Source organism: Sipha flava, unplaced genomic scaffold, assembly GCF_003268045.1.
Source record: "Sipha flava isolate LNK unplaced genomic scaffold, YSA_version1 252_pilon_pilon, whole genome shotgun sequence".
NCBI classification, from domain to species: domain Eukaryota; kingdom Metazoa; phylum Arthropoda; class Insecta; order Hemiptera; family Aphididae; genus Sipha; species Sipha flava.
In genome coordinates this window covers 240,754-312,842 of record NW_020272904.1, presented here as the reverse complement: position 1 = coordinate 312,842, position 72,089 = coordinate 240,754, and the positions used below count along the sequence as shown (strand labels likewise).

Sequence of the window (72,089 nt, the reverse complement as noted above, 5' to 3'; positions counted from 1 at the left end):
CATGTACTTACCTATCAGACATAAAAAACGACGTGACAGTACTTTCAGTATTATGTAAAATATAATAAGTACTAAGATAAGATTTTAATATTGGTAGTACATACTCAATGAATTCAATTAAAATATATATATCTGAGTATAAATATTATTGTATTTTGTAAAAACAAATTTTGTTTGCTTACTTCCTATTGGTTTTAAAACATTTGAGCCCTACTATATTACCTATGAATGAATAATATTAAATACTTTATGAATATATGAGCAATAATTTTTTTTAGAAACCTCAATATATATGAATGAAATCTGTAAGGTTAAGAATCCTGAAAATGTTAAACTTTTGACCAAAAATTTAACATTCACTTACCGTTCAGACTCATCAGCAGCTTGAGATGCCTCGGCCAACTTAGCAGTGGCCGTGGCCAAGCGCTCTTCAGACCTTTCAAGGTCTTCTTCGAGCAATTGGATACGTCTGTTAAGAGCAGCAACTTCACTCTCAGCATAAAAAACAAAAATTAACAATGAATATTTAGGCATATATTATTTATATATAGGTATACATATTAGAATAAATATATTGGAAATATTCATGGGAATTTTATTCTAAATATATTCTAGATAGAGTGATTTTACATGAAATTGTATAGTATATAAATATATGTACACATTCAGGTGTAAAATACTAAATTAACAGGAAACCCAACCTAGGCCGTAACTTCCTGAATTCACAACATACATGAAGCCTATTGTTGTTTAGAGATAAATTATATCATCACGCCTCATAGTCCTAATTGTAACCTTGAATAATCAGCTTAATTTTATGTGTCAACCAAATTATTTAATTATTAAAAACCAATTTTTGTATGGGCAGATCTTTTTTTAAGTTATATAAAATGTTGTTAAAATATTTTTTGCAACTGTAGAATACTCAGTAATATAATTTACCTACATTCAGCTACCACACAAATAAAAGTTTATAATTATTGAATTTAGGAAACCTAAAAACTAAAATTATTAAGTAAGATCAAATCATAAAGTGTATGCTTTAAATAATAGAAATACAATATATTAGTTTAATGACAACACATTAATGATAATAATTCAAATACTATTAATAAATCAAACAATAGCTAAATAATTTATAAAAACATTCAGATAATTGTCTTAAAATCAATAATCCACTAATAATAGGTTACATAACAAACATTTGATTGATTTTCAACAAAAATTCTATTTTTAATTAGAATAAAATACATGAAACCCGCCTGAAGACAAATAAAATAAATATATTAAAAATAAAAACAAGTCGTTTTCAATTTTAAAGAAATATCGCAGAGTTAATGTATAAAACATAATATTTTTTCAGACTAAAAATAAAGAATCAATTAAGTAGGTAGCTATATTCAATACAACCAAAATTCCAAAAAAGTTGAATCGATAAATAAATAAAGATTTAGTATTGATAGCGAAAAGTTTCTTTGCTCATAAGGTAAGATAATTCAGTTTAATCAGCTACAAGTCAAAACTTTAAAACAGCTAACACAAACTACTGAATAATTTAAACAAGTACATAACCAATATATAGGTATCCTTTTTATCTACCCAGTTTAAATAAATTCAAATCAGATACAAAAAATAAATTATAACCACAATCTACTAGTTTAGGCTCTTAAAATATTTATAACACTGACAGTTGATGATCCATTTCTAAACATTTATAGTACATGACTTTGATTGTTAAAGTCTACAACTAAATCTAAGGCAACTACCATGCTTTCAAAATTATTAGGATTAAAGTTAATTATTTCTATTATTAAAGTATGTAATAACAGTATGATTACAGTATGTAATTTCATACCTATGTAATAAATTTAATAAAAAATATTATTATATTTGACCAAAAACCTATTATAAATATATGTATAGTTAGTCTATATCATCCTATTAAAAATTAGGTAAAACAAATGTTATGTAGAACATAATCATTGATATCTAATTTAAATTTGATTTTATAGCAAGAATAAAAAAAGTTAATAATACAAATATTTCAAGCGGATTAGGAGAACAAATCAAATTATAAATGGACCGACGACTACAGCAGAAAAAAAATTTGATAACTCGGACACAAAATATTCATAATAATGAAATCGTTGGACGCATGATTACAACAAAGTCTATCAAGCAATTTCGATGTTCAGCTAAAGGCCAAGAATAGACACCAGGACAAAGATGAACAGAAAACGGCATTATACAAAAGTATTTTCAGATCAGGTGGGATGGGAGATTTTTTTTCATTTTTGTTACAGAACACGCAAGAGTAATAATATAATGATATTATGGACTGGACAAACGCAACGTACTTCCTCACGTCTCATGACCTCCATCTGGAGTTTCTTATGGAAATCCTCGCATTCCTCCTTATACCTCTCCATCTCCTCCTTGGTCTGACGCATTTTTTTTTTCAACACGTCTAACAACGAGCCCTGTTGTATAGTGGTCATGATAACTTAACGGCTGTGACGGCGTGCGGGCAGTAATGCGACGTCGTACGCGTGTCTGGAGTGGCCGAAAAGCGAAGAGCAACAAAAGTAAACGAGAGACCGCACGGCACGAACTGTGGGACCGGGACCGGAGGTGGCGAACGCACGGTGAAAACGGGAAAAGAGCTTTGAAGCTTTGGAATACGTGACCCAACGAACGGTAGGTCGGAAGTGAAGCCGGTTTTGAAAGCAGTAAATGAGCGCGTGCACACACACCGAACTGAACACTGTGCAACGGCGCCGATGAATCACGATGACGGCTGACACGCACGGCGGTTACGTTGGTTACGTGCGGCGTTTGGTTACGGGACGCACTGCAGAAGCCTCACACTCGCACTCGCTGTGACCGACCGGTTAACCAAACTGTTGTATTATACGCCAGAGCACATACTCGCCGACGGTAAAATCGTATAATAGTATATTATAGCAACAATACGGCGGGCGGTTCGTCGGACGAATACAATATACTCGTTCGCACGCGCGCGCACGCGCCCACTTGATACGTACGCACGGGTCGTAATATGCGCGTGTGCGCCCCGCCCGGCCCAGACGGCAGTGGAGACGAATCATCCATGGGGCGGTGGCCTTGCGGGCGACGTTGCCGGTTTTCACTGCATAACGTTGGCGCGGGGCGGGGTGCCGGTAATTTTGTTCGTATTTGGCGTTGACCGGACGGCCGGCGCAAAAACATAAACTGGTTCCGCGGACGATCACGGCATACCACCGTCGCCCCATGCCCACCACAAACCTCTACCGGTGGCTTTTCTTCAAAACCCACCGTCCCGCCACCCGACAACGTTGCCTACCGCGCTCGTTCCGTCGGACCCCGATCGCCTCTCCCGACCATTACGAGCGCCCAAAGGACGAGAGACGGTGACAGGTTCGGTTTTTCGCACACGACCGTCTGCTGCTGTCGCGACGGTTACGTCACGGCACACTGCCTGACCATATCGGTAAGGGTCGTGTGCTACTAACACGCACGCGAACGAGTCTTTTCACCAAATACGGGGCTGCGTTTACTCCGCGCGACTTTCTGCGCGGATAATGGACGGCTCACGTGACACGCGTTATATCGTGTCACGCAGTACGTTTTGCAAGCGCCACATGTGTCCAACGTAGCCTTTAACGTACGCGGTTACGCAGCCCTAATATAACTGATTGACGAGTTGATAACGTTTGTTCGCTCTAAATATGGTCGACGGACGCGCATTTTTCCCACGTCGTATTCCGTCCTCGAATGGATGCACTACGGGTTTTGAAAGTTAAAGAAAAAATCAGTCGAACAACATTATTTTCTTAGTAACGTCGTTAATAATCGAACTATATTGTACGTATACGATCATTGGGTAACACTTGAAATCAAAAACACATTAAACTGAATACATAAATGATTTCAAAAAGAAATAAAATTCTAATTAGGTACTTAAATGTTTTAATACACGAGTAATAAAAATTGGTTATGAAAAAAATTCCATATTATTATAACGAACTAACCGTATTATTACAACCCAAATAATTTGTGCTTAATTCTTACAAAAAGTTGAACCTTATTGTTAATATTAAAAGCAAATATATGACGTGAAGTGCACGTATACGAAAAGCGATAATTTATATTCATTATTAACTCTTTATTGGTATGATAATGTGATAAATGCAAATTTTAAAATATTAACTGCTTGTGCAATTTTTATTCAAATATGTCAGGTAATAACACAAAATTGTGATAGCTAAAAAATAATTATAATAATGTTATTTCATTATCTGGTTACAACATTATTTATAAGATGATATAATTTAATATTTTCATAAATATTTAATAATTATTTTAAAACACTAATCGTTTTTGTAATTTTTCTGACAAGGCACTTATTTTATCTTTCACAAATAAAAAATTCTTTAAATAGTCTTTTGTTTTTAACTTTTACGATTATGAGTAAATACGCTTATGCTATCAAAATCAAATTCCAATTTACAATTTTTTTTTTTATTGCAATATTTAAACACTTAAAGAATAAATATTGTTTTTATTACTAATAATGTTAAAGGTTAAACTTTTGAATATTTAATTTATCTAGATATTTAGTTTATAAATTATACATTTTATAAAATAAAATATACAAAGTATACGAGTTGTTTTATATAATATACAATGTTATTGGTTTCATGGCATTTTTTACCGACTGTACAGTAAATCTTCTTAAAAAGATTTTTTTTTTCTAAATACCACATACATTTTCGACTGGTCACGCGGTTTTGTTTTCGATTGGCCACACCTGTTATTAGTGTGTTTGTAACGTGTAACTCTTTTCGAAACGATTTAAAAACTTCCCCGTAAAGAAAAAAACGCACATAAATCAATACGTGTGTGCGTTACTACATATCTACGCCTGTACGTGGTAAAAACCGTAACGAGCAAAAACGCTCCTACCAATATCATACTACATAAGTATAGGTACTTATAAAATAAATAGCATTGCGCACGGAAAGTAGTTGATTTTTTTTCGAAAATATAATTAATCATTAAGTATAGAATATTGAGATAAATTGATATCGTTGTAGGTTATCGGCTGGATAGCTGTTATTAATGTATGTCAAAAAAAAAAATGTTAAACTATTTTATCGACATCAGCGGTTATCGGGATCGGAATGTATACGAGCATAAGAACGTAAATATTTTTGGCACTGCCTACAACATACGATTAGCAACGACGACGAGTGAAATGGAACGGGGTGGCGGGACGCAGAGTACAAATCGACGACGACTTGTTGCAAACGCAAAGCAAAATAAAAAAACGACGGGATGCGTGCGCACATTAGACAACAACAATAGCCATCATCTTATCGAATAATAATAATATAAATTATGTAAAATAATAATAATTATTATGAGTTATATACATGACTGACGGGTAAAAACGAATAAATAATGAATGACCTCTGCGTGTAGTAATAATACGCGTATGTGTATCGGAAAGAACGCGAAGGTTGATGACAGCAGTCGGTGTTATTGCTGGTGCCGAATAGTCGGTCGCCCGGAATGCAGCGCAGTGAGATATTCTCTACTCGGTCGCCGGCACGCACAAGGATAGTTGGCACCACGCCTACGGTTTAATTATACGTTGAAATTCGACGTAACCAGTGGTCGTTAAATTAAGTCGAAAAAGCGTGGAGCAGTCGTGTTTAGGTGAGGAAAGGGCGACGGGATAGTTCGAAGGGTTCCTCCACACCGCATGGGAAGTTGTCCGAAGACGGGAGTAGGAGGTTAGACAGGACCTGAGCGCGCGTGGCGGATGTAGAACATTGAGAACCCGCGGTTCCACGTCGACGACAGGGGGATTGGCCAACGGCGATGGCGGCGACGATGACGGCATCGACGAGCAGTCAGCTGTGCTACGCCACAAATAGAGTCAGCCGAGCCGTACACCACTGCCGCCGCCGCCGACTTACCCGTCTCAGTTGCGGTTTAAGCACGTTGTGCAGTTCGTTCCTGATTATGCTGAACTTCATGCCGGTTTCCGTACTGAACACGGAACTGGACAGCGCTAGTCCGGGATAGTCGGGACACCGTCTCCGTTGCCGTCGTTTCTCTCGTTCGGCGACCACCTCTGCGCTTTCGCTAGGACACCGAAGTTTGGCCAGCAGCTCCGTCTCGTCCACCACGTAGCTCCCTCCTGCAGCTGCTCCTTCACCGCAGTCTTCCACTCCATCACCGGCTTCTCGTACGGATTCCTCAGGCGCAGTCCATAGCGGTGGCAATCGAGATGGTTGTTCCTGTGGCGGCGGCGGCGACGGTGTTGTTGACAATAATGGCCGAGCCTGGTCCTGCGATGGCGATGGAAATCTTGGTGGTCTTTCCTGACGCATCTGCGGCGGTGGGGCAGGTAGTCTTGGAGGCGTCCTGTCCTGCTGTGTCTGCAATGGCGCCGGCAATCGCATGGTTCGGTCGTGTGTGGTGTGCAGTGCCGCGGGCAGTCTCGGCGTCCTGTCATATGTCTGAAGCGGCGCGGGCAGTCTTAAAGGCGTTCTGTAAGGGGCGGCCGTGACAGGAAATGAAGTAGTAGTGTTCAAGTTCGTTTCAGGGGCGCCGACGACGATCCGTTGTTGACGTTGATGTTCGTCCGTCGACATCTGCGGTCGCTTCGGGGTCCGTGAGCCCCTGGAGGGACGCCTGTCACCCGACCGCCTGTCACGTCCTCCACGGATGTCCATGCCTGCGCGGTCGTCCGTCGTCCACAACACGCCGGAACGGCAGCGGCGGCAGCGGCAGCGGCGGCGGCGGCGGCGGCGGCGGCGGCAAGTGGCACGGGCAGAAGCAGCGGCAGCCAACAGCAGCAGCGCTCTCACACGGCCGACCGCGCGTCGTGTACAACAACAGTGGTACGGACGGCGTACAACGCGGGCCGCAGGAAATGCACGCGCGACCACGCCGCCACGATTCCGTGTTGTTTTGTTGGCTGATATTCAAATAAATAAACGTACCAAGACGAAAGGCGGCGGGTGGTTACCGTCTGGCCCGCTCGTGTTGATCACCGTCTTTTCCCTCTCTCCTAGCAGTCATCGCCGCCGCCGCCGGCGCCGCCTTCAGTGCACAGTTGGCGGCTCATTCGCTCGTCGATTAATAAATTAAATGATTGCCCGAGGAATGCTCGCGATTTAGTTGGCCTCTACGACCTACGTCACCGCCGCCGTCGTCAATATCTCCGTTCAATGATCCGCACCGCGTTTCGCGAAAATCCCATCGCGTTCTATTGGCGATGACTCCTTCTGCAAGAGTTGTGTGATTGTGTACGTACACACCCGCGCGTAACGGGTAATTACCGCTGGTCGGACATGCACACCTGTCACGGGAGTTGCACCAGACAAATCGGACATTTACGTACTTGCTTGGCGTGCGATATATTATTAAAGACGTATCAATTTACTTCGCCCCGGAAACGTGTCGCCGATCCATTAAAATACGAAGCGCGTGAAAGTGTAATCCGATCATGTCACGTACACGTACGAGTAAATAATACGCGGAGCCGATGTTTAATTATAATAGTTGGCAAACTTTGACGTGTGAGACGTTTTGCGTGTGATAATAAAACAATAAAAAACACATCCAACATTCTTGATAATACATATATCATTCGTTTATTCGATGATAATGATGCAGTCTTCGTCCCGTGAGGTTGCGAAATAATACTCTGAACATTTTCAAGTTTTTATTTCGCGTCACACAACAGCTTACATTTATTGTTGATGACTTCATAACGTGTTCATTCAGTCATAAGCAACTTGAAACGAGATTATTTCTTAGATTAAGTAATTGAATGGCCTGCGAGTCTAAAAATACTCGAAGGACAAATATCAAATTCTCCACCGTATACCTTAACGTTATTGTCGATCGTTTTTTAATACAAATTTACATTTTAAATCCCTATCAATAACAAATAAATAATATTTCTCATATAGTTTAATTGGATGCATTTACCATTATTTTCTTTGAAAACATTTCTTTCGTATCTATATTAATAATATTTTGTTAGAATTATCTTTTATGTAACCAACGTACGATTTAAAATCACTTAAAATACAATTATTTATAATATACATTATAATTTGTAAGACTTGATTTTATAATATGTCCTGGTCACATACAACTAATTATAATTATTAAATAAAAATTGCATAACACAATACCCTTAGGACACTAGGAACAATAGAGATTAGGGTTATAGCTTTTTTTATAGTAATAAATAAAGAACATGAATTAGGATTTTAAACAATATACATTTTTTTCATATCCAAATAAAAGATAAATACGTAAATTTGGAATATTTGACTTAAATTGGATACAAACACTATTGTTGAAAATTGGGATTCGTTTTCCTTGATGTTATGAGGCAATAAGATAAAAAAAACAAATAAAATAATATTTGTTTGAATTAATATTATAACCTAAATCATTATAATATTTATTAATCAAGAGAAAAAAAAGAAAAAACTATATTTATCAATCGAATCTAAATACAAAGTTATATATTACAGCTCAAATTTCAAATGGCTATTAAATTAATTTCATTCATTTTTTTACAATCAATTGCCGATCACATAATCTATAAACTTCTACCTTTAATTTTTTAAATCTCAATATCAATACAACCAGGGGCGGGTTTTATCACTAACCAAGGGAGGAGCTAATGGAGGTTTAAGAATTTAGTTAGTTGGTTTTTTAAATCTATATAAAATTTTAAATTACAGAATATGTTTTTGAGTCCCTCATATGTAAGTCATTTTTTTCACAATAAAGACAAAGTTTAAATAGTTACATTATTGGTATCAATTTTAATCTGAAATCATTTTAAAATATTGGTAAATACATATAATTAACAACAAAAGTGAGCTATTTATTTATAAAAAAAAAAATATATATAATAGGTACCATATTCATGAATGACCATTGACGATATTTTATTATAATTATTAATTTATAATAATACTTTGCTTTGTAAAATAGATAGCTTAGTCCCAAGGTGGGGGCTAATGTCCCCTTAGCCACCCCCTTAAACCCGTCTGTCAATACAATTAATATTAATGTATTACGTCGGTTTAAAATTTGAAATATCGATCGCTGGGATATTTTAATAAAAATTATTGTAACTTTTAAATTTAAAATTATAGTACTTAATTGAAATTATAAATTGCATTTTACAATATAAAGTTTTTAATTTATTTTGGATTACATCTTAATTATCTCAAAAATAAGAGATTAGATTAGAGAACATTTATGTGATTCCTTAAAATTGGAAAATCTTTATGATTATAAATATATATAAATATATAAATATGATTTTAAAGGAGTAATGTTTGCTAATTTTTCTAATGACTAAACTTTTTTGAAGTAAATTGAAAAAATTAAAGTAATACAACTATAAAAGACTACAAAACATACAAATTTGTTTTTGATTACACAATTTGAAGTCGTACATCTATAGTGTTACATTATCGTGTGCAAGGATCAAAATCTGAGTATTCATTCCTTTGGCTTGTTTAATTAGAAATTTTTTTAACACTTATTCGTGCTATACTTAGAACGTATACTAACCACATTTGTTTTTAATACCCTTGAAAACTATTTTTATGGTTAGTTTTTAAAGTATTTATTTTTTATAGTCCTGGCTAGATTTATTTATGTTTTTCTAATAGAAATACACTTTATTCTTTAAATTATTCGAAAATCTGTTTTATTGAAATAAAATTTGTTATTTCCACATTTACCATAGACTATTATTTTATCAGTAATTTAATTAATTATCTAATATATACTATCTATACAACAATGTGTGTAAGTGAAATGCAATGTATTATAAAAATAAACAGAAAACAGAGAAGAATAAATTCTTCTTAGAATGACACTCCTACTAAATTTATATGGATTAAATTAATTTCTAGACTAATATCGTTATAAATCAGTGTTTCTATGGCTACCGCATATTAACACAGAACAGCGATAAGCATTTTAGGGAAGAAAACGTCTAAATTTACTTTAAATTGATTATCTACGCTAATTTATTCTAGGCCATAAATACTTGATTCAACATAAAATTGAAGAAAAAATATTTAGACTATATGTTACTGAAGACAAGACAATTTTGAATACATGTTTATAATAATTTATAAATTAATTATATTGAAGAAAAACTCAAACGTGTATTGTTTTAATGAATGTCATTGGCATGTAGGATCCAACCCTCCTATTCCCAAAATCTCAGTTAGTAAATAAATAGGTAATAATAAAAATAATTATTGCCTAAGTATATCAAACCTTCATTCTATAAATAATTTTTGCCTACGACCTTAATAAATATGTCTATAAAATGTTTGACGTATTTAATTTTTGAAACTGTATATGTAAATTAAATTATGGAACTGGGACCGAACCAAAAATAACTGGTTCTGGAAACAGAACCTTGACCAAATTATGGAACCTTAACATTTAAAGAACCCAAAAATCGATCAAAATATTTTTTTGATTTTAAATTTTAAAATTGTATAAATTGAATATAAAAATATGAATAGTAATTCACTTCATGATGTAGTAATTTAAGTAAAAAAAAAATTTAGAAAATCAATTGTTAGTGAGTACCAACAGATTATTTGAGGAAATTAATTCTAAAGATATTATAAAAAAATAACGAATATACAAACTATTTAAATTTGTTTTGGTTCTAACAATGATCAAACATCTCAGTTCACAGCTTCACATAACAGAGTATCATGTCAAAAAGATTTCTCATCAAAACTAAAAAAAACTAACTAAAATATTATTATAAATAATATAAAATCATAACATTTTTATGGTTTTGTGGTGCATATGATTACCAATATATTTTTTTATTTATATTTTAACATTTTTAGAATATGTCTTAAAATTTAAAACCAAAAGTGAAGTAGGTATTTTAAAACAACTATGGGTTTGTGATGAAAAACAGCAAAAACATTAATATTTTTACATTAATTTAACTTGATAGCAAGAAAGATAAGTACCTACAATTTCATTTCATAATTATAAAAATTAATATTTTTTCGAGAAAAGTGTAATATTTCACAATAAAATGTATGTTACATACTTTTTTCCGTGTTAACAAAAAAAATGTTAAAAGTGGTCAACACCTTTTTTAACAGGAACCAAAAACTTAATATTGCATTTTAATATAACGGAACCAAGATTTTATATTTTAAAAAACCAGAACGTAACCCTTAAAATCATAAAGGTTCCCGTAACTGAATGAAAGGAGTTACTTAAATTCACTGACGAATAATTTAAATTTTGCTAAATTTAATAAATTATAAGAATATATAATTGGTCGAAATTCGGAAGGCTTAAATATGTTGATAGGAAAATAAACTACAGAGTATATATGATTGAGGAAATATAAAACATAATACTAATACAGTATTACAAATATGGAGATTTAAAAAGTTTTTTCTTTTAAAAGAAAATGTAATTTACTATGAACAACAAATTTCAAGACAGGTCAAATGTTTTTTCAATTAATTACACAAAATTGGCAATGATTCTGTTCTAGAAGCAAGACTATCTCAATATATTCCGATATTTGGGTATTCATTATGATAGTTAATGTATAATATAAATATATATATTATAAATATTCTTAATTAATGTTAATTATGCTTAATATAATTCAAATTAAGTAATAATTTTCAAAATCATATAATATACTTAGTTTAATTATTTAAAAAACTATAATTTTTATTTTTTTAATTTTTGTGAAAAATATTGTAATATAAGAATTTAAGAATTAAAATGAAATTAATTCAAATTAATTCAAATTTTAGTTTGTTTTAGTTTATATACACTTAAATATCATCATATGGACACAAATAAGATAAAACATTGCGTTAAAATTGATGGAGAAGAATTTTAATTGTACTAATAGAATGAAGATTTATATTTCTTAATATTCAAAATATTCAATTATAAATATTAATTATGAATTTTAAATTAAGTAGTAATCATTGAAAATGTATTTTTTTTTGTGGACTGAAAATCTACAAATACTGAGATACGCACCGTTACAGTTTAAGCAACGATATGTGACACTACAAAGTGGTAATAACTATACATGGCCCAATTTTGAAATTAAAATCAACTAAAATATTTAATACATCAGTTCTAAATTATAATTATTCATTACGTTATTATTTATTACTTACATAATATATTTATCATTTTATTAGTTGTTTGGATTTCTTACAATTTGAACAGCTAATTTTTGTTTTTTAAGGACAGAAATAATATTTTAAAACCTAGATGCCGAATATGAGATCTTATTAAGTTAATTTTACTAGTTAGGAACATTGTAGGGGTTAATAAATGTAATCCTAATAATTTTTCAGATGAAAAAATGTTAAATGTATCAAAATATATGTGTAATGAATCTATTGATTTTAGTTTAAGTACCTATTTAAATAGTATTGAAACCAAAACTTATTGTATTTCATAATGTTGTAAAATATAAATAATTAAAATCTATGGCGTTAAGTTATTTGTTTATTTATAATGTGAATGAATAATTATATAGTTTATTTTAATATAATAAATTAACATTTATGAAATTTGAATACAAATTGTTTCCATAACTTAGTTCGATAACTTATCTATCATTTAAGTAAAATATATTGCATCTCAATAAATGTTCAGGCGCTTATTCAAGAAAATATCCAATTACCTTTCTTAAATTAATAAATTGAATTATAATTGTAATAATTTATCACATACAGACATTAATTACATTGAAGAATAAATATTTAAAAAGGAAATGTTGAAAAGTTATAGAAATAATTTACGTAATAATCTTAACAGATCTTCAATTATTCTGCTTTTTGCGTACTAAATAAGGAAAAACAAATGATTGACACTTCTTTCTATGTAGGATGTATACGCCCCTGACATGTATTATATAATAATGGTCATTCATAACATGAATCAGAGTAAAAATTTTACAATATATTGCATACATTTAATGAATTGAGCCATTTTCTACGAAATTATGTCAAATTCAATGTAACCAAAACAAAAACTACAAAACATAATATGTAAATAATAAATTATAAATTAACTTTTAAATTATTATATCATTAAGTTACCAATCTAAAAGTTACCGTTTGTATTTAAAATTAAAAAATTAAATTTTAAGCATAAATACATAATATAGAATAGTTAATACTAACATTTTTTAATGTAAAGTTATGTCAACAGTATACTTGCATTTATACTACATAGTATTTACTATACAGTCAAGTCCGGATTAAGTACCTATTGGGCCCCAGGGCTGAAATTCTATTATGGCCCTTTTGACAAAACATACTTTACAAACATGGTCGCTACGCTTGCAAAGCGATATATTTTTTTAACCATTTCACAAATTGTCAATTGCATTATAAAATAATAAAATTAATAGGTATTTACAATTTATGTCTAGAAAACTACTAATCTTAGTATGATAAAAAATGTGTATCGGCTTAAAATTGTTTGGGCTCCTTTCACTTAGGTACTCGAGAGGGCCCCGGGGCTGCCACCCCGGCTAGACCCCTCCCTTAATGCGGCCTTGTATATAGTGCATACATCTGCAACGATGATAAAGTAAGCATTTTATATTTTTAATGATATCTCGATTTATAAAAGGAAAAACATAAACATTTTTAATTATATCCCATCAATCATAATTAAATAAAAACATACTCAAATAATTGTAGAGCTTCAATAAAATGAAAAGGCAATCAAGGAAATTTTGAGATTTTAAATAAACTTTAGTACTTTACTTAAAATGTGTTTTCAAAATTCTTATCGCATAACTAGTTCAATCCTCACGTTAGAAATAGAACACATCTATTTTTAATATTTGCATGTTTGATAGACCATATTATTTTACAGGCCAATGAAATAACACATTTTATTTTCAAAAAGTTATAACCGAGGTTAAAACTAATTAATAGTATAAGAAATTTCAGAAATATTTTTATAAAACATATTTTTAAATTTAATAATTTTATAATACATATTTGGCATCATTTTCATACGTTAACAAATATATATGAACTATTATTTTATGATGTAATACTACACCCGTAACCTGAGGTAACAAAAAAAAAAATATACCTCATAAACCTCGTATTTTTTTAACTGAACTATGGTATTTTACATTTCGCATAATTAAATTGATAATAATATGAGTAAAATTTGTATGTATAATCCAAGCAGGAGCAAGAAGTTATTAATTTTAAATTAGTATGTTTCTTTACATTGACATATGAAGTGTCAAGGTCTTGGATAACTTTTCAATATCATATTTTCCTTCAATATTTATAACTAAAGGCATTTTTTTATTTAACAGCACTTGATTATAATTTTGTAAATCGCATACGCATCTTTCTATATGTGTATATTCTTAAAAATATATTTATTTCTGTTAACTTTTTTTTTTTTTATTTTGAAAATAATTTATTGTATAATTATATAATATACGTGTAAATCATAATAAATAATAGTAAAATATTAATTATAATTGGTAACAAAAATATAAATAATTTATGAATTATAAAAGTAAAATATAATACGTAATAAAAATTAATTACGATGTTGATATACAAAATATCAGTAGGTTAAAAAAATATGGTTTGTTAAAAATAGCACCACGAATTTATGGTAATTTTGAATATTGTAAAAATCTATTAGTAATGCATAAAATTTAAGTTCTCAATCAACCATAAACAAAAATATAAAATATGTCATATTTTTCAGACATTTTTATTTAAAAATTCATTCATTAACTTCATTCGATAATAACGAATAGGTAGCAAGTTTAAAGTAAAATTGTCAACAAATTAAGTTAGGTTTAAGTATTAAGTATTTAAATAAGCATGTTACATGAACATAAAATTAGATATTTCGAATTAAAATATATCTACATAAAATGTAATTTTTCAATTAAATTTAAAAATTTCACCTTATAATAAGCAATGTTCTTAAAATAAATTTTTTTTAGTGAAATTTGAGTGCTATCATACATTTTTACAAATTTTTATATTTTAAAATATTATTTCTATATGGAGTATTAAGTTACAATAGTGAGCCCAGAGACATCTGTTATAAATGTATATACATGCAAAATATACGCCAGTCCGTATTTGGCACAGTGTTGTGTCAATGTAACATAAATCCCTGTTCTATTCTTAAACCGTGCGGAGGGCTTCTAATTTTAGAATAGACCGAACACTTATAGGCTGCACTCTGCACACAGCGATAACGGGTCTTAACTTTTTAAGATTAGAAAAATATTTTTAAACTTTTATGTATAAATAATTTTTAGAATAGAAAATTATTCAAGTGTAAAAAAATGTTATTACAATTTCTTTGGTTATAAATTAAAATTTAATAAATAAATTAGCAATGAAATAATATAAAGTTTCAACAATTTATTGGATTAAAATAAAAATAAAATATTTTGGAAGGTAACCAAACATAACTATTAACTACGAAAATATGTTCAAATACAGCAGGCACAACTAACCCAGAAATAGGTTTCATTTTTAGAACTATCAAATCGTATGTCCACGAGTAATGATTTTTACTTATATCTGACCAGAAATATTTATGAGTTATGACGCATTAACAATGAACGTGACTAGTAAGGTGATAATATTTGATTAAGGTAAAATATTGCGTAATAATTCTGCAACCTAAAATCAAATTAATAATAAAAAGGAAAGTAGTAGAATTGCATATCAGAGAACATTGAAACAAACGTGACAAAATTTGAAAATATTTGTTTATGAATTTAGTTATTATTAAATTCTGTAGGTATTAAGTTAAAGTATTTTCTAATAAATTGAATATTGTTTATGTTCAAATTAATGGGTTTAATACATTTTATATCTTAAAACGATTAGATATTAAAAATGTTGATGAATATGCACTAACATTAGGCTTAACTGATTTCAGAATTAAAAAGAAATTACATTTTAAGTGTGTTTTTAATGTTATGTACTTATTAAGAAAATATTTTAATGATTGTCTCCATCATTGATGACGGTATCGATAAAACGCATACCAACAGGCTATTTACAAATTTTGTTGGTATGTGACAAGAGAACCCAGAACCAGAATGTCGTTTGGTCTTTCTTTGTAGTCTTTCAAGGTGTATAAAATATGTTTTATGTATGAAATATATATATATATATATTTTTTTTTTTTTTATTTTAAAGATTACCTACTGCTACGTCCAATGAACAAAATGTGTATTTTAAAAATATTAAAATATTCGTATAATGGTTGGCATATAGTTAAATAAATTGGTTAAGAATTAGCTAACAATAAACAACAATCATTGTTGTGATAAAAAAGTATATAAGCTCTGAGCTCATACAGGTTTAAGTCACACTATTGTTATTATTATTAAAAAGACAAATCAAAAATTGTTTTAGTCAGCATATTTTCAACACGTTATACGTACTATAAAACAGATTGTAGATTCTTAGAAAAATGTGTATTATATGATACCTAGATTAATTTGTGTATAGGAAATTTTTGTTTTTAATTATATTCAATTGTATAACATATAAATATAATTTTATTAATATTGGAACGAATTAATTAATAAGTTAAAAGAAAAACACTCATACAATCATAAAATCATCATACAATTGTTTAAAAAACATGTTTACAAGATGTACTTTATATAGTATTAAAAATTCAATAAATTCCCCAAATTTAACATATTACATAACTAATTAATAATTAGGATGTATTGATTTTGTTGTCTTTTCATTCATTCAGATAACACATAAATTGAAAATAAAGCTTATAGTTTCCTAAATTTTCAATACAGCCCTTAATTTTATTTATAGAATTAAATTGAGAATAAAATTATACTACAATAATTATTAAAATACTCACATTTTGCAAAGCCTTGTCCTTCTCTTCAAGTTTCGCGCTAACTTGCATGAGCTGTTCCTGAGTTTGGTCGAGGTCATTTTCAATTGTTTGGATCTTTTTTTGTAAGGCTCTAGCCTCTTCTTCGGCTTTTTCAGCCCTTAAGTTGGCATCTCGAGCCTGTTGTTCACACAACAAAGCACGGTCCATGGCATTGTCCTTCTCCAGCTTCATCGCCTGCATTTTCTTCTTGATTGCGTCCATTTTGAATGTTTTTTAGTGACTGAAATTTCAAGTAAATAAGTATAAATATATAAAACATAAATATTTTTTATAAAATAACTGGTGGCAATCTATTTTTAGATCATTTATATAATCAGTTTTATTTAATTATTAATTTATTGATACTAATTATTAAAGTACAAAGTTAATAATTTGTAATGTGAAATATAGATCAATTTTCTTTTTTTAAGTTATTAAAAAAAGAAACACAACAACAAATTTTATTAACATTAAAAAATCTTACCTGATCACAAAATAAAATAAAAATTACACAAAAACGATATTAACTTAACACCCGTAAGCACACGCGTTAATACTGAACTTGCGTCGACTAGCAACCAAACTGTAGTAGTAGACCTCCAGTACTGTTTTGTATCTAAGTGGGAGAACAGCAAAGAAGATCAGCTTTCTTTTGGCCTCAACAAACAAAAGTAGAGAGAGGGACAGGCTACTGTCTATTTTTGGGTTGTTCTAAAACCTCACATGGAAACACAAATTATTTATTACTCCAGACCTGGATGACACAATTTTATGCGTGTAAAGAAAATCGTATTTCATGACAAACAAAAATTATTAATTAATATTTATAAATTAATATTGATTAAAACAAATGACGATGTGTTTTGATACATGAAGATGATGATATAGAATATTAAAGGGTTGGATTGATAATTTATGAGGCGAATACAAAAAAGGTGGAAAAAGTCAAGAGGTTTGTAAACTTAATAAGTCACGTATTATAGATAGAAATTTTCGGTCAAAGAAAAACAAAGAGCGAAACAGATTTGTATACGGTTAATATTTTTCCCACTCCTGTATTATTATACACTGGAGTAGAACTGTTTTAAAACCACATTTAGGTACGTGATCGCATTGTAAGGTTTTCAATACCTACAGTTTTTTAATCCAAAATAAAACAAGTACTTGAGGCCAATTGAGTTTATTTCAGGAACAAAATCAATCGCAGTAATAGTACGTTTGTTGATTACATTGTATAATAGTATAGAAATATGTTCAACTTGTAATTGATACATTTTGTGTAATATAATTTCGATTCAAATACATTTTTAATACCTTACAATAGTATATTTTGTAATCTACAGTATAATTGTTAGTATACCATTAATAAATCTTTCCATATATGGCCACAAAAAGCTTGTTGGTATTACATAAAAAAAAACTATATGAAATATATTGAATGGAATCGAATGGTGGTTTATTATTTTAATTAAATTTTCTATTGTTTTATTATTTATAAACAAAAATAAAAAATGAAATAAATTAATAAAAGTGATGTAATATATATTAATTTATTATTTACAACGAGTAAATAAACATACTTGTACTATTATTGATGGGTGTTTCTTTACTCGCCTCACTGTAAAATAATGTGTATAATTATTATAATTGGAAAATCATTGACTTCAAATATTTGTTTCAATAAAACAGTGTATCTACAATGTATCGATGTATAATATTTTACCATAGAATAAAATTAATTATAATAATTTACTGGTTTTTTTTTTTTTTTTTATAAATGCAATTAATATTAATACATTTATAAATTCTAGTTTGAAATTGATCTTTGAATGTTATAACTGGTCCTACGTATTAAACTTCAACCAAAATTAAATTTTAAAATCTAACAAATGTTTAAATGTATTTGGCAGAAAATTGTTTATATCTATGTTAACGAATCTACAAAACACATAATTCAAGATGGCAACCATAAACATACAGATTTATAATCTGTGGTAGTACATAATTTACATTTCTATAATCTATGGTTTTTATTTCATAGGTGGAATAGTATTGTTAATAAACATTACAACATTGGTTATGTCTTTTATGTCTATATGCGATTTAAAAGGAGAATAGTATTTTAAATGGTAGTCTTTATAAGCCCATACCATCCTTATAAATATTACCCTATTGCATGCGCATTACATTTTAATGGTACACGAATAATTTACTTTAAATAAAATTATACATTTTGAAAGTATCAATTGAAAAATGCAAGTATAAAAGGAAAGTTTTTTTGTTGTTTATAATAGATATATTAACTTTTTTCTTTTATCTAAAAACATTTTAAATTTTTACTTTTTTTTGATAAGTTGAATTTTATCAACATTTAGCCACGAATCTATAATAGTATACATATTAATCAAATTCGGATACCTTGTCATAAAGATTTTTCACCCCTGCCCATTTCACCTCTGCTACATTACGAACTACCAATCATATGTCTATTTTCTATATTTATTGTAAATTTATCTATACACCATAAATTAAATAAAAATACAATATCCTAAAACGTTTGTACAATATTGATAATAATGCATTAACTGCCAAGTAACACCTTGAAGGCTACTGTAAATGTGAGTCATCGTGTTGCCGGGTTTGATACCATAAATGGTTACGAAACTGCACATGATATTGTTGTTAGTTGTAGACAACTATCACTGGTTGGTGTATATGTTTACTAAGATTTGGATTCTCATCTGGCAACTAGAGCGACATGTACATAATTTACATCCTTTTTGACGTACGACCTATATATATAATTTTTTTTTTTTTTACAAGAAGAATAAAAAAATATCATCAGAAGGTTATTTCATAACGCCTTATGATGAGAAACATTTAAGAAATTAATGACTGTTGACTATAAGTATCATCTTGAATTAACGAATCATAATAATTTATTTTCTGAAGAGATTAAAAAAACACATTATATTGACTAATATTTATTGAGGTACGATATTGCAAAATTTAAATAATACTTGGATAGTTTGGATTCTAAATTTTGGCCCCAGGGCCAAAAAAAAAAAAAATTGTTTTATTATTGATGACGTGTAATATATTCATAGTTTCATTATTACGCTTTGAACTTAAAATATACAACTATACAAATATTATGATAATTAAATAATTATATTGATAGGTGTTTGAAAAGTTTTGTTAACTATGCTGTTTTTATATTCCAAAAGCTATTAATTTACTGTAATGTAAATGTAAACTGTAAATTGGTAAAAAAGCTGTATAAAATAATTTCTATTTATAGCAGTTATTTATCTTATTTATCTGTGCAACGAAAAAAAAAAAAGATAACGATTTTTCTTGTTAACCCCCCCCCCCCCCCCTCAGATCAAGATTGAATGTACGCCACTGGATAAAATTATGTAATATGTATTAAGAAAATCGGACATTTTCATCTAAGCATATTATTTTTTCCATAGATTTAATTTAACATTTTAACCAAAAAATTACGTTTAAAATGTAAATGTAAATATATATATAATATTACATTTAAATATTTGAATTTAAATGATTCTATACTCAGTTTTATTTTAACTGAATTAAAAAAAGTATTTTACATTTTTACGAATCATATTAAAACAACTAAATCGAATAGATACATCTACCATAAAATTATTACGGTTCATTTAAATGTCTTGCACTTCAATGAGTAAAAAAATTACGCACCTACATGTAGGTTAGCCTGCAGGTGATCCGCACCTGTCATCAGTGCTGGTGAGAAGGTAAGGTGACTCGGGCGGTCGCCTATGGCGCCATTTTCAGGGGGGCGCCAAAATTATTTTTTTACAACTTTGCACATAATGTCAGTAATATTATTATTTTTTTTTTTTTAATGTAAAATACCTATAACTTTATATTGAAATATTGATAATAATTTTGGTTATTTCGTTTAACCGTATATTAAAATAATATAAGTATATTTTAAGTAAATTTATTATGGTTTAGCGTAGAATGTTTTATCGTATATGTTGCTATAATTCTCAAATAATTGTTATCGTTCGATCGGGATCACGTTGAGTTGTCGTCACTCCTGACTAAAAAATTAGACGATAATAAACGATATACAAGTGAAAAGATGAAAAAATATACATAATATATAATTTTTCTGTATTTCTGTTCACGAACAACATTTTTTTTTCTAAGTATAATGATATTACGGGTTGTATGAAAAAAGCGCCAGTTGGCGTTTTGGCCTCAGGCGTCATTTAGCCTTACTCCGGCCCTACCAATAAAACTGTCATTGGTTTATTCTGTAACATTCGTAAAAATTAAAATTGAAAAATTATAAAACTATTTTATAATCAAATATTCTTTTACGTGGAATACGTTTTGTGTAGGTTTCCTCTGAACAAAATAGTGATAAACATTCCACAGCAAAAATAATATTCATTCAACATGTAAAATATAAATAGAATAAACACAGCTGATTACTAATGTTTGGTTAGAATCAGAGTTTGAATGAAAAATATCTTTATTTCTTTATCCTAGTTAACCGATTAGTGACTGAAAAATGTAACTGAAATGTTGAAAAAATATATTCTATATTATAATTGTATTATACAGAATATTATAATATACATAATATACATAATACATAAAATAATATATAACATTAACTAATTTTATACAGAAAATGTATTATTATAATTAATTAATACGTTTTCTATATAATAAAAGAAAACAGAAGGGAATAGTGACGTAATTTGCATATTAAAATATAGAAATAAAATCTAAAGCGTAGGAGTATTAAAAAAGTAACGGAAGCATTTATAAAAGAGTGGATTATTCACCAAAAAAAACATTAATAGGTCAATCTATTTTAACATTTTGTTTTATTATTTATAGTAACAAGGATAATATTATGTTATTAATTTCAATATCAACTGTAAATAATGATCGACTACTATATTAGTATTTATTACAAATTATTCTAGTGCGATATATAATCAATTTGAAGATCCATAATATTAACTAACACTATAATACAAGGGCATTCCTTAGGGGGGGATTTTCGGGTCTACAAATTTCTACATACTCAACGATTTAATAGTAAATAGTGTAATAATAGTATAAAGTGTATTTTAATTTCCTATTATCTTCAATATACAAAGTTTATAGATTATATCATATACCTACTTATAATCATTGATTATAGATAGTATCTATAATCAATGCTATAATGTATAAACCGGTAATCGGTCAAAATATCCAAGGACAAAGTATCCAAATTTATCCTTTTTTCTAAAAATTAGTATCACATGTTAGTAGAAATAATATCACAGTTATTATTGATTATGACCGTTATGGGTATTGTTAAATTGAGATATCATTCCGTTTTGTCTTCTGGTTTTTACTGTTGGGTTTGATAAATTGCCTAATAGCAGTAAATTGAACGAATATTTAAACGGTAATAAGACGCAAGCGGATTACTGAAATTAAATTCTGTAAACGTTAAAATTAATTTTTTCAGTATTTTATAAATTTTCGCTATCGAAAGTAGTTATTTCCATTTGAAAATCAAAAGTTTATAGTGTTTTATCAAATAAGGGAGGAAGTTAAAATGATCAAAATTGTAATACAGTGTAAAATAGTAAAACACAGAATGTTTTAAAAAAAAATTATTTTAATATTCCTAATACTTCCCAAGATATTAATTGGTTCACGATAAAAAAAAATCACCGTTTTTTGTCATATTATAACGATTAACGTAATTTATTATACTTTTAGTAATATACAGCGTATATAGGTTGAATTAATTTTATGAGCTAATTTTTATAATTTAATATTTAAGCTAATATTTTCACAAAATTTAGGTTTTTTTATGCTTAAATAATTTGATATTTGAGCCAGTTGTATTAGAAAGTATAGTGTTATGTACTAATTTTCGGAAAAACCGATAAATTTGGATATTTTGACCGTTGGATATTTTGGTTTGGATATTTTATCCTTGGATATTTTGATCTAGATCCGTATAAACCATACTCTAGTACATTAAATAGTAATTTGTTGGTATTGAGATAAACTATAATTATAATTAGTGAACAGATAAAATACAAATTTGGACCCTCCCCCCCTATAACAAATTCCTGGGTACGCTTTTGCTATAATACAACTCCACGTTTTCAATATTCAAGCAAACTGATATTTGAAAATTGATAGAGTACCTATACTACCTATACTAATTGCCGACCTGCAATAAGATGGCACCATATTCAGGTTGATATAAAATTCCCTATATAATAATAATTTTATCTTAACCTTTACAATTTTATCTTTGTCTCGCCCAGATGAATTTTATGAAACTCGCCCAAACGCATTACTATTATTATGCGGGTAAAAAGGCAATTTTTCCAAACGCAGACCCTCCCTTACTCGCTACCCATCTTTGCGAAACCAAATACCGAACGTGAATGAAAAAAAATACGTCGACTTATCCGATTTCGAAGTGGCCGATTGGCTTTTGCAGTTGGTATTGCTGATTAGTATTGTAAGGACGGCAATGTGTAAAATCGTATTGAAATCACGAGTACAGATAAATACAATAGTAAATTAAAATTGAACGAGCTTATTTTGGCAAAAGGTATATCATGTGCACTAAAAGTAATTTAATATACGCATTCGCAAATTGTAGTACTAACTACTAACGACCTTTCGGAGTCCATTTGTACTACAGCTATGATTCAAAATGTGAGTATAACTGATAGCCAATTTTTACCATGGCATTGATTATCTATGTATGCTTAATTTATGATTTAATTCACTTACTATTAATGATAACGTCGAGGTTGACAACACGCCCTCACCACCGAAAAATTATCCTGAAAAAAATAGAAGACATACAAATTCTTAAAATAATAAAATAATACTGCCACCTACGATATTTTACCGAGAAGTGCTTGATTCTATGACCCATTAATATAACTAATAATACCAGGAAAACATTATTTTTAAATAATCTACCAATTTTTTAAAAATAAAAAACAACAAACCTTGATTTATACCAAAGTACAGTCCATTACACAAAATAAAAATAAACTCAATATCACACATACCCACAGCTTGCCGTATAGTATTTACATAATATACGTAACTTACATCCAAAATTCCTACCTACTATAGATACAGGAATTTCCATCGAGGAAATACACTTTTTTATTCAAGTCACAAACGTTCTCTAAAAAAATGTTATTTGTTGACCTCAAACTGATTGAAAATTCTTACTAGATATAAAAATATTTATGTAAATAAAAAAAGTTTATGTAAAATAAATAATAATCATATAATAAAAATAATAAAATATACATATAAATCATTAAAACAATAATCATGTTAATTAAAACTAAAATAATTGAAATCCATTAACATGATTATGTAGTTAATATATTTCGATTGTTGATATTATTGTATTTATTATTTCATTAATGTGCCTAGTCCTTCATTTTACTTAACAATTTTAAGTTTGATAAAAAAAAGTCGTATTCATTATGTTAATATATGATATGTACGAACTGTATTAATTAAAATAACAATAATATATATATATATATATGTATATAATTATATAAGTGAACTTTAAAATATAATTTAAAAAATTAATGTTAAAAGTATGCCAGTTAAAAATCTCATTCGTCATAACATATACATACACACATAAATGATAAGTGTTAGTAAAAAAAGATTATTAAATAATATATGTAATATTTTGATCAATGCTAGATAAATTGTTTGTTGCAGGTACATTAAACTCAATTAATGTTCGTATACCCATAAATGTATTTACCAATAAACCACTGAACATCATACGTTCAACAACCAAACGATTTATAAACCGTTTTGAAACCACAAAGGTAGGCCAATAGTATCGGATTTGTGACATCACGCAGGTGCCGAACGTCATGGAGGCGTTGGAATGACAGGAAACTAATGCGATGATTGGAGGAGCCCTAACAGTGGCCGTTGAAGAGTTTTTATACGATCGAATTGGGTAAACGGGACGGGAAAAAAATCAAACGAACCTAAGAATTAAAACAGGGTAGCAGATTTGCAACTACGAGACCGGGAAAGAAAGTATAGGAAAATAAAATTTCCCGCTCCATCGAAAAAACCACTCATAAAGAAAAAAATGAGATGCATTCATAATAGAGATTAGAGATAAATATACAATAATATAAAAAAAGATGTAGATTATTACTCTTATTACTCTTTTATAAGTATCCAGAGATATCTGGTCTTCATGACTGCATCCATAAAATAGTTACAAAGAAATTGAATCATACATATTTACAAATTTTACTATCATATATATACCTATTTGTATACATCTAATTTTAATTTATAGCCATTTCTTGTTCTGTAGTTGATAGCTATTTAATCTCGCTTGAATTATTGTACTTCTTAATTTCATTAACACATTAAATCGTTATAGCATATGATTTGTGTTTCAAAAATAAATTAAACTGTCTGGGACTAAATATAAAAATATAATAAAAATCATAATATAATACAAAATCACATAATATACATAAGACCAAATATGTTATCATTTTTATTTATTTTTTGTAATTTTAGAAAGAAGGCTCTATGTTTAGGGTATGCAGTTGCATACACTGCATACCCCCTGCGCACGCCTATGATTAATATACGATGCAATTATTTAACAAAATTGAGTAAAATAATAAATGTTGAACCTCCTTAAAGAGTCATTCTTTATTTTAAGTTTTAACCTAATGTGAACATTGTCTTAATGGGATTTAAGGAACTTCTATTAATAAATTGTACTCAAATTGAACTATATACTAGAATACTATAAACAAGAACCTACTTCATTAGTCAAAATATATTAGGTGAATTCTATACTATAGGATTTGTCTAACAGGTTAGCGAATTCAGGGGGGGTAGCTAGGAATTTTCAAAGGAGATGTTATGAAAAATAACAGCCTTAATTGAAAAATAAATCATGAATATAATTATGAAAAAATATACCATATTTGTCTACAATAATATTTATATTTTAAAAACTGATTTATAATGTTTAATTATTACATTCATCTTAATCGATGACTTGTAATACTTAGTTCACGTATTGCAACTTTTATTGACACTAATATATCATGATGTATATTCATAACTGCCAAATCATATAGATGATTTTTACCATTAGTAGGTACTTCGTAAATATGATTTCAAATATCAAAGTGTTGAAAAAGATGTCGAAACGAAAACGAAATAGCTGGATGCAGATGTGATCGGCAAAGTGGCTAATATAATTAAAAGTAATGGTTGTAATTATGTAAATAGTTGGAAATACCTATATCTTCGTTGCAATTACTTAACGCTTTTATTGTGTTGGATGTTTCCTTTTTTATTTGTAGATGCCATATTATGAATTCACTCATTGGAGTTATTTCATCTACATCAATATCTGATTGATATGTTTATAGAAAATCTTTAAATTTAATTTCGTTAAATTCACTTGGATTTATTAAACCTCGTACATTGGCGCAACTAGGGGGGGCGCAATAGGATTTTTATCACCCCTGAGTTCAAATGTAGTACTCCTGTTTTTTTTCAGATGTATATAATCTATAGTAATTACTATATAATAGTAATTACATATAGATTATTTATAGTAATTACTATATAATAGTAATTACATATAGAGTATATATCTGAAAAAAAAAACAGAAGAGCTACATTTGAACTCAGGGGTGCTAAAAACCCTATTGCGCCCCCCTAGTTACGCCTATGTACGAGGTTTAATAAATCCAAGTGAATTTAACGAAATTAAATTTAAAGATCTTCTATAATATCCAAATATTTGAAGACTAGTTGAACACTCTAATCTACCCTATGGCCTCGTACCATATTACGGACCATCAAAAGGTTAAATGTTAAAAAATGTACAACGATAAGGGGCCTCAAGATTTTGATTTGCACATGGGCCTCGAGTAGTTCAGTTACGGCACTATTAGTAACAAACTTTTCATAATTCATCAATCTTACATAACGTTGTTTAAAAAAATTATCTAAACACAGTGTCGGCCTGGCTCTAAAGAGCCCAGGTAGGATTAACCTAATCTAACCCCCATACTACAACATTTATTTATTACTCGTATATTGAAATTAAATATATCTTAAATATGTAAAATGGTCATTAAAATGTATACATATAGATTCTATATTTGTTATTTTAAATAAAAAAAGAATAAAGTTAAAAAATTCTCTTAATTTAAATTTACCGTTAAGTATTCAACTTTTATAAAAAAAAACTATGCATGTATAAAATAAATACATTTAATAATATATATTATATCATATGAAAAGTCTTGTCGTTTCTTTTGACGATTTTTCTACGTCATCTGTTAGTTTTATTTTATCTACATTTAAAGTAATATCTTTTTCAATAGCCATAAGCATTAATGGTTTTAAATGTTGCTGATCGAGTGACGATCTTAATTTTGTTCTTATTACTTTAAACTTAGAAAATATTCTTTCACAAGAGACTTGAGTTTATGGCAATAGCATTATGTATTTAAAAACCTGATTCAAATTGTTGTACATACCATAATGACAAGATAGTTGGGTAATAATTTTAAAAGCACATGCTATACATTTCCAACAGGTATTACGATTTATCGAATCAAGTTCATCTTCTGAATCATATATCACTTCATCTATAATATAACCTTCACCATCATTATTGTTCATTATATCATGTTTTTTTTGGAATAATATTAAAATAATAAAAAGCAAATTGTTTCTATTTAAGTAATACAGTATCTCTATTAACATCAGATCACTTTGTTACAGTTATCAAGATATCCATAGCATATTATTCAAACTTTTCGATGTATTCGTATATTTTTGGATCTAACCATTTACATTCTTTAATATATTTTCATTTGGAATTAATCGTTCTTCAATACTATTTAATATCAAGATCATTCATCCATAATAATTATAATTTATATTTATCGAACTACAGCACAATTATAAAACCTGACTAAGATAATAAGAAGTACGATTTACTTATTCTAACTATAGATTTAAAAATTAAAAGTTAATATACTTTACGACCATGTTTTCCTCGTAATTATTATATCCAACCGTTTCGTTGCATTTAAATAAACATATAAAAAAAAAAAAGACGGGGGCCCAGGCAGCGATTGCTGCCTAGCTGCCTTGGCCAGGCCGACACTGTCTAAACATAGTATGTGGTGGAAAATAATTTTCTAAAATTTGGGATTAATTACCAAAAATAAGACAAAAACAATAAATAGGTATGTTAAATCAGAATGATACTTCATTTACATTTTTACAAATTATTAATTCATCATTAGTTTCAAATTTAAATTAATTTTCGCTTCTTCACTTATTAGGGTGCATCAAGAAAGGTGCAAAAAGATCAGTTGCTCTAGTTGGCAAAACCATAGACATATAATAGAACATATATATATATATATTATATTTATGTTCTATTATATGTTTATGGGCAAAACATTGATTTATCAATAACAATTGATAACAATTTATCTTTATTCAGTTTCAAGTAAAATACATTTCTGAACCGTAAAGCAGCTGAACAAAAATAATTGGTAAATCTTGAGCTACAAGTCTGAAATATATATACTTACCTACAAATCAAATAAAAAAATAATCTGTGTCTACACAATTAGTATTATATTAATGACCAATATATATTATTATATTATTATACAGGTATACCTGTATATTTTATTATATTATAACTAACATATATTACTTACTGTACTTTTTAAAATTTTTTTGGATGGCATTCATTTTTTGTAATTCAAATTGTATCATGAATTTTATATAAGCTGCATTTGCTTGAATTTCCAATTGAGTATGTGCATCATATTCATCTGACTAAAATTTTACATTTTTATCAAAACAGAATAAAATATATCTTCAATATTTATTATTTAGGTAGGTATAATAGGAACATTAAAAAATATAATGGAGCACATAATATTATAAAAAAAACATGTATCCGGAAGGTATAAAATATAAAATCTATACTATTTGATTAATAAATGGTAGAAGTGTGAAGATTCTAATATAATTAACTCGACCAAAATAATAATGATAACTGAAAAATATCTTAAAACTCAATAAATTTTACTTTAATCATTCAATATCAATCATTTTCTTCAGTACATATCACATTGACTTAACTATTGTTTTTAAAATCGAAATAAATTAAAATCTGTTTTTTTTTTTTTTAATCAACATTCTTTTAGTACTCGTATAGGTATATCAAACATTTGATTAATACTATAAGACATATTTATTAGTAGATTTATTACTACTTTTTATTTTATTTTATTATTAGAATCAAATATTTATATCTTAAATGTATGATAAATTATAGTACATAGTATAAATAAACTATGATATAAAGTACTAAAGTATGATTAATGAATTAAATTTAAATAATAAACGATTAAAATCTAACTTCACTGATTAAAAACTAACTAAACAGGGTTTTATTTTATAGAAGACAAAATTTCTCAGTATAAATTTTTCGAAAAATTACTATTGGTATGAAATCAATTATTTATTTATTCATTTATATGCTGGAAAACGAAACGGGAATTGGGATTTTATTAACACTTTGGAGGTTGGCATTAGCTTTTTTTGTTCTTATCGTGTTTACTTTTATCAATTGTTATCAAAAATCGGGAGAACTGTACCCGTCCCTATCGCTTAGACATTTTGATAACTGATAGCATGAAAAATTATTTTAAAAACTGAAAATAAACCACACACTATTTGAATTCTTCGTATTTTGCTGTCATCAATCATCTGTTTTCTGTATTTTTGTAGAATTCTAAAAAAGAGTAAGTATACTTATACCAATAATAATTTATATAACTACAAGTTAAAAAATATTGTCATTGTTATTGTGAAATTCTCAGTTATAATTGGAAATGCAGGTATATAATTTTTCCAATGTAAATTTTCTACTACCTTATTCTATGTAAGACCTATTATACATATATAGAACATATTAATATACTTTGTGACTATGTCAAATTCACGCCATGATATGTTCCTTAAAATTAAACAATTACAGATTCACGTTATTTTGCAAATAATGGCTTATATTGTACGAAATTTTTAGCTACAAAATATTTACTTTTATAAACAAAATATACAAAGTAAACCATAATATATGTGTGGTGAATTATATAATATAAGACACAATTTACTTAGTATGGTAAAGTATTTTGTGTTAGTTTTTTAATAAATAACAAATACCTATGTACAACTACCTATATAGAATTTAGCAATTAATGTTTCTGAGTATTGCAATTGTTTACAGGGTTAGTGAGAGCTTTAGTGGGAATCATAGCTGATTATTTCTTGGCCCCCCTCTTTCTTATTATTAGTCTAAGCTATAAATAATAATATAATATTTAGAACAAAACTAGTATTCAAGTTAATAAATAAATAAAAAAAACCATAATATTTGGTTTAATTATAATATTTAAAAATATAAAACCCATATCATGGCCATATAATTCTAAACAATATTATAAATAGCACACAATATGAATTAGTATTGTTTAATTTCAGCATAGCTAATTATTATTAAAATTTTTTATTTAATAGGTCTGGATGACAACTCCCAGGACTCAGGCTATTCCTGTCCTACTTTCTTGATGGCCCAATTTTTTAATAATTAGGAGGAAATCAAAATATTACTGCAAGGTGTATTAACTTATATTTTTATTGTGTAGAATAATACTAAATAAATATAAAAAACTATCAAAATTCTTTAAATTAAAATCTTCTTTAAATAAATTCAGAATAAAAAAAATTTTAAGTATTAAAAATAAAATTACAAGTCAGTCGTAACTCGTCTATACACTACACAAATCGCTAAATTCAATTGATAAACACAAATATGTTTTCACTTGTATAATCGATGGTATCGTAAGACTAATTTATTGTTTATATTTTACATCAATATAATATAAGATTACAGATATTAATCTGTAACCTTGTGTAATCTGTTATTTGTATACTAATATTTGCATATTCGGATGAAAAATTATATCTTGTCAAAAAATTTTTATTTATTCAATTTTCATTAAAATATTAAATATCACTTGTCAGTTATTCATGAAAATCCATCTTACCTAAAAAAAAAAAGCCACGGGGATCCATCCTCCATAAGAAAGTCCATGGTGAAGGAATTTATAGTTACAGGTTTATAAGTTTATAGTAATATTAATTTAAATTTCTTTGCGTTATTATTTCGATTAAAACAATATCATATTTAATAAACCTTATTTGTTAAGACATATTTATATAAATATTTAATTTTATTATTTATGTTTTAATATGTTTTGTGTTTTTCATAGCATGAATGACAAGTTGGAAAGTGATGTATCTACTGTTTTAAAATTTGTACAAGACTTTTTCATTAGCTATGATAAAAACCGTCATATCCTTCATACATTATTCCCAGAAGATGGAACTTTTATTGTATTGGGCAATCGTATGACTGGTCATTCAGCTATTCAACAGGCCATGTTAACAATGGCTACTACGACTCATAAACTCAATAGTATTGACATTCAAAGTCTTACCATGGCATTGCCAGATAACGTATCAATGTATCAAGTACTTTGTGCTGGTGATGTCGAGTTTGGAGGTGATACACATTTACATGGATTCACTGCTACTCTCCTAGTATATTTCCAGAGGCCAAATGTTTTAAATGTTGTATCTTTCAATGAACGATGCCAATGGCCTAAATTATCTTAAGACTTAACACAAACTTTTTTTATACATTAAATACTGTAAACAAAAGATTTTATTTTTTATTAATTTGTATTTTTTGTATTGTTAGCTGATCTCTGGTCATTGGATACATTATGTTATTATTTAATAAATAAAAATTACATAGAAAAAAAAATCAATCCAATTGGTACAAAAGAATGTTTTTTATTTTATAATCATTTACTCTAATGACTATTCTGTCGTTAAAAATAAAAAAAAATAATAATAATAATTATTATAGTTAAAATAATAAATAAAACAATTGTTTTGAGCGTATATTATGTACGTAAGAGACAAATAAATATTTTTTCCACAATCTAAAATATAATATCCAACAACAAAATTATGTAAAATTACTAATTTACATTGAGAATAATTATTTACAAGATAAATGAGCTTTAAATTAAATTCATACACATATATGCATGACAAGTGTATGTATACAATGAATAACATACACATAATGGAAGATAAATCACAGATAAGATAATATTACATGGATTAAAAATGCAACACAGTAATATACTAATATATACATTATAATCTAACATATTTATATAAAAATTCACAAGAATATTATGCATCAACAACTTTACTTGAATTATGATGTAAAAAAATTAAGTCCATGTACTAGATCTTGATCCATTTACAATGTGTTACTATATTAATGTGTATTCTAAAGACTATATTTTGAATATTATCAATTCAATTATGCAACATCAAAATATCAACAATAGTTAACATTACAAAAATTAAATTATATTTACAAAATTAAAACTAATATCTAACTTTAACAACATACTTATAGCATAAATTGTATAAACATGATGGTTTTACCTCATTGATATAGTTCTGAATAAATACATAAAACATCTTGTTATAATTTATTTTTTATACAATTTCCATAAACATTTTCAACTCTAATAGTATGTATGTATAATAATATATAATGTAAAATGGAATAACATATAATGTAAATATGTATAACGGGCATAACAGAACAAATAATATAATTAAATTAAATTAAATTTAAAAACTATTTTAAAAGTTTGTGGAATAAATTTAATATTTAATAACTATTAAAGAAATTTATTTATTTATAACAATGGTTCAGAATATTTTATTTTAGTAATAATATTAAATTACAGTCGTTAATACTTAGTGTCTGTTAATAAATGTGTTTTTTACTAGCTTAATAATTATTGTAATAAAATAATCAATAACCTTTATCAAAATAAAAAACAAATAATATTGAAATTTCTACAAATAAAATCAATTTTATTAAAATGAAATAAATATGATTAAAAAAACTAAATTAAAAAAAATTATTGATATATAAATAGTACACCCAAATTTGTTCACTAAAAGAATTAAACATTTTTCATTATGGCATAACATTTATTTGTACAATATTTTTATTTAAAAAAAATTAATGAAAAAAAACAGGTATTTATTATAATATAATTAATAATTAATCTTGTTTTTAGATCACAGCACATATATTCATTGTTCACGAAAAAAAAAAAACTTATGAATAAATGGAAGAATTTGACACAAATTTGGGAACATATATAATTGGAAATAAAATAATAATTTTGTTTCCAATAAAGGTCATAGGAATTCCAACATCACTTACATTTGAAACAGCTACAATATTAAAAACATGAAACAATAGCTATTCAACAAATGCATATTAATACAAAATGTGATAAAAAAAAAAAAAAAAAAAATAATACCTTAACATAAAATGATTTTTTGTAAATTATTAAGTCATGGTAAATAAATGAAAAAACTATAACAAATAGTTTTCATCGTATAGTAAAATAATTACTTATTATTTACATACAAGTATTTATATATAAAAAACTAGTGATTAAGATAATATTAATAATAAACAAGATGTTTAGGAAGTTGTCAAATTAAATTAAAATAATTCACATTTATGTAACAGAAAAAATTAATTTGTGATATCAACTACATAAATGGAGTTTTATAGGACTATTAACAAAGAACAGAAGTATTAAATAACCACAACTCTAATCTGAGTAACAGTCTTTACACGTTGAAAAACGATTTTTTTTTTTTTTAAAGGCTACTAAAAAAAATTAATAGTAATTAAAAAAATAATAAAATAACAATAACATAGCACCGACTAACCAACATACAATGGAAAAATATATATTACAAAATAACAAAGTTATACAAAAGTAACAGCCTTTGGGACAACTTAAGTATTTCATTAAGTCTTAAATAATAAAATATTTACATTAAACATTTTTCTAAAAAAGTTTAATGTATTTTTTTAAATGCATTATAAAGAAATACATTTTTTATTTTCAAACCATTATTGGATCTTCATCACTATCCAATGTATTATTGTTTGAACGTTTGGCTTTTTTTGTAGTATTCTTTAGTTTGGCTTTCCGACAACCAAGAGTAGCTAGAAAAAATTAAGATATAAAATATAGTTGCCAATAAAAGTATACTCTTATATTTTTGATCTATAACAGATTAACAAGTACAAGTAAGACTATGGAACTGGTTGAAGAGTATATTGTATCTTTAACAATTGAGAGCATAAAATCAAGCCTAAAATATCACTAATGAAGCATTTATTTTTCATAACATTCAGTAATATAAATAATTAATCACAAATATTAATAGCGTTTTCTTTTAGTACAGATTGTACAAAATTTATTTATTTTATTGTATTTTCAGTTAAATTAAAAACTTACTTGCATCTACATCATCTAAACTTCCGTCATCAGTTGATAAAAGATCGTCATCTGAATTTGTACGCCGTAAACTTGGTAAATTAGATGTTAAAAAGTCTTTCTCTTTCTTAATTTCTTGAATCTGTCCAACCAACAATTTTTCTTCTTCATCCATTTTACTTGGACCTTCAGTTGGTCCATAAACCTAAAATATTCAATACATTAGTGGTAATTTAAATTCTTTAATAAAGTACATACTTTTGAAATACGTAATGAGGACAATCTATGTGAAGCTGTGTGATGAGCAGTGTCTAAGGTATCAATGTCAGCTAATGTTGATTTGATCTTATCCATTTGATGGCTAATAATAGAGCTAATACAAAGTGTTTGTTGTTCAATATCTCTCAGCGATTCTTGTGCAGGAACTAATTTATTTGTTCTTAATACACATGGTGCAAATACAATTGCCAATGAACTAGCATTCATACGGTTAACATTTTCGTGCAATGCAACTCTGTATAAATATAATTTTATTTAAATATTGTATAACTCAAAACTATGTGAATTGAAATACCTTGCAAGATGAAAAACAAGTCTTTCCATTAGATCATAATTGACCTTTGGTAATTTTTTTAAAATATTAAACAATGTAGAAACACGATCTTCCGAGAGACTAGCAGCACGAATAAAATCGTCGTAACAATCAAATGTTAATAATGGTTCAGGCATTTCTCGTAAAAATGATTTCAATACGCTAGCTAACACATGAACCTGAAAAATAGTTTAATATACAATAGATATTTATATAATTTATAGAAACAAATATATGTGTATATATTTTTTAAAACTAAAAATACCTGATATTTCTCCAACTCAATTTTGCTTACATCACTGTTATCAATAATTTCTTTAAGTTCATTTACACGAGTGGTAAGCTGAAATAAGTTATCAAAATCACTTCTTATTTATTAGTTACTAATATATAATAAACCAATGAATTTGATTAAAAACTTACACCAGGTTTACGGTAAATGCCTTCGGTATACATTCCATACATTTCTATAATAGTAATAAGACCTTCAACAACAGCTGGCACTTTACCCATGCTTAGATCAAGTTCTCCTAAAGGACGTCCAAAAACTTTTCCTTTAATCATACTTTTTGATTGCATGTTAGAAGAGTTCATGTCTTTTAAACACTCTTGATTTGCACGAGAATAACATTTTTTATGGCACGTCAATTTACAATCTAAAAAAAAAATGTAATAATATAAATTTATTTTAAAAAAACATAATTGTTTAATGTATAATAACTGAAATAATTCTATGATATACTCACTTCGACAAACCAAACTCCTTTCAATTGGCCACAAAAAGAATGAAGTACAAACTTCACAAGCTGTAGGAATATTTATCATACTCATTTGTAACACATGTCCACCATGATTAATATGGTCTTCAGACTTCTGTTTTTTCTCTTTTTTACGTTTTGTTTTACTAGGCTTTTCTGTGTCTACACGATTTTGATTCATAAACTCATTCAGAAAACCTCGAAATGCATTAACACATAGTGTCACTGGAAAATCATCTTGAATTTTCTCATTTCCACATACAGTCTCAATAACCTAAACATTATCCAACATAAATTTGTGTATTCAAACTAAAAATATTAATAATTTACATGTAAAAAGTTCGCAATTAAATCTTTGTATTTAATATTGAGTACTTGGCCATTCCCTTGCTTGTTAGCCACACTGTAAGTTGCTAATAGGTTTTCTTTAAATTCACGTAAAGCTTGTTTAAATATTCTATCAACTTGAGATGGTTTTTTAACTTCTTCGCGCTCAATTTTGTATAACTAAAAAATATTAATTAGTTTTATAATTACTAAATAAAAAATTATAACGAATTTTACATTTTTTAAGAAAACTCAAATCAAATAAATAACAATACATTTAAAAGTAGATCAATATTATTACAATATACATACATATATAGTGATGTAAATTTGTATAATAATAATAATAATAATAATAAAAATAACGAATAATATTGTATTATACACGCAGTATAAAATTATTTTATATAACGGTGTTAAATTTTGATTCATTTTTTTTTATTTATTTATCAATGTTTAAATATTTTATACTACTATTATTTTTTAATATTTTATATTAATGTGTAGATGTAATGTCGTATTGAAGAACAAAAACAGAACTGTAACTGTCAGACCTACGAAAGTATTTTGATTCACGTTTATTCAAATTAATTATTTTTTTTAATTATTAATTTTTACTTATTTACTTCATAAGATCATTCATTGTTACTCTTTATTTTAATTTTTAATAATAAAATTCAGTATTTTCAAATGGAAAATGGATATTAGTTGAGTTAATCAAGTCGAAGTTTTGTAAGCAATTTCAAATTTATCTTAATCTAGGATTTTGATTTTTATACGTATAAAATATGTATAGTAAGTTGTAATAGTTTTACAGGCATTTTATAGTTTATATGAAATAATATGTAATGACTCAGTAGGCATATTAATAATAATAACATATTATATAACTCTACCCAATTATAAAAAAAATTGAATTTTTCAATTTTATAAAAAAAAAAATATAACATAGTAAATCGCGTGGCCTAAAGTTGTAGGTATACCACTTGTAATATAGTTGATATGTTTCGTTACATATCAACATTACAATGCTCATAACGGTCACGCACGATGGTACTGATTACACAGTAGTAAAGATAAACAACAGCTACTATAAAGTACAAGACACTACAAGTTTTTATAAATAATAAAATTGTCAATATTTATAGCTGGCCTATAATTGTAGACCAAGCGCTTAACGAAGGGCTAAGAATCCAAAGAATAGATAAGAAAATGAAATATACAAAAATATTGTTCAGTATAAAGAAATAAGTATCAAAATTAACTACAGAGCAAAATAATATAGGAAAATTAATTTAAAAATTATTTTATATTGAATTACATAAAAAAATTTAAAAATCGGAAAAAGTGATGATATGCAGTATGATTAACATATTAGAATCTTTTTTAACATTGCTTTTGAAAATAAGTCAGAGAGGGCAATTGAATACCTAAACACACAAATGGAGATGGGAAAATATTATTTAAAAATTTTGGGAAACATTTTTTAAAATTTAGTAAAGAATATAAATATCTTCAAAAAATTAACTTTAAAAAACATTGTGGCATTTCAAAGAAGAATTCAGAGCAAAAATAGTAGTACCCTTAAAATAAAACGCAATTTTTCTTTTATAAATTATTACAGTTTTACGTTTATATTACGTGGTATATTTATTAGCAAGGTGGGTATTTGTATATATGATATGATATATATGATATGTGTGTGTGGGTGTGTGTACGTTACGGTGAATGACGAAAAATAATAATTTAATTCATTCACTGGTAAATATAGTTGATATCCACTTTTAGTTTGTATGAGTAAATTTTTACGTCAACTACCGATAAAAAATTAAACAAATGGTTATTGTTGTATTTATATCATATATTATTAACAACTTATTTTCACATATAAATGAACCATAACATTTTGAATTACAAAGTTTGCCTAAAGAACGACAAGCACATTTATTATTTTTTACATTTAGTTTTGCAGTGACATCAATGATACTATTGAGTGCACAAAATACTGCTCAAATCAGCTGCTTCTCGAAGAGTAAGCTCTTTTTCTTTGATGAATTTAGGTATATCAAGAAGTAATGATTATTAGATATCTTATGCAAAGCATAATTATAGATATTATAAATCTACCTAATGTAAAACTTTACAGCAGAAACACATATAAGTTGTGTTATAGTCGAATTTTATTATATACAACATTTACCAATTTGTTTAGTGAATATCGAAAATCTCTATTTTGTATTTAAATTTACGATAATTTCCGGTTAATGACATAATTTTCATGTTTTACATTATTTACCGTTACAGTAGTGTTCGGGAAAAACATTCAAAGTCAAAAAATTTATAATTAACAATTATATATTTTATTAAAATATATAAATATTTTCTTAAAAAATAATAATAAAAATTATTATTTTTTAAAGTTTATGCAAAATATAACCATTAAATTTTAATTTTAGAATTCTGAAAATTCAAAATTTTTAACTAAGCAAGTTTTTCTGATTAATAAAGATACAGTAATATAAATAAATAAATTGATTCTTAGCAAAAATTAGATTTTTTTATAAAATTATTGATTTTTATATACAAAAAAGAAATGTCCTAGATTTTAACTTTGAACAACAAACATTTAATAATTTAATAACATCGACAGGAATATTTGATTAAAATCAATAATTGAAGAAAAAATACACGCAACACCTAAAACCTCTGTATATTCGTATTATTTTATATTTTATATCAATATTGTATAGTAAAATATACATATATAATGCATATAGTATATACACGAATAATAATAACCCTTTTTATCAATATTGAGTAAAAACTTATAACTATAAAACACAAGGATTATAATAAACCATCTACTATTGGGAAAATGGTTCAAACAGAAACAGTTACTTATTAAATATTTTATTAAATAAAACAAAATATAAATTTATATATATAATTTTAAATTTATATAAAATGTTTTCCTAATTTTAGTTTTACATATTAAGTTATGCTTACAAGAGATAGTGACAAAATTAACTAAATTAAAACCAATTTGATTACTCTAAATATATTTTGATAAAAATAATTTTCAATATTATTGATTTTTGATCGATTTTTAGTATAAGATTAAAGATTATAAAAGGCATAATAAGCAAAATGGTTAACAAAACAAATAGGCTAATTACAAGTTTGAGTTGCCAAAACATCATAGCACCCTCAGAGATTTGTTCAAAGGGGAAGAGAGGGTAAAATTCCCTTTTTTATTTCAACCAGGTCATGGTTCTATAAGCTCTAGAATGTTTTCTTATAATATTTAATGGAGTGCTTAAAGAAGAAAAATAGTAATTTTTAGCACGTAGCGTCAAAATAATATGCCACCCCTAGAATATAGGGCCTCAAGAATCACAGATCCTTCATTTACTGTAACTCTTGCTTCCACTTGAACCGGTGGCGTTGAACTACTTTTTAGTAAGAGATAAAAACATATATTTTAACCACCTACCTATATGTATCATGTATTAAGTAGGTACCTTATTACCTAATAGTTACTGGCTAATAAGTGTCAGTTTTTTCAAAATTAGGTAGACCCAGTATCCACTCTCCTAATTTTAGGTGGTGCAAATGCACCAATTTAAGTACATATTCGATACCATTGACTTGAACCAAAATGTAAGTACATTTTATACCTATTACTTAATGCTCAACAAGTCTTTTTCTTGCACTCATCACCTTCGTTAGTCTTTTATAATTTAAAATTCATATTATCTAGTTTCCAATTTAACAAAAACCTTTTCTTTCTTTTATGGGATATTCTTATCCTGATTTACAACTTCTTTCAAGTTTCGCAATACAATAGATTATGTACCTATTTAAGTAAATCGACTTTCTTTATTACGTAAAAATATTATACGAAAATGATTTAAGTTATGCAACATATATTTTAGAGCTAGATTATAACCTAACCTCGATTATACTCGTATTTAATGATACTGCAGAAGATCTTATTTGATTGGTATATATAGTAAATAGAAGATAAAATCAGAGATGCATTCGAATTTAAATAATACAAGCATTTCATTTTCAATGTTAATTTATTTCAAACAATAATTTTATGTTATAATTATATATATATTATATATTATATAATCAGTATATACTAAAAAAAATAAAGCTTAAATTAGAATAGTTTTTTTGAATTCAGTAGTTTATAAAACCGTTTAAAATAATAAATTTACTTTTTATTAATTTCTTGTGTTCCTATTAATTTAGTTTACATTTACAAAACTTAATGGACAATTTGATAAATATTCACAAAAAAATTAACAAGAATTATTAAAATTGGCGAAAAAGTAATAGATAATAATAATAGGAATCTAAAAACATAAAATATGTGCCAATCAGTCCAGAGGTCAACCAACTTATGAAATTTACCAAAAAACATTTTTCAAACTATATATTCCTAATAAATAAAAAAAAAAAAACTCCAATTTCCTTTCCCATAGACATTATAATATAATGTATATTATACTATTTATCAACATCAAATAAAACATTTTTTTTTATTTAATTAGTTACGATAATTATTTTTATTCATGAACGATTATAGTCTAAATGAATTTGAAAAGTTAACTTGTAACAAATCAATAATTCGAAAGATCATTTTTAAATTAAAAATATAGAACGTCGAACAATGGAAGGGGAAGTTGTATGTAGGTCGATACTAGTTGGTAAAAAGAGGTGGTAAAAGCGTACAATATTCAACAACCAGAAAAAACTAATTCTCATTCGAGGTTTGCATGCAGACGTAGTTATACTATATACTTATAATATTAACAGTATTACAATTTATTAAAAAATAAGTATCAACATTTTAAGTTAGATGTCAGATTCGACTACAATGGGACTATTTATGATGTCCAATCCAGTGTTTGAATGCTATGCATTTTACAGTAGCATTCTAATACTAAAAATGATTATGATGTCTTTTCTTACAGTTCATCAGAGGTTCAGAAAAAAAGTAAGATACAATATCATGTGACATTACTTTATATTAAAAATTATAAGTATTTGTTTTATTTTATGAGAACAATAAAAAAAAAAAAATTACGTAGCATATAACTCTAAAAATTAATTTACAACTAAATTTAAGTTAATTTTAATTTAATTTGAATTTTAAAAATGTTCAAATGGTATATATCCTATTATCTTAAGATTTGTTTTAATATAATTTATAAATGTTGCTATTTAACTTGAAATTTTAAAAAATAAATTAAATTAAATAAAAATATCTCAACTATTTTTATTTTTTTATTTTCGTTTTAAATTGGACTGCATTTTAAAAGCCAACAATTTGTTAGAATTGGTTTTTCTTTTCTAATTTAATTTTATAAAATATGATATTATAAAAGCTTTTACATTGTAAGACATTCACCCAAGTGGGCGTATCCAAGTTGGGTCCGACTATAAAAACCAAAACATACTTGTTCGGTCCGACCACTACGAAAATAAAACCTATCTGTAACTTATAAATATTGATACACTTGATAATGTTAAAAAATTAATAGATTTGAGTATGTAAAAAACTCTATCATTTAAATTTTTACCAATTGTGTACATTTTTAATTTTTTTAATAATTTAATTTATTTATTTATCATATACTAGTATTCTAATTTTCAATTAATAATTATATACTATATATAAGAAACTAAAAAAAAAAAAAAAATCATACTCGTGTTCTAATTTATAGGTAACTGACAGTCCTAAGTCTGTAAAAATGAAACGGGATAGTCGAATTGCACTTGGATTGATAAAAGGTTATGGTCGAACTGCACTCGTTCAAAAAAAAGAGTTAAATTGGAAAACGATTTAAAAATATTAGTAATATTTCTGTTGAAGAACGCTACGGCGTACTTATTTAATGGCATTATATGTTAGTTCTTACCAATTAGATAACGCAGATAATATTATTGTCGCCAATATGTTTAAAATAATTATTGAAAAGTGCAATGAATTTGGTTTAATATTTATGCTAAATTTATTTTTAGCAGATTTTGAACAAGCAATCTATAATGCGATCAATGAAATGTTTCCTTTATGTAAAATAATAGGTTGTAAATTCCATTTATCACAATAATGATATCGTAAAATACAAAATTTAGAACTTTCAACTGATAACAAATCTAAAACAGAAATTGGAAATTGCTTCGTAATATATTTGGTTTATGTTTTTTAAATGCAGTTGAAGTTGGCGAATATTATACAGATGATTTTATGTCAATTATCCCAGAAAATCACACTGTTTAAGAATTTAGTGACTATTTAGTTGATAATTATATTTCTGACGAAGGACTTTTTCCGCCTCATATTTGGGCTTCAGATAAGATTTCTAGTCAAAGAACTATTAATGCATGCGAAGTTTAATAAATCATTTTCATCACCACATCCAAATATATTTGTATTTATTGATGTTTTAACACAATTACAATTCAACACCTATATTTTAAGGCAGAACACTGGCACAAGACCATCAATAACACGGTACCAGAAAAAAAAAATAATATTCAAAAATATATTGACTTAGGTTATTAACCTAACCTATATACTTAGAAGCGTATTACCAGGGAAGAATTTTTGAATACAGTTAGTCATTACTATAAAAAATGATCGAAATGACAAAAAAAGAATTATAATAATGACGATAGTTAAATCTGATGATTAAAAAAAAAATGTATAGTATAATGTATAATATAACAATTATAATGTAAATATATATAATTAACATAGTGTGATGTATAAAACAATTAATTTTAACCACGCCAATGATTACTAAATGATACTAAATGTAACTAAATAAAATATATCTAACCCCTTCAAATGCATGATCATTTTATTGAAATACTTTTTTAAGCCCAAGTGCAGTTTGACCATTACCTGTTTTTTACCCGAGTGCAGTTTGACCATTACCTTTTTTAAACCCAAGTTCAATTCGACTAAAATAAATGCAATTAGTTTTATAAATGCTTCTTTTCACATACTTTCTTTGTTTTTATTCCATTGCTTCTACATTTGATATACGTTTCTGATTGAATTTCTACTTATACATCAATAAAATTATAGATATTAGGATGATTAGAATAGAATGATGAATTTAAGTATGAATGAAAACTTTCACAGCCGTTAGTGGTTCAGTTACAGCTAGCAGAAAACTGTACCCAAATATTTGGAGGAAACATAGTTGGTAAATTGTAAACCCAATCATCTATATCGGGCAGTATTGCTTAAAAGGCAACTGCAAAACAATCAATGACGTTGTCAAAATCCAAAAATGGCAAACCAAAAAAAAAATTTTAAATAATAACTTTCATCTGTATTTGTGTTATACATTTTCGTGAGTCCTAAACTTTGAATTTTCCTCCACCAACTTTGTCCTAAATGAAATCGACATCCTCTTATTTTTGCATTAGGGAAGACTTCTGCTACAGCACTGAGGATAGCTTATTCAAAATCTATAACAACTTTAGTAGGAGAGCACGTTAGACCAATGGACATGGAATGGCGAATTAACCCCAGGCCGCAATTAACTTGGTGATAAAATATGACCGGGACGCAATTCACCGGTCTCCAATACGTTAATGACACGTCGGGCCGCAATTCACCTATAGCCACAAGAATAGTACTTGTAAAATTGTGCGACCCAACTAAGTGTACTACCTGAAAGATACTGGGACCCAATTAGTGAACGCCGACCAAAGCAACCTTACTTAACCTAAATCTTACGCCATCATAGAATTAATGAATTATCATAGAATAAATGAAAAATGCAAACATTTGAATGCTAATAGCCAAAACAGAATATTTAATTTGTTTCAGTAGGATGAATCAATAGTGCATAAAATACTATTATTTAATTATTTAATAAATCTTAACACATGTATAATAAAGATCAATAGATCTATTCGAGATATTATAAATAGATAATAAATAAGATTTTTGCAATTAAGTTATTCTAAACATGATTTGACTCTAAATTTCAATAATTTAAATATCTTTAAATTTGATCTAAATATGTATAGTTTATAAGGAAAATTTAAATTAATAATTATACAAATCAAACCAATAATATAATTCACAATAATTTTAGTTAAGTACATAGCTGAAGGGTATTGCAAACGGACTGTTTTTAAAGAGTTCAGTATAGGCAATAATATTAGTGAATGGAGGTGAGCATTATGTGTGCGTACTAAATTATTAGTGTTGGTGAGGAGGACCAGCGACAAGGATTAAATTAAATTACGAAATAATTTCAGATTATACCTAATCGTCATCAATCAAAGATACAGGTCTATTCAGCGATAGTAACAAATTCTTTGGTGTATACATAAAAATATAAAATATAAACTATACTCGTTTTTTATTATGTAGATAGATATAAAATTAATATTATGTACCGAGGTAATAGCAGAAGCTGGAAAATAAATTATAATAAAAAAAAACCATCTTTATTAGAAGAGAAAATTAAATTTTAAATAACTGCGGATTAATTAATTTTGGCAAAACAAAAAACTTTGAAAACTGTAATTCCATTTTGTTTTCTCAGAATATATCATCCTGCAGGCCAGACGGTCATATGTGGTCAGGGGTGATTCGTCCTGAGCATAGATTTGCATAGGGAGCCCGGTATATGAACACATAAAGTGAATAAAAAAGAAACAAAAATACATGGTTTTATACAAACTGGGCACATATCTTTTAAATTTTATAGATTTCATGTAGATATCTGTAAAAATTATTTAAAATGTAATTTATTATAGAGTAGGCAATTTTGTTTCACACATTCCTATAGTGACTTACCGTGTTTTTATGCAATTTTTTTTCGTAAGGGTAAAATATACCTTATCTTTTTCTTATTATTTCCCAAACTATTATCCATAAAGTTATTATTAAAAATATTTTAATTAATTTTTAAACAATAAAATTGTTAAAAACTGTAGTTAGTTAGTGTATAGAATATAAATATATAGAATAATATACTACTGCCAGCCGTTCATAGGTGCAACTAGGGTTTTATTTTTGATGGATATTCTTTTTTAGTATTACTGGTAAATAACTCTCACTTTTCAATTTTTATCTTTATCTATTATTTGAAGGAAGGATAAATAAATATTTAAGGAGGCTAAGCCCTTCTATCCCCCAACTAATTGTGCCTATGCAGCTGTAAGAGATAAGAGTAAAATTTCAAATTGAAAATTTTTTATAAAATATAATACAAGATATATATATTTTACGATAATAGTACGAATACCGGTGAAACATAGGATATACATTATTGCATGATCAAACACCGAATGATTTTAGAAGTTCGGACTTTTACCAACGAGTTTTAGTAAATCTTAGGATTAATAATCAATGATTATAAAAGTCCGAAATTATATATTTTTTCAAATTCTATGATAATTCTTACTTGTATTTATTCTTGTGCATTTGTGTTGATATCAATAGTTTTAATTTAATTTTTGATTATGATACGAATTATAATAAAAGTTTTAATCATTGTTTCTTCAATGATTATGATTTGGAACAGATTTAATAGAAGATTAATTTAATAAATTGATATCGGGGCCAATTACAGGAAGTAATTTTACAAGCAGTATTCATTTTACAACTGTCGCAATTAGTATTACGAGTATACACAGTATTCAATATGTCGCTTACAATATAATTTTATGAAATTTTAAATGGTGTTGTGGAGTTAAAAAATAACAAAAATAATTTTTATTTAACTGAAGAAAAATATATATCTTTAAGAGAAGTTAAAGTAACTAAATCTGTTAATGTGAAAAAAAACAGTTTATTATCGGCGACTTGAACGGTTTGATATTGTTAATATTACTGGTGAAAAAAAACTGATTTTTCTGATGAATGATGACTTCGAAGTAATGCATTATTATGTTCGGTATAATGAGTTATATTATGCTCATATTGCAACAAGCCATGCAGGTAGAAACCGTACTATGTATGAAGTTAATAGCATATACAAACATTTTAACATTGAGTCAATTTATAAGGATAGAATTATCACAGAATTGGAAAAATATATAATTTCGGACTTTTACAATCATTGATTGTTAATCCTAAGATTTACAAAAACTCGTTGGTAAAAGCCCGAACTCCTAAAATCATTCGGGGTTTGACCAAGTAATAATGTATATCCTAGGTTTTACCGGTACTCCTACTATTACCATAACATATATATATATATATATATATATATATATATATATAACTCGCATATAGACGCCATGACTGCGATTAATTCATGGAACTTGTTTTTGTTGTACGACTATTTTGGGGTACAATATAAAAATTATATAATACTAACTGATGAGGCGCTTCTGCACGCGGCACGTGCACATACAAGTCATCGCCGCAATATCGCACAAGAATAAAATAAAACTATCAACAATACATGAATCCAGTGTCGTAAAAACCGGGAGTGCAAAAGATGCATTTCACACAGACCCCGAGCCTCGAACTAAGTATTATGGAACTTCAAGAGGTCAAATACTCAAAAACGTTTGATGATTAGGGGTCTCATGGTTTTGATTCATACACGGGTTTCGGTGGTCTAGTTACGGCACTACATGTATCATTTGTATGTACTTTTTGTCAATCCCACTGATCAACCTAATAAAGCGATAAGATTTATAAAAAGTGAATTCGTAATTTTGTCTTCATGAGATCGATCAGACCACATTTCAAGTTTTTAATTTCAATTTTAAATAATTAACATTTAAAATTTTTGAATTTTTACAACATTCAAATCTAAATGTGTAGGATTTACCATATAGATCAAAATTTGGAAAATTGGACTAAAAATCTCAAGAACACAAAATAAAAAATTTAGAACAATTTTCAAGTCTTATCGCATTTTCTGTCGATTAATATAATTGAGAAAAGATAGGTATGTTTTGGTTGAAATAATGGACCGTTTGCAATTCCCTTAAAAGTGTAAACTATTATTTAATTTACTGGCCAATTATTTTTGTAATAATAGGTTTTTATAAGCCCAGAAGATACTGCAATTAGCAAAGGAGGTGGTGAAGTTAAATATGATGATCCTGATATTGAAAGAGTAAGAAGGTAAAGTCATAAAACAATGTATATTACTAACTATTACAAGTATATGTAAATTTAATAATATTAATGTTTTTTTTTTTCAGAGCGCATTTAAACGACTTGGAAAATATACCTATATTTTTGATCACTGGATTTCTTTTAGTAGCCAGTAATCCTCCAGAAATGTTAGCAAATAATTTATTTAGAATTTATACCTTGATAAGAATAATGCATACACTTTCTTATGCAGTGTTTGTACTACCACAACCCACAAGAGCAGTCTGTTTTATTTCAGGTGTAATCATAAACATTATTATGATAGTATATGTTATTTTAAATATGCATCATTTTTAAATTATATACTTATGAATAAATGATTATGTTTTTTGCACAAACTAAAATGTTTTATATTATTAATTAATTACTCATATAATTTTCTTAAATATATTAATTTGGTATTTTTTATTTTAAATATGTTATTTTCCGTTTTAATTGAAATATAGTGTTGCTCTAGTATATCTAAGGTTTAATTCATTACTAATTTATAAATAAATTAATATACTTCAATTTTATAATAATTAAACAATACAATTGTCATTTTTAATAGAATTTATTATTGCACAATTATAAAATAGGAAAAAACTAATAAATTCAAAAAAATTTATCATTTTCATTCATTTGAAAATAAATCAGAAAATTATACTTCATGGGTACTAGTATGACAACTTGACATAAAAAATATACTACCTATCTATACATTCATTACCAGTATCTGAGAAATGAAATTACTGAGGATAAATTGGTATTTAACAATTTTAAAAGTTAAATTTTAGTTATTAATTAATAAGATAATAATAATTTAAGAATAACAATTATGAACTTACCTTTTTGGTTATGAAATCTTGCATCATTTTCAGTTCACGTACATCAGATATAATCTTGTCGGTACGATCAGTGAATTCTGATGTACCAGTTAAACTGAATTTTCCTATTGTAGAGTTGTTTTGATTATTTGCTAGGTTTGGTGTTATATGAGCTTTATTTCCAGCAGATGCAGGTTTTCTATGTTTCCGCCGATTAGTTGGTCGATTACCTCCATTTTGTTGTATACATGGCATTTGAAGTACACCACCATTTTGAATGCATTTAGTATGAAATAATTTTTTACAATCTACAATATGAAATAATACATTATTATTATATATCTTTATGAATAGCTACATATTTTATTTTTTTTTTATCTCTAGAAATTTTAAACATTTTTTAAATAAATTTTATAGTTAAAATGTATTATAACTGACTGTTTATTATAAATTATGTATATCAAACTATAAAAATCATATTTAAATTAAAAACATAGATAAAATACATCTTATAAAAACAAAATTTACCTTTTTTAATTCAAATGACTAAGAACCTACAGAATAATTCTATAAAATAAACATATTTACCTGAACATTTGTGCCCTTGAGTTAAGAATGCATCCATTAATTTATTACAGTAAGTACATTTATCTTGGGGAGTAAATCGTCCTAATTTCCTAAAACGGTGTCCAGCTATTGTAAACATGGTTGTGCCTTTCCATTCCAAAAGTTCGTAAGATGGTGAATATGTCAATTTAGGTTCTTCTATTTTTTCTGTGTGTGTAGTTGAACCATCACTATTTCTTCTTTTTAATTCATTATCATTTAAAATGGAAGATCTGTTAAAAAGACATAAATATATATATGTATATATTATGGTGGCCCTCAGTTATAATAAAAAAAAAATTATATTTTTGATTTTTCACTCCCTCATATATCTATTATTTTACGTGGAAAATTATAGAGTATCAAATATTTAATTTATTTAAAGTTTTTAATATTTCACGGATTTTCAAATATATCAGAATAACAATTGAAGCGCTCGGCCGAACAACGGGACAAGCGCCACTGAGTGCATTTTACAATAGACGCGTTTAAAATATTACGGACCATTTCTGTCCATGTTGGTTGAACATTGCACGTAGCTCGTTGTTCCATCCGTCTTCTCTTAATCAACTTACCTTAATGTAATAATATTCATTGAGTCTACTAATCGGACAAAATATAATAATAAATGATAAATGCAATAATGCCGAGACTGGCGCTTGTCCCGTTGTTCGGCCGAGCGCTTCAATTGATGATATGACAAAATATCCAATGTAAAAATGATAAAAAATTAAATTTTCTAAAAAAAATTTAAGTATAAATCGTATTGTATATAATTTTAATACAAGTATATAAATTAACTTAATAATTTCAATAATGGTTAACTTTAGATGCCCTTAGTTACCGAGGTGTGGCAATTAATTACAAGAATTTATTTCTAATTTAATTACTAATATCTAACTAATATCTTGAAAATTTGTTAAAGTAAATTTCACAAGCTTATACCTAAGTCTGCCAAGTTTGATAGTGATCGGTGTTAGATTTTATGCTTTGCGATTTTTAAAAGTTAGTGTAGTGTCATGACGTACAAAAATGTATGACATGAAAATTTTTTTTCGACAATTGATTTGCGAGGCCTTCCTTGAACAAATTTAGAGTAAAGGGCGTGACTGAATAAATTTGATTATCATGGCAGATGAAAGCAGGTTATATCAATATGACCTGAAACTCGTTAAAAGAGCAAACAGTGGGTTGGAAAGAGGGAGAGCATCCCACAAAAGTCTGGATGTTTCAAAACCAAATTAAGACAATGCTCATCTGTTTCTTCAATATTTAAGATATTGTGCATCAAGAATTTCTTCCTAATGGTCAAACAGTAACTTAGGTAGTTTACATTGAAGTTTGTAAGTGATTGTGCCATAGAATGTCTCTTGTGAGGCCGGAATTATCTAAAAATGGTTGGATCCTTCACTATGACAATGTGCCTGCTCACACATCAACAGTTTTTAACCAGTAGGAACATAAAAACACTACCCCATCACCCCTACAGCCCTGAAATGGCTCCACTAAACTTATGAATATTTCCAAAGTCGAAGGAACAAATGAAAGGACATGGCTATGGGGATTTGGAGAACATTCAACGTGCTGTAACATTAGTGTTGAAGAATTTAACTTCTAGAGACTTCCAGGGGTGCTTCCAGGAATGGGAAGAATGTTAGACCAAGTGTGTTAGACTCAGAGAAGAATGCTGTGAAGGCATAAGTGCATAAATCATATAGATACTAAATAAATGTTTTAAAATTAAATATTCTTGTTATTAAATTGCCACACTTCATAAGGGAGGGAAAGAAGTTAAATATTTTTAATTTCTCACACCTCTAGTTTTTACATTTTTATTATTTTATTGAATCATTATGTGAAAAGGGTTAGTAATCATGATCTAATGCAACTCAAATTTCTATCTTATAATAATGAACAATATGTGAGGGTGAGAAATCAAAAATATTAATTTTTTTTATGTATTTTTTAATATATGTAAATATGTTTAAAAAAAATAAAACATACACGGAATTAAAATCTTGATAGTAAAAATAAATGGACATTAACTAACTTAAAACTTAATAAAAATATATTACATTGGTTTGATTATAAAAACTTAAGTACTTTTTATTTTTGTAATAATTGTGATTAAACAACTAAATTCAAATAATTATTCTTACTCAGGTGCTGGTTCAGTATTAGACACACGCAAACGATTCAATAATCGTAAAGGAGCTATTGGTTCAGAAGTGACATGTGGAGTTCTAGTTAGTAAAGTTCGTTTGTTAGATGAGTCACTAGTTCGCTCTCTTCGTCTCCAAACAACTGGTGGTTTCATATGAGTGTCATCTAACTCACTATCACTAAATGCAGTTCCTTCAAGAGTTGGTCCATCAGTTTTAACAGAACATTCTAGTTTAGAAATGAAAAATTGAATTCATTTAAATTGTTTTTGATTTAACTAAAGTATTTAGTTGAAAATAAGCTGTTTATAACTACACCGTCTTATATGACATTGCTGTAAACATGACTAACATAATCCCAGTTAACTTCAGTTAGTTTGATAAATTGGATATAACGTCAATTTATAATAATCTGAACAATAATTTTAAACACAACTTCTGTATACTGATTTATTAAATAAAAAAAAAATTAAAAAATTTAAAAAAATTGGAGACATTTTATTTGTGTAAAAATGGGAATGGTAGCTGTAAAGATGAATTAATATACATATAATTTTAATATTTATATAACGAGAGGATAAATCTATTAGGTATAAATATATTTAATTATCTTTATTCATATAAAATTATTTGTATGAATATGAAAAATTTACAGTGATAATTTAAAGAAAAACTGAAAATCTAAATTTTTATTTGTCAAATATATTTTGCGACATTTAACAATAATTGTTTGTACATTTAATTTTCCAACGATAAAATAAAATATTCCAATATACTTTTTTAAGGAAGTAGAACAGCTCAACAATGGTTGTTTGATAAATAATATGATAAGATAACTACCTTCATCAGCTAAAATATTAATGTAAATTATAAAATTATTAGTTAAAACTAATACCTTTGAGTACATCAGTTGGATTGGATTCTATTCTTAAACGGCGAGCTGAAACTTTCCTTTTAGGGACTTTAAATTTATCATCTCTACATAAATAAAAAAGAATAAGTTATTAATAACAAAAAAGGACAAAAATATTGACATCATTATACTTAATGTTATTGGTTGTTTTAGATTGTATGAATGGGTCAGCCTCCGATTCACTGTCTCCTTTTGTACCTCCACTACTTCTATGAATGAAATAATTATACATTTTAATATTTAAAAAGGGTACTATATAATTATTATGTAATAATCATTATTAATTACTCAGAGTCATGCAATTCCTCTTGACTAGATTCTTTGGAATTGGTAATTTGTGGTGCTGATATACTCTTTCTCTGAAAATATTATAGTTGTTAGTTATAGTTGTATTCAATCGTAAAATTTTTATAGAAATAATTACAGTATTTTTTAGTTTTGTAAATTTTTGCCGTGCTAAATAACCTCGAGAATGAGCTTGTAGTGTAATAACGCTTTGTCGTAAATTCTTATACCAACTTGATACTCTGTGTTTCCGCCATACCGATTGTATATAAACAGCAGCTGATTCATCCATTCTCATTTTGTTAACTAATCTTTGAGCTAAAATCATTCTCCACCAAGACTACAATAAAATAATCCATTTATTACAAATAAAACAATAAAAAAAAATAAATAATAAAATCAATACTTGTAATGTTTCTGTAGCCCACGTAATCCTGAGAAACTGTCTCCTTTGTAATAATGTCCGAAACCAACGTTGTATAGTTACAATACTTGCCATTATTTGTTGGTGAAGTCTATAGTCTAGTTTTGATTTTTCACATTCACGTAAAAATACCTTGGACTCACCAATTTGATAATTTTCTCGATCTAAATTTAATGTTTGCAAAAAGTTTCGTACATCCTGAGGATTACTGTAACAAGTAATAATTTATTTAATAAAAACTTGATACAATATTAATATTATTTAATAAATATCAACCTATTTAGTCCTTTGGGTAATAATATTCGATAAAGTTGTACAAATTCTTCATAACTAAGTCGTACATTATACCCAGCTTGACGAATTCTAACAGTTTCTAACATTCCTGTATATCGTAATTGTCTTTGAACCGTATCATGATCAAACATATTTGCAACCTTAGTATGAATATTAAATTTATGTATAAAATACTTCTTCAAGAAATTAAAAACAAAAAAAACTTACTTTATTACTATTGCTTTTAATACATCGAATAAAAAATGGATTAGCTTGATTAAGAGTTTCCATAAGACTATTTAAAGACATTTGGAATTGAGCAGTAACAGTAAGTGGCTGTTTACGTGCTTTACTGCTAATTGAACCCTGTATTTGTATTCGTCCAGCAAGTGTTTTTACACTTTGAAGATTTTTTAACCCTTTATTACCACGATCTTTTGGTCTAAAAGATTTATTTTTCCTATAACATAAAATAGTTATATCAACATATGTTATAATATAAAAAGTAATTTTTACATTATGAGTGTAAAAAATTAAATACTTATTCCAACTAATTAAATCATTAATAATTTGAAGGAAAAAAAAGCGCAAGACTAATGAATACTTTGAAGGCTTTAAAATGAATGTTAGTAGAGGAAATAATAATTAAATTAAGATTAACTGTTTTAAATTATATCTTACATTTGTAGTTTAAGTTTTGACCATGAGCTTACAATTTTAATTAATATTTTAATAAAATGTTATACTATCAACAAAAACTTATAAAAAGAAGAATTTTGTAAATATAAATTAAAAAAAATATTAATAATCATAATTATAATTTTGAGGTATAATAAATTAATTTTATCAAATCAAAACTTTTATTGATTTTAACTGATAAAAAAATATGCAAACCATGCACATGCTAAGTTAATAAAAATATCATAAACCATGCTTAATAATATCTTTATGTTTTAAGTGAAGAAGATATATTAAAAAAATATATTTACTAAATTAATAGTAATTAGTATTATATTGAACATTTATTATTTTATAAAATAATTTAATATTATATTATACAGTAATATTTAAGTATTATTGTTTATTTATTGCACAGTGAAAATCAAATTTTTTTTCCCATTTCTATAGTATTAAAAATTTCCGAAACCATCCGAACACCAATGTCTTATCATGTTTAAAAGTTAGAAACATACATAACAATTTGCGTAGCTCGTTCAATGACTTTATCTTCATCAGCAGATTTGCAATCAGAGAGAGTTTTTAAATCTTCTTTATTAATATTTTTATTAGAATTAAAAGTTTCTAAGTTGGTTAATTTATTGAAAACCGATTGATTTTTATATGTATTTTGTTCGTTGTTTGGGATAGATGATAATTTTTTGCCCACATTAAGAACATATCCACCTCCATAAGATGTGGAAGTTTTAGGAAATTTTGAAGTGTACCTGGAAATATTATGTTAAATAACAAAATACTAATTTGATTTGTATAAATCATCATGACAAAAAATATTAATAAAAAAATTACAATACAGAACTAAATAATAAAAATGTATAATACATTTATTTGTGATTTAAATCGAAATTTAAAAATAAACAATATTTTATTCAAAATTAATACGTAAAAATAAAAATAAAACAAATTCAATAACAAAATTATAACTTCTTACTATGTTCATTCATAGTATTATAATTAAACTTACACTATACGATTAATGGTGAGATTTACCGAAGACATTGTAACCAGATGGCTGAATGCAGCAAAAAAATTAAATTAATATACATTAATTGATAATTTAATATATATTAAGTGTTTAAAAATATAAGAACGATAAATTTATATAATTTCATGTCATAAATTTTAATCATATTGTAATATTTAAAATATACCATTTTTTTTTTAAATCAAATTTTTATCAAATGATTAATATACATACTTACAAACACACACATACACACACAAACATATATATTTGATTATATTATTACAAATTTTATATCTGGTTTTAAGTTGATTGCGTTGATTTAAAGTATTTATAATATTCTATTTAAATTTTATTATTATAGGAATATTATTATTAATATTTTATTTGGGTACAAACTGAATATATTGCATACATATACATACATACTAGCAAATATATATAAACTAGTAATGAAATATTGCCAAATTAGAAAAAGCAAAAGTTTAAATTTCAAAAATATTTAATATTCTAGTTTTTAGAAAAAATCTCATTATTATCTGAAAATTCCTTCAGTCAGGAGACATAATATAAAAATTTAATTAAATACATTCATTAAAATCTATTAGAGAACATCTGACAGTTAAATCAAGCACTAATACTTAGTTAGTAGCCAAGTAAAATTTAAATATTAATACTTTCGCTCTAATAAAATTTAAATAGATTATTATTAATGCTTTAAATTGATTCAATCAGCTTAAAATAAAATGTTAATTTTGTAATAATATGACTAAGTATATAATTTTTGATATCATATTTATGCTTATGCCTATTCAGAGTTGATTTAATAATAATTATATTATTAAAATAAAATAATTACCTGATTAAACTATCATTTTGTAAGCTGTTTCGAAAACGTAAAGAAATACTAGATGCTTTTACACCATCAACTAGAATTTAATATTATAATTAATATTATTTTATAATATTTGATATAATACTCTAATAAAAATGTTACCTCGGCTTTGTCTATGTCTACGACCAGCTTCTTGAAATGAAAAATAACCCCTAAAAAATGCTCTTACAATAGCCCAACGAAACACAGCAACAGGATCTGCACCAACAAGTTCTCGAACAAATGCCATGCTACTGTTTTTTAACACGCCAACAATATCTTGCCGCATAAGATCTAAATTTTTTTCTCTCATTTCAAAAACCTTTAATAAATAAAAAATGCATGAGTTTATCATTTAAAAATTCTTCTATAAATTATGATTGTACCTCCTCGATGAACTAATCAAGAATAAAAAAGTATATTTAGGTAGTTTTACCCTCCCTCATACTTTAAACTTTAACTTCCAACATAATATTTAGAAAAATAGAATAATAACGGAGAAAAAAAAATTATACAAATTAAAACTGAAATATGAAAACATTTTTACTTTTGTTTTTTAATTGAATGATTTCATTGTAAATTAAAATATTTTATATAATCCCTAAAAGTTAATGTTATAAATAATATATGTTGTAAAATTTAGTTAAAAATGTATACATTTTTTTTTTTTTTTTTTTAAAAACAGTACATTATTAAGTATAAAACTAAAAATTAATAATTTCAAGCATTCATAAATTTTAATTACAACTTTACTACGAATGACAATTTTTATGCACAGATAATCCTAACTGTAAATTTTAATTAATACCTAAACCTAATTATTATACTTTATTTTCCATAGAATTAAATATATTAAAATTTATACAAATAAAAAACAATATATATTACTTGATATTTAACTCTTCCAGCATAATGTTTAACAATAAAAGCATTTTCTTTACGTTGTGGCATTTCATAAAACTTATTTTCCTTATGAACAGAATTAAATTTTTGTAAAAGTGTATCTGAAGATGAGCCAGGAAAACTGAAAATTTTTTTTTTTTTTAATAATATAAAACTAAATAAAATGTAAGTATATTAACTAATGAAATTGAAATTATAATTATTACAACTACTAACTTGCATTGATCATCTAAAACACACAACAAACCATTAGGTTTGCCTTCAATCATCTGCAAACATCCAGTATTATCAAGAAAGTCTATATCACTCCACTTAATTCCTTCTTTACGATATTCTTCTTGTTCATATTTAAACACATGTTGATTGAAATAATACTGAAGATGTTCATTTGCATAATTAATGCAAAATTGTTCAAAACTAAAGAAACATTATATTAATCATTAAATATCTTAACTCTTCAATAAATCTTTAATTTACCTATTGGAAGCCCCAAAATCTTCAAATCCAAATATATCTAACACTCCGATTGAATTTCCTTGGTGATCTCTTAAAGTATCTTTTTTAGAAAGTAAAGCATGGTTTACTTGTAGTACAATCCAATCAAATAAAGCTCCATATAGACATTTTGCCATCGCATCTCTAGCTGCTACAGCCTATAATGATATTAAAATAAAATAATTGTTATAAAATAATATAAATAATAAAAATATGAAATTACCTCTGGTAATTTGTAATTAATAACTAATGTTTCCCCAGATGCTTTAGCACGTTTTGCAGTTAAAGCAGCTAAAAGAGTTTCTTGTTTTACTCTAAGAAGTTGTGATATTAAAAAAACTATTTCAGGGTTACGTACAGCAACCGCTTCGTCATGATGGTATGCAGATTTTCGAGGTTGAAAATCAACATTACCTAAAATATGAAAGAAATAAAGTTAATAAAATAACGGTTAAAATAATTAGTAGTATTGACCTAATAATAAAACTGCTGAAAGAACTGCAAATAATCTACGTTGTTTCTCTGGGGTAAAACCAACCATTTCCATAGATTGTTTTAACCTAGAGAATTCATACTTTTCATCTAAATTCCTTAAAGTATAACAGCCACTCTAAAATTTATAAATATACAAAAAATTAATATAACAAAACATTTTTTTTTTTTTTTTCATTAAAAATCATTTAACTGTACTTACTCCATTCAAATAATTATAATATTCTACACGATGTAAATGTAGTGATTCTTTCTCCAAATCACTTGCTCCGTTTAAAAGATAATAAAACACATGATAATTACGTTCATTTTGTCCTTGAGAACAAATTCTGGATTTTTCTAAAAGATATTTTTGAACAACCGCACTAAAAACAAAAAGTGTTTAATATTTATGAAATATTTTTTATAATACATGTTAAATTATAACTTATTTAATATGTATCTTGAATTATTCGATTACAAAAATAATTTATTAAATTAAGGGCCATTCAAGATTGATATATTTCAGTGGTTGGAGGCATAATATAAAAAAATATTTTTTTAAAAAGATTAAAGATCATTGGTACTTAAAAATAATTATAAGTTAAAAAATAATTTCACATAGATGCTTGCAGCAGTAAAAAATCTTAACACCAATGAAATAACTAACTTTTATACTTAATACTGATTGATAACTAATAATATATTTCAACTAGAATAAGATTTTGAGAACACTCATGGGTAAAAAGATTATATTAATACTACTATCTAATTACTTATTATATCCAAAATAGCAGGATTCTAAATGTATCAAAAACCAATCTGTCAGGTATCTAACCTAGTCTTATCTTATTCTGGCAGCAATGTAGATGCTAATAATTATAACTAGACATTTATAATCTAGAACAATTGTAATATAATGGTTACAACACAATGTTTCCAGACCAAAAACAAATAAGTGAATAACTGATATCGAATAATAGAACAATCTAATAATCTAACAAAAATATTTTTAATGAAATCTATACAAGTTAAATTATTTCATAACAAATAAAATGTATAATTGTATAAAAAATAAAAAAATAAATTATGTATTATCCTTTTCCCTTAGTATGGCCCTGATTAGAAAATAAATAAATATAATTTAAACATTTAAATATATAATTTTAAATATAATTATAAAATACTTACCCATGTACCATCCCATTTTCTTTATAATTAACTTGAATAAATTTACCAAACCTACTAGAGTTATTATTATGGGCAGTCTTCGCATTACCAAATGCCTAGAAAATAAAACATTTATTTAAATATTACTAAACAATTTTAAAAAGAAATTTATTACTAAACAAAACAAACTTACTTCTAATACTGGACCAGCACTAAGTATAGTTTGTTCTACTCCACTACCATGACTACCTTTTTGACTTAGAGCAGTAAGATGATGTAAAAGAAAATTAGTAGATTCTGTTTTGCCACTACCACTTTCTCCACTTATCACTATGCATTGATTACGTCTTTCCCTTAGCATACAATGATATGCAGCGTCAGCAATGGCAAATATATGAGGAGGCAGCTCTGTACCAAGCCTTTGGTTTTGATAAAGTTTAACATACTTTGGATTATAAATGGGATGGAACTAATAAAATAAATAAATGCACAAATATTTTAAATATTTTTATTCGTTTAATAGATAAATCTTATGAAGAATTTATTAATTATATAATTTTTTTGTAAATTAAAAGAGGGTTTAAATAAATCTTCTCAATACATACCTTAAAAGGATTAACTGCAATTAAAATAGAACCAACATATGTATAAATATGCCCAGCCAAAAATCTAGCTCTGAGATTGTCTAAAAGTGTTTGTTCATTGAGATCAGGAAGTTGACAAAGGTCTGGATACTCTCGATCTTGGGGTTGATACAGAAATCTATAGAAATAGTCCCTTATAAGTTGTGGGTCCATAGTAAAACCATCAGACCATAAACTATCAGATAGTTTTTCTCTTAAATAAAATCTGAAAAATATAGTAATTGAATGTAATTAAATATATAGAACAGTAATTACTTTATATATACCTATAATATTCTTCTTGTTGAGTATGCCTACGAGGTTGAGGCCATAAAAGCATGACAGCTACAGGACATTCTGTAGGACCAAGTCTGCGTTCTTTACATTCTCGACCAAGAGCATCACCAACCACCTCAGCGAGTTCAAATCCACCACTATAACTGTTTCCACAACCTCCTGATAAAGAAAGTCTTTCGACTATACAGCTGACAATCTCATCAGAAGTAGTTTGTTTGCTAGCTTCTACACTAAGTGCTTCGTAGCATTGTGATAAAGCTCCCACAAATACTTGCACTATATACCTTTGGTTGCCTTCACCCATGACATTTAAAGTTCATGCTCTATCAATAATGTGGCATCGCTTTTCTATAAAAAAATAAAATAATTATTTAGATCCATAAAAAAAAAAAATTAAAAATCAGATCAAAAACTATTTAACAAAACTAACACTTAATAAATAGTTAACACTTTACAATATTATATATAATGATAATTTACAAATACTAAAAAACAGCTAACTAATTTTAAGTATATAATCCAAATAATAGAATGAATTTGCTCAAGGTTATATTAATTATTACATTTAAGAACAATGCAAAAATATGAATATCTCTATTAAATATTTAAAAAAAAAAATATTTTTCATAGGTATTCAACAGAGTATTATTTAAAATAAATGCATTAGTAAATTGGCTTAAATTGATTATGCAGTATGTTTGACAAGTTACTGGTTTTTTTTTTAAGTTGGCTATTATTGGATTATGATATTTTGCATTTCTATCTAAATATTTATGAAGACTTGTATTAATATCATAAGGAATATTTCTTAAACATAAACCTACATACACGTTTTTGTTAAATTTCTAAATATTAGAATTTGTAATACTTAGAGCAAATAATACTTTGAATATTACTTATTCAAAAAATATTTATTAATGTCAAAATAATTTAGAAAAATTAATCAACTTTATAACAAAAGTTACCTACTTAGTGTTTAACTATGTGTTTATATGTCTATTGTATAATATAAATTACTAAGATCTATGACAGCTTCCAGTTACACGGTTTAATATGATTGACATAATAAGCTTTCACAATAAATATGAAAATGTTATAATCGGAACTGTAAACGTTAAAATGAATAGTTGTTTGGTAAAACATAACAATAATAGATTTTAAGAACTTAAGAAAATGTACATTATTATTTTCAATACATAAGTATATAATGTGCTAACAAATATATATTGATTTAAAAGGAAAATAATAGTTATAGGCCATACTAGCAAACAACCGAGTACCGTATACGTCATTTATTCAATGATCGTTAGCTACAAGCAAAAGCTGAGTTAAGATTGATTAATGATAAGACAATAGTTTTGATATTAACCGAGCATATTGATTGAAAAATTTAACTTGTTGACATAATGACACTATGATATACACTAACACTCGATGTAAAATTCACACGAGGCAACAAGCCTCTGAATACGAAAGTAAATAAATTTCGCGAACTATTTACTAACAGAAACAAATGATAATGATATAAATTTACTCACTTGTTGGCGTTTTTCATGTATTATATATATATATATATATATATAAATATAAGAGTGCGAGTACGTGTGTGTGTATGTGTGTGTGTGTGTGTGCTACATCGTTTCAAAATGATAATAACAAATATATATCACATAGCAACATAGTGCTTAACATCTCCGGCGAATACTTCCCGCGATTCGCTCACTGAGGTGTACACGACGGATCGCATGAGATGCGATGAGTCGTTGGTCGGTTATGCGTGGGCCACAATTATTCATCCGGTAGTCATTTATCAGACATGGTGCATTTACAGAGATGTCGTTGGGACCGTTTTCTAGTGGACAAACGAAAAGCGTAACGACGGGGAAACAGAAATTAACATTAATTCAAAAACGTGATGCGCATGCGCGAACGCACGGAGCAGTGGATTTCGTGATACGCGTCAATTAATCGGAGTGCGCGTGCGCCGGGATTTTTCCCACGATCCGGGAATTTTTCATTCTGAAAACGTGTACACCCCTTTCCTGTTGTTTCACGATAGTACGTTTAGTGGAACTCCAAGGTCTAATATCATGTTCCACGGCATCTGCACACTTTTATTAACATTTCTTGTTTTCTCAATACTTTTTTATTATTTTTTTATCGAATTGTATATTGGAATTATTAAGAAATCGTTGTTGGTATTTATAATTATTACCACGTATTTAAAGTAAGTTCAATGAAAAATTAAGTGATTATGTAAAGTTCGTCAGCCAATAGGTTTTCCGTCAAAATGTTTTCACATCTTGGATCATATATTTCCACATTATTTCTCACATTAAAATTGAATGTAATTATTTATAATAATCTTTTGATATTAATGTCTTTTGGGCTTTTGATTTCTCACAAACATGTTCTTTAAAAATGTTTGTAGTACTTAAATTTATTTGATTTTTAATATTCACTGTAGACACTGAAATATAATTAAAAGAATTATTGATTCTTGACAGCTAACAAGAACTAGTTATTTTTTTATATTATAATTTATTTAATGTTTTCTTCGTCGTTTATTGTTTTTAAAAGTTATAAATTTAATTAATTTACTATCGTAAAACTAACAATCTATTCTCAAGTAATAATTTATTCGAATTGCAACATGACTCCCGTGTAAAAATATTTTACATTTTAAATTGTGAAATATTAAATGTATAAAAAAAAAATATTGGGCTGATAGTTTAATAGTTGCAATTATATTCTTATGGTACCCAGAGGTGCCTTAAGGATAATTAACAGAGTGCCAAAGTAATAGAGAATATAATCAAAAAATTGGCGACAACAATTAAATGGCTTCAACTACTTTTTGTCGCCAATTTTTTATAATTAATTCTAATAAACTTTATAATAAACATTTATTTTTACAAATTTTTGAAAATGTTGGAGGATATAAATGCATTCCCTTTACAACACCCATGATGGTACCAGTAGTCAAGATGTACACATTTTTTTTTATTTTTGTGAAGAGGTGTATAGTTATTCATTTTCAAACTTGTATAATCTATATCCCAATTATTATGTTCTTTTACTTTATTTTATAAAAACATAATTTATAATTTTCTTGAATTTCGAGGGGATTTTAAACCCTAAAACCTTCCTTATGTTCGCGCCTGCATATAATATATATTAATACATATATTTTAAATTATGATAACCACAATAGTGTATCAATATTTTCCTACTTAGCTATATTATATATTTATGCACCTGTATATTACAGTATTATACTCTACCTAAACTTCAATACCTATGAATAAATAATTAGAGGTTCAATATTTAATTTGAATTCCCCTTGTGGAAGAGGATTAAAATATTTCCATGGTTCCTCAGCCGGTCGTAAATGGCGACTATAAGTTTGCGTCAAGTGAAGAGCCGGTGTAAACATTTTGTCAGAGTATGAGAAGTTCAAAACAAAACTTGGGTGAATTGTCCCATCTCGGATGTGCGCGGGACGACAAGTGAAAGAAGATATCATAGTTAGAGGTAGAGGAAGGCTAGATAATGAAGTGTATGATATCAGCCAGACAACCAGTGATAGCTGGTTCGCCAGTTATGTATTCAGATCTACTCAACACGGGTAATGTCAACGGTGTAGGAACATCACCATTGTGCACCGGGTTCAATCTGCGTCTAGGTTATGAGAGATAGGTATAAAATGAAAATAGACCCGTGGAATGTTGGAACGTTAATAGGCAAAAGTAAAGAATTAGCGGACGTATTGAAGTGGAGGATAATAAATATTTGTCGTCTTCAGGAAACTAAGTGGAAAATGAAGATACTGTGATTGGTGGTGATGTGGATATGCAGGTAATGAGAGAGTAGAGTATGAAAGAGTACATGGAGGATATGGATTTGGCAAGAGGAATGAGATTGGAGAAAAAGTTTTGGATTTTGCATCATCTTATGTGCTTGTAATAAACAATACATACGAGGTTTGTTCAATAAATACCCAGACTAAAATTATTAAAAATTATATTTCAAACTTACAAATTATTTAAATGGATCACCTTCAAAATAGTGTCCTTTAGCTTCAATACAGTGCTCCCAACGATCTTGCCACTTTTTGAAACACTTTTGAATTTCTTCTATAGTTATAGCATTTAGTTCTTGTGTCGCGTTATGAATAGTTTTGTTAACGTCTTCAAATCTGTGGCCTTTGAGGGTACTTTTTAGTCTCGGAAACAAAAAAAAAATCACAGGGAGCTAAGTCAGGTGTATATAGTAGGTGAGGTACCACTGGAATATTTTTAGATGTCAAAAATTCACGTACGGAAAGTGCAGAATGCGCCGGTGCATTTTCATGGTGCAAAAACCACGGCTTTGATTTCCACGCTTCTGGTCTTTTACGGCGTACTTTCTCTCTTAATCTTTCTAGTACTCGTTTATAGAACACTTGATTTACTGTCTGACCTGTATGTACAAACTCATAATGGACTAAACTATAAAAATCAAAAAAAACAATGAGCATTGCTTTGATGTTTGACCGGACCTGACGACATTTTTTTGGACGAGGCGAATTTGCAGTCTTCCATTGCGATGATTGGAATTTGGTTTCAAGATCATATCCATACACCCATGTTTCATCGCCCGTAATTATTGATTTTATAAAACTTAGGTCATTAGAAACCCGATTTATTAGATCCAAGCACACTTCAACACGATGTTCCATTTGCTCCTCGGTTAACAATTTTGGCACTAATTTTGCGGACACTCTTTTCATACCCAATTCATCTGATAAAATCGAATGACAAGTACCAATTGATATGCCAACTTCATTGGCTAATTCTCTGACAGTTAATTTTCGGTCGTATATAATTTTGTCTCGAACTAAAGTAATGGTATCAATTGTTTTTGATGTTGATGGACGCCCAGGACGACGGTCATCTTCAATGGATATACGACCTTCTTTAAATCGTTTGAACCAGTTAAAAGTAACACAACGGCTTAGTGCATCATCTCCAAAAGCCAATTTTATAAATTCAAAAGTTTCCGTCGCATTTTTCCCAATTTTGAAACAAAATTTATTACACACGCGTTGCTCCGAAATATTATCCATCGTGAAATCGCGATTTTATACAAAACGACCAACTTTGAACGCGCACTGTCGATGACTGATTTGAGATAATGATTATTATATACTGAAATAATGGTCATTATCTCTAGTTTATTTTGTTGTAACAACATTATCGATAACATTAAATATTTTTCTGCAATAATTTTAGTCTGGGTATTTATTAAACACACCTCGTATGTTAGAAAACGACAAGAGTATTACATAACATATAATAATCGATGAATAAGACGCATATTGATTATTTTATGTGGAATAAAGGTAGTGTAAAATGAGTAAAATATTGTCAAGTAATTCCCGGAGTGAGTGTAATAAAACAACATAGGTTGATGTAATGGTGATATGGTGTAATGGAAAAAAGGTGAATATAATAAGTAAAAAAAGGAATTGAGAATTCGGTGGTGCAAATGTATAGGAAACAAAGAAAATGAGTTTATAAAGAAAGTAAAAGAAAAAGGAGTGTGGAATGTTGAGGAAAATATAAATGATGTTTGGAAAAGAGAATAGCAAGTTATGTTAAGAATATAGCAAATGAGGTTGTCAGTGATACCAAGAGTGGTATGCCAGAAAATAAGGAAACGTAGTGGTGGAATGAGGAGATTTGGAGAGTAATAGCAAATAAGAAAAAGCAATTTAAGTTATAGCAGAAAAGCAGGAAGAGAGAAGATAAGATAGACTATATAAATGTAGATATCGTCGTCCGCGGGAATAAATCTCCTATGTGAAAAATTACCAAATTGAGGTTTTGGCATCACTAAATTCAGAAAAAAATTATCTTGAATATGAATAAAACTCATATGTACTATCTTATTTCTATGTTTAATTAAATATAAATTAAATAATCTCCCTTGTGTAGGGCTAATCATAAACGTTTCTGGAATACCTCCAATGTAAATATTTAAGCTTCTATGTGTATGACGTTTTTAGAAAAATTTATAAATACGTTCTATGTGAATAAAAAAATGAACGGCAATCACATTGGATACAATCCTAACTTCGAGGTATTGTCATTTATGTATAGGTTAGTGTCGTGGGGCGATAGATAGATAAATAACTGTTTTGTCTCTACTGAAAAGTAGCGTTTTATCACATAGGAGATTTATTCCTCCAGACGACGATATATTAAATACCGAAGAGTGTGGTGAGCAAAGCGAAGCTTAATATATACGATATGAGAGGCTAGAAACACGGGAAAGAGAAAAATAAATTTATTGACTGCAGGGACCAGAAGCGTAACCGAAAAGAACTGGTACTGGAATCGGTTAACCTCAGTGGCGTAGCCAGGATTTTTAAATGTGGGGGGGGGGCTAACCACTTTTTTTGGATAAGTAAGGTAAGAGAGGATATGAGAATTCACCCTTAACCCCCCACCATCTACCACCAAGTTTCTAAACGTAATTCAAGCATTTTAGTATAGTTTTAAAAATATTTATTAATATATCTATATCTATACTACTATATAAAATGAAGTCGCTTTTTTTTTTGTTCGGGATAAACTCTGAAACTACGTCGTGCAGTTTTTTTTTAAAAAAAAAGAGGACATTACAGAGAAGGATTTAGGCGTAAATTTAGTCCGATAAAGTTAATAAATAATTAGTTATTAGTTATCTATATATATAAATGGAGCCAAAAATGTATAACATTTCATCAATTGAGAACGGCTGAGCCGATTTAGCTCAAATTTTTTTTAATTGTTTGTAATTGCCAGGAGAAGGTTTTTACGAAAAAATTTTTTGGAAAAGTGCTATTGTTTAATAAATCATAGTTTAATTTAATAATTTTTAACCCAGTTGATAACTGCACAATTGAAAATGAATTATTAAATAAAACTATTAAAAAACTATAAAAAAACTATTTAAAAACTATTAATTTTATTTTTGGTAGTAAATGACGGGTATTGCATAAATATTAAACAAATAAAGATCCCGTAACAGGTGTCAAAACAAATAAGAATGTTAGTTCGAAAAATTATTATGCATATCGGTTGATGATTAAACGCGATCAGGACAAAATTATTCTACGATATTATGAGCTTGTCATTTGCAATGACTATCAATAAGTTTCAAAGCCAAACAATGTCTGTAGCTTAGATTTGAGCACATCATATTTTTCACACGGATAATTGGTACGTGGTGTGCTCTCGAGCCATCCAGTTTGTGTTGGCGAAAGATGGGATAACAAAAAATATTGTACACTCTGTTGCATTATGGGATAGATATTTTTTTTTACTAATATTGTCATAATTAGCGATATATATATAATTTTAATAGATCAATTTCAATAAATTATTAAAAAAATAAATGATGTTTTTTCATTTTTATATTTCGTCACCATTCATAGCACTCCATATCTCTTCCTTACATCCTTATCCTTACCCACATTCTTACATGCCTATATTTAATTAGTTATTTTTTTCTAGCAAAATATTCTCTAGAAATAATTTATATGATAAAACAACGTTTGTCGGGTAAGCTAGTAATTTATAATAATAATAATTTTGGTTTCAGTGTTCAGTCACTTGCTCCACTCTGACAGCTGCATTCTCTTAGACGAATTTCTGGCAAATTCAGTTATTGTTTTACTTTCATCGAATTGCTCTTTTTTATTTATATTATCCATAACTAACCCATTCAGTCTGTTTTCCGACATGGTGCTTTTTAAAAAAAATTTTAAGCGATTAAGTGTTGAAAACGTTCTTTCCGGAGTGAAAGAGGTAACTGGTAACGTGGCGAATAATTGTAAAAGTATTTTAATGTTAGGTCGAAGATTGGTGCGATGAGAGAGTGAATCAAGAGCAGAATTCGGTTTTGGAATAGTATTTTGACTCCATTGTTGCCTCCATATGAACAGGTCAGCTCTGATTGTAGATGAGGTATCATCATGAAGATCTTGGGCATATATTTTAGCAGCTTTTATAATATTTTTATCGTCATATATATTTAAATTGGCCGGAATAAGTCCTTCAAGTGGCATAACATCAATATGCCTATGATTAAAACGAGCGTTGATTCTATTAAATAGTCAAGATACATTATACATATAAACACGGCCCATGGGGGAGGCTATAGCCCCCTTAGCCCCCCCTTGGCTACGCCACTGGTTAACCTTTAAAATTTAGGAACCGGAACTGAAAACGGAACCTTTAATTCCAAAAATGAAAAACCGCAACCTTAAAAAAGGGTTAATTTAGGTCAGTTATTTAGACTAGTAAAACTATGGAAATGACTATTTTGTTTGTCCATTTATCGGTTCAGAAAAATAAAAGTCAAATCTTTTTATGTTTTTATTATTTTGTGTTGTAAACTGTCATAGTGTAATGCATATAATAATTTAATTTGTTATATTATTATTATAATTTTTGTATGTTTATTAATATACTACAATTTACAATGAGTATATCATCTATCTTTTCTATAAAGTGTTAAATATAATTAATGTTTATACAAATTTGTAGCTACAATAGTAGCTAGTATTAACTTTGATTCCTAATTAAAATAAAATTTTAAATTAAAGATATTTATTTAATCAAATCATAATAATTCACAATATTACAAAATATTTTACAAATTCTTACTATGAGTTGAAATAAAATAACTTAACCTAACTTATAGAAATATAATAGGTTGATATAATATATATATTATATATACTTATATATATTATATATAAGTATATATATTTATTTAATATATTTATAATTATTTTTTTAATTATTCATAATACTTTCTATTTTCATGAAATGAAACAATTACAATTTAAACAATAATAAATAAATAATTTTATATAATTTTTTAATAAATCTCTAATAATCAGAATTAACCGAAATTAACCGATTCTAGAACCCTTACTCTTTTAAAAAAACCGAAACCGGAACCAAAAAAACCTGTAGGTTCCAATCCCTGGTTGACTGGCTAAGGTTAAATAAAAACGATCCAGAGGCTTTCAAAATAATTGGTGTTTGAGGATAAGAGAGTGTTAACAAATAATGGAAATTTGAAAAAGAGAATAAAATAACATTTAGAAAAATTACTGAACGAGAAGTATACAAAAGGTTAGGTGAAAGGAATTACTGTGAAAGGAGGTCCCAAAAATATATATAAATTTGATTCAAAATATATATGAAAGCTCGAAAACTTGTGTAAAGAGTTTGTGTAGAATAACAGATAATTTTAACATAGATGTTGGTGTGCATCAGGACTCGGCTCTAAGCTCTTATTTGTTTTCTGTGGTAATGGATGAAGTCACTAAAGACATATAGGGCGAGGTACCATGGTGTATGATGTTTGCTGATGATATAGTTTTGATTAAATAAAGTTTTGATTGATAGGAGAAAATATGAAAGAAGTTAATAATAGGTAATAACCTATAATAAAATTAATATTTTTACCCACCTTCATATATATCTTATAAATTATTTGTGCACCACCTTATGTGAACTTCACGAGCCAGCACTGCATGAAAAGCACTAATTTTAAAATTATATATTTTAATTTCACATTCAGGGCCTGATTAAGGAATTTGTCGTTATTAAACTCAGGTTGTTTGGGCACCCCTACCATGTATTCGAAAAGGAAAGATTCCGGGAGGAGGCCTATAAACATATAAACATCAGACTTTTAGTATTTAGAATAAAAAATATTTCATAATCAATAGAATATAATAAAAAGAAATAAACATCTTCAAATTTATGAATTGTAAAATACGTAAAAAAGAATTATCTTGATTTTGACGAATATTTTTTAAACAATTCATTGTAATTGGGTCAAAACATATATAAAAAATTTTACTTTCTTGATTGCGAGGAAACAAATACTCCACTATTTAATCGAAAGAACTATTTTTCATTAACTCAATTTCCAAGTACCTACACGACAGGGGCGTCGTTTTAACTTTTGGAAGGGTGGGGCAACTGATTAAATTTGTCGACTTCATAATATTTAAAAAATTATGATTACCTATATAATTAAATATTTAATATTTATGGACCATAGACTATAAATAAGATATTTTTTCGGAACAAAACATTTGAGGATTAGTAATATGAATAATGATGTCATGATGATAAATACTCTCTGTGATAAACAAATAACATGAAAAATTTCAATTTACCCAATTAAATAATAACATTAAAGATAGTAAAACATTATTATTTTTATTTACTTATCCTATAAGCTATCAGTTACGTATCAATAGGTTTAATGGAATAATAATATAAATATAATTAAATAAATAATTTTTATAGATTATGAGCTCAACTTTTATGATATCGATATCAGGAAAACTGTTTTATAAAGATCACATATATAGAAATTTATAATATACCAAAAATAAAGTTTATAACGTTCGCGAAATAACGATTGTCATAAGCCGGGGAGAAGCCAGTGTTTCCCAATTTATAATAAACCATGAACGTGTATTTAAAAGAGAATATTATCTGATTTGTGAGTACAAAGTAGTAAATAAAAATGTAATATTTACCAATTTTAGCATTTGACCATCGGATAAAGAATTGCCGATTTTTTAAAATTTCTTAGAATAGTGCATTTGCCCTCTAACAGGACTGGAACTCTAAAGGAATTCCGAAGGAACTTTCGATGGAGCTTAAGGGAATATTAAAGGAACTCCTTTTTTATTCCTTGTGTATTCCAAATGTCCGCACCTAGGGAATTCCATAATGAAGTACTTAAGGAATTCCGCAAGGAAATACCTAAAGAATTCCTCTTGAACTCCAAATAGGACTCAAACTTCTATAACTCGTCATATTTAAATCAAAATGTCTGTAATACACAGTTATGGAAAAAAGCTTTGCCATCTCCAACCCCCAAATTGCTTACTATAATGTATATTTAATAAAAACAAAACGTCAAGAGCCAATAATTAAACTAAATTTTAAGTTTTTAATAGTTTTGGTAATTGTGTAATAGAATCTCAAAATTTTAGACTACATAATATGTTTACACTATATAGTGTATCACATTAGGCTATGGTTACTATGGATGCGAATTCTGATGAAAATGTGTTCTGACGAGAATTTCGGACGTACTCGTTAGAACACACGATTGATTACATTGTGCGGGTTTTCTGATATTCTGACAGTACGTTTCTGCCACCCAGCAAAGATGAACGAACTTGATGAATTTATGTTCTCGAAAGACTGTTAATGAAATTATCATTGTTAAATGGTGGAAAAACAGAGCAAGTTAACCAGTTATTTTCTAGAAGAGACGAAAAAATATCTCTGTTAAGGTAATATTTTTCTCTCGTGTCCCACAAACACCTGTTCTCTTACACGAGACTGTTTAATTTATCGGAATCTATGATTTAAATAAATTAATATATTAATAAATTAATAAATTGTATAATAATTGTAAAATATCAAATTTGCTAATTTCAATCATGTCGAAGTAGACGCAGTTCGCACGAAAAAATCAAACATGTTTGAACGCTCAACTGTTTCTAATGATATCGTGTATGTTCTGACGTGATCGTCGCTGCCAATGTAAACACTCTTATTGGAAAACACGTGTTTGTTTGGACGAATTCGTCTGAACTCGTCAGAACACATTTTCGTCAGAATTCGCATCCATAGTAACCATAGCCTAACACGTTTAAGCCCGGTTTCCACTTGTCATATTTTATATCCGAGACACACGGACGTGGATACGTCTCGGATCTGTGGGTCACTGGTATGAATTTTGACATTACAGTATACTTTGTCAATGACGATGTTAGAGTATGCATTTTATATATTTTATATAATTACATTTTAGTATTGAAAATGGATCCAGACGTGGCGAACGCCGTTCTTTCAGTTTGTGGACTTTTAGCTAATGAGTATAAACAACAAATTTTGTCTTGTAAAATTAAAAATAAAATAAAATGTTGGGTTCGGCAATGGGTTTCTAAACGAAATAGTTTTTGATGTATCTTATATGTTACTACAAAACTTCTAATGTCGAGTATATGTTTACAAATTTCATTGTCGTATCATCAGACCCACTTTTTTCGGACATTTTTGATAAATATATTATTATATTATTTAATTACAATAATATTATATATTACTATGATATAATACTATGATATTTAATATGATGAAATATAATATTATATAAAACTATCAACTTTAACTTCGAATGCACTGAATGATTGGTTAATTGTTACTGCAGTTATATTTATTATCGGATGGAATTTCGTTCGATAATTTTGATACATATCCCTGGCACCACGGATATGATAATTGACTCGTACGATATAAACAGCACGGACGTGAACGCATATACACAATCAAATAATTATCCGTGCAACGGATTCGAGACACACGGACGTCGTCTCGAATATAAAATATGAGAAGTGTAAACCGGGTTTTACGCGTCGCCTCCGAGTTTGCATGTGTATTGCACTTGTACTATAAAATATATGTGATCAGCCTGCATCTACCTACGATTGTCACGTTAAGCAGCCCGTACACACTAGAGCACGCATAGACCTAGCATGTGTGCTCACGTTGTATGTTGTGTGTGC

The 72,089-nt window shown here is 27.5% G+C and overlaps 6 protein-coding genes across 18 annotated transcripts in view; 2 read left to right on the top strand and 4 right to left on the bottom strand.

The window, feature by feature from the left end:
- LOC112684586 (tropomyosin-1, isoforms 9A/A/B-like) overlaps positions 1 to 3,010 on the bottom strand; it is a 17,845-nt gene extending 14,835 nt beyond the window's left edge. The window contains exons 1-2 of one of the 3 annotated variants that reach the window (XM_025556178.1): positions 2,358 to 3,010; positions 365 to 498 (exon numbers count right to left, since the gene is read on the bottom strand). In XM_025556178.1, coding sequence (XP_025411963.1) covers positions 365 to 498; positions 2,358 to 2,498 — 275 coding nt within the window. In that variant the 5' untranslated portion in view covers positions 2,499 to 3,010. The remainder of the gene's footprint in view (positions 1 to 364; positions 499 to 2,357) is intronic. The other 2 variants (XM_025556179.1, XM_025556180.1) reach the window with 2 other exon arrangements.
- An 866-nt stretch (positions 3,011 to 3,876) lies between these two features.
- LOC112684550 (proline-rich protein 2-like) lies at positions 3,877 to 7,980 on the bottom strand. Its single transcript, XM_025556124.1, has 2 exons — positions 5,985 to 7,980; positions 3,877 to 3,912 (listed from the first exon to the last, which is right to left on the bottom strand). The coding sequence occupies exons 1-2, from the start codon at positions 6,744 to 6,746 to the stop codon at positions 3,877 to 3,879; spliced, it is 798 nt and encodes a 265-aa protein (XP_025411909.1). The 5' UTR covers positions 6,747 to 7,980.
- A 21,826-nt stretch (positions 7,981 to 29,806) lies between these two features.
- LOC112684579 lies at positions 29,807 to 32,020 on the top strand. 3 transcript variants are annotated; one of them, XM_025556166.1, is made up of 3 exons: positions 29,807 to 29,933; positions 30,709 to 30,807; positions 31,464 to 32,020. In XM_025556166.1, the coding sequence occupies exon 3, from the start codon at positions 31,465 to 31,467 to the stop codon at positions 31,867 to 31,869; it is 405 nt and encodes a 134-aa protein (XP_025411951.1). In that variant the 5' UTR covers positions 29,807 to 29,933; positions 30,709 to 30,807; position 31,464; the 3' UTR covers positions 31,870 to 32,020. The 3 variants fall into 3 exon arrangements, with proteins under 3 accessions (XP_025411951.1, XP_025411950.1, XP_025411952.1); XM_025556165.1 differs by lacking the exon at positions 30,709 to 30,807 and having other exon boundaries at positions 29,808 to 29,933; XM_025556167.1 differs by lacking the exons at positions 29,807 to 29,933; positions 30,709 to 30,807 and adding an exon at positions 30,950 to 31,308.
- Positions 32,021 to 33,794: 1,774 nt separating this feature from the next.
- Positions 33,795 to 61,019, bottom strand: LOC112684540 (unconventional myosin-IXa-like). Of its 9 annotated transcripts, none has more exons than XM_025556111.1 (32): positions 60,706 to 60,806; positions 59,434 to 59,791; positions 59,129 to 59,372; positions 58,717 to 58,992; positions 58,545 to 58,639; positions 57,577 to 57,739; positions 57,357 to 57,492; positions 57,106 to 57,296; positions 56,865 to 57,040; positions 56,604 to 56,804; positions 56,373 to 56,508; positions 55,608 to 55,806; positions 55,470 to 55,539; positions 54,611 to 54,658; positions 53,137 to 53,368; positions 52,912 to 53,069; positions 52,618 to 52,843; positions 52,351 to 52,551; positions 52,215 to 52,285; positions 52,058 to 52,135; positions 51,909 to 51,991; positions 51,011 to 51,242; positions 48,834 to 49,084; positions 48,267 to 48,553; positions 36,279 to 36,455; positions 35,937 to 36,222; positions 35,614 to 35,846; positions 35,456 to 35,533; positions 35,173 to 35,369; positions 34,857 to 35,112; positions 34,620 to 34,803; positions 33,795 to 34,324 (listed from the first exon to the last, which is right to left on the bottom strand). In XM_025556111.1, the coding sequence occupies exons 2-32, from the start codon at positions 59,745 to 59,747 to the stop codon at positions 34,221 to 34,223; spliced, it is 5,583 nt and encodes a 1,860-aa protein (XP_025411896.1). In that variant the 5' UTR covers positions 59,748 to 59,791; positions 60,706 to 60,806; the 3' UTR covers positions 33,795 to 34,220. The 9 variants fall into 9 exon arrangements, with proteins under 9 accessions (XP_025411896.1, XP_025411895.1, XP_025411894.1 ...); XM_025556110.1 differs by lacking the exon at positions 54,611 to 54,658 and adding an exon at positions 54,102 to 54,353 and having other exon boundaries at positions 52,058 to 52,132; XM_025556105.1 differs by lacking the exons at positions 54,611 to 54,658; positions 60,706 to 60,806 and adding exons at positions 54,102 to 54,353; positions 60,982 to 61,019 and having other exon boundaries at positions 34,221 to 34,324.
- On the top strand, positions 41,146 to 47,745 carry LOC112684541 (microsomal glutathione S-transferase 1-like). The gene is made up of 3 exons (XM_025556113.1): positions 41,146 to 41,283; positions 47,321 to 47,406; positions 47,487 to 47,745. The coding sequence occupies exons 1-3, from the start codon at positions 41,146 to 41,148 to the stop codon at positions 47,734 to 47,736; spliced, it is 474 nt and encodes a 157-aa protein (XP_025411898.1). The 3' UTR covers positions 47,737 to 47,745.
- Positions 61,020 to 63,448: 2,429 nt separating the features above from the next.
- LOC112684609 (protein GVQW3-like) lies at positions 63,449 to 64,570 on the bottom strand. Its single transcript, XM_025556217.1, has 2 exons — positions 63,984 to 64,570; positions 63,449 to 63,904 (listed from the first exon to the last, which is right to left on the bottom strand). Exons 1-2 carry the CDS (start codon positions 64,548 to 64,550, stop codon positions 63,893 to 63,895), a joined length of 579 nt encoding a protein of 192 aa, XP_025412002.1. The 5' UTR covers positions 64,551 to 64,570; the 3' UTR covers positions 63,449 to 63,892.
- Between the last annotated feature and the right edge of the window lie 7,519 nt (positions 64,571 to 72,089).

Coding starts and splice junctions, on each gene's coding strand:
- LOC112684550 (XM_025556124.1), bottom strand. CDS start 6,746: ATGGACATCCGTGGAGGACGTGACAGGCGGTCGGGTGACAGGCGTCCC. Junction 3,913..5,984: donor TTAAACCGCAACTGAGACGG/GTAAGTCGGCGG, acceptor TTATGTATTCAG/TTTAATGTGTTTTTGATTTC.
- LOC112684579 (XM_025556166.1), top strand. CDS start 31,465: ATGAATGACAAGTTGGAAAGTGATGTATCTACTGTTTTAAAATTTGTA.
- LOC112684541 (XM_025556113.1), top strand. CDS start 41,146: ATGTCAGATTCGACTACAATGGGACTATTTATGATGTCCAATCCAGTG. Junction 41,284..47,320: donor ATCAGAGGTTCAGAAAAAAA/GTAAGATACAAT, acceptor TTGTAATAATAG/GTTTTTATAAGCCCAGAAGA. Junction 47,407..47,486: donor GATATTGAAAGAGTAAGAAG/GTAAAGTCATAA, acceptor TTTTTTTTTCAG/AGCGCATTTAAACGACTTGG.
- LOC112684540 (XM_025556105.1), bottom strand. CDS start 59,747: ATGGGTGAAGGCAACCAAAGGTATATAGTGCAAGTATTTGTGGGAGCT. Junction 54,354..55,469: donor CAAAATGATAGTTTAATCAG/GTAATTATTTTA, acceptor TAATATTTCCAG/GTACACTTCAAAATTTCCTA. Junction 51,243..51,908: donor TCCAACTGATGTACTCAAAG/GTATTAGTTTTA, acceptor TTTCTAAACTAG/AATGTTCTGTTAAAACTGAT.
- LOC112684609 (XM_025556217.1), bottom strand. CDS start 64,550: ATGGATAATATTTCGGAGCAACGCGTGTGTAATAAATTTTGTTTCAAA.